Below are 72089 nucleotides of genomic sequence, written 5' to 3' on the forward strand. Positions count from 1 at the left end.
TGAGTTGACTCAGCCTGGGTTGTAGGGGGTGTGTCTGACATTTGCACTGAGTATTGCATTATGTGAAGTAATTGACATTCTGTCTATAGATAGTGGTAGATCTTCACATGGTGTTTTCCACATGTACATGCATGAATGTGAGCTATATAAAGTAACTTTTGTGGGCTTTAGCTAAACTGTCTATCAGCAAAACTCAATTCAGTAAACCTTGAATAAACTTGTATTGGCTATGATTTTGGCTTGAAGATAAGATCTAAACAACATCCCCTTTAATATTCCCTTGATAACTACTTTTGATTGGGAAATCTAATCCTCATTTGCTTGAAAATAGTGATTATTTTATTGTAATCATGTCTAGACCTTTTTATAATTAATCAGGCTCTCTTAGACGCCAAGCATTCTATAACACAGGATGGTATTATTTCTTGTTTTAGATGCTTTTTGTCTTTCCCTTTATTTTATGAATTAAGAATAAAGATTCAGTTAACAAATGAAGCATGGGTTCACTGGTTTTGTCACTGGGAATAAGCTGGATGATGCGTGTAGCATTTTGTGTAGTGAGTTTGTGGAGCCTTATATAAATGTGTATTGTTTGACTCAGATGAAGCTATGTCAAGGACCCTAATGCCTTAGACACATGGAAACTGGCAAAGTCTTCCCAAGTTAGGCTCCAAGAAATAAAAAGCCCCATCCAAGTGAGAATGTAAATAATGTGCACAGAAATGTGCACTGTATCTTTCTGCTCTTGGATGGTTATAGTCTGAACACTGCTGCCCTACCAACACTGCTGCCCTATGGACACTGTTCCTATCTGGCTTAGCTAAGCTCTCCTTGTTCAGAAGTATACCATAAGCCCTCTCTCTTTGTTCAACTGTCTGAAATAACTCCACCTTCCCGCTCAACTCTATATAATAACCACACTGAGCTTCCAGGGTGCTGTGGTTTCTCCAGCCAAGAACCCAGACCACCCTGCCCCAACTTTTCTGTCCATGTTTTCTTCGTTCCTCCACTGACCCAGCCAGTTCTGTGTCTGGAGTCCTGCTGGATGTGGCAATTTTGTATTTGGCCGCTGGCCCATTTGTCTGGGCTAGAAACAACTCTGTACATATTCCACTCCACTTTCTGGATTTAGAAAAATGCTATGAGTTGACATTTGTTTTCCTACCATCTTTAATAATCATTTCAGAGATATATTGCCAAGAAAAACTAAAGTGCACATACATACATCAAAATTGAAATATATTTCAAGGAAGGAGTTGAAGAGGTGGTTTGCTCTGTAATTGCTTGAAACTGTGATATAAGCATTACTTTGTGGTACATTTAAGACAAGGTAGGAGTTCTGTGAATGTGGAAACCTACTCATAACCAACCTACACCATCATCTACTTATAAACCCCAGGCTCTGGAGATTTCACCCACAGGTCTATGAATCTCCTGAATCAGAGATTCTAAGTTTTCATTGTCTGCATCTTTAAGCTCCAAATTAGTATTCATTGTTCTTAGAGTAGTAGTTTGGGGAAAATATTACTTACTGTTTCTGAGCACTTTTGAAAGCTATCATGTAGGAACAAAATACCACTTAAAACACGCTATTATGATGTTTAAAATAATATCATTATAAGGCATTTTGGTGCACGGCACATACGCCATTAAATAAATACCTTCTTGTCCAGAGGCACCCCCCGAAATGGTTTTACTTAAGCAAGGAATGAGTGTAACTATTTAGTTAACTATATTAACTCCTTCTCACATAAAATAATTTGGTGTTATTAATGTGTTTAGTGAGTTAAGTACAGCATACTGATACTCTAATGTTTAATTGATGATATTTGAGCTAGTATAAGAAAGCATAAAGTCCTTTGCAGATTTCAAAGTGCTAAACAAATGTTAGTCTTAATTAAATTACAACTTCAACAAATTAAAATACTGAAAATTTGTGATGTGAGAAGATTCCTGATGTTTAAATTAGATCCATAGTAGTATGAATATATTTGGAAAAGTATGATAACCACAGTCTGTACTATGTTAAATAATACGAGCATCATGACAAAGAAGCTAAGCTGAAACAGTAATTTTAGAATAATGAGGCCAAACATTAGGAGGTAATGAAACAGTCATTAGAAAGAATATTGTGTCTTTCAACTAATAGTAAAAGCTCAAATTTTCTTTTATTCCCAACTTAATATCATTTCTATTTCAAAGTTATACTTTAGAGAAGGATGACAGAGCAAGTTGTATATATTTTTCTCCATTCATATTAGCTGAACTTCTTTAAAAGAATGTAGAGCTATGTGAGTCAATATGCCTTTTATATATGACCGCAGAGACACATAGACCAGTATTTGAGTACATATGATATTTGGTTTTCCTCTTTTACTGAGAAAGATAAAAGACTGTCCACAGTCAATGCAACCACAGCTAAATCACCCAGTTGGTAGATGATATGAGGCATCAAGCAGACAGCCCTTAGTTCAGTGAGGACATTGTAGTATTAAAGAAACTTGGGTTTTGGTCTAATTTTACCAAAGCTTTATCTAGAGACTTAATTTGTATTCCTTCCCTTCTACTTTCTTCATCTTTAAAAATGAAACCGTAAACAAAAATCATCACTTGGCTTTTATATGCCATTATTTGACTAATTTGGAATGAAATTCAATAGATTCCCATAGGAGCATTCTTTTGCTTCTGATCAAACTAAAATTCACTGGTGTGAAAAGAAAAGATAAGTATAATCTAAGCCAGGAAACTTCACCAGTGAGTAATTTATTTCAAAATACATATAGATTAGCTTTTATGTGTTCTATTCGAGGCAACAGACTGAAATCTCAGAAGCCGTGCTCCACAATAGGTAACAGATATGTGTGTGTTTATAATGGATTTGAGGAAAATGATACTGAGAAGCTCCACTCCAAAGCAGCAAGAATTAGGAATTTTGACAAAACTTTGCCTTTGCCCTAAACGTGCAGTGATCCTCCTGCCCTAAACCGACAAGAGCTGAGATTGTAGGTATGTACCACCACACCTGACATTTTTAATAACTGCGCCTAAACCCTCCTCCTACAAGAAGACTTGACCAGCTTCCGTACTAAAATCCTATCCCTTATAGTAGTTCTTCTGGAGCTTGGATTCCGCTGATAACTTATAGAATTAGATATGACATTCTTAGATATTCATTACATTTATGTTGTATTATATTTGAGAAAATTGCAAAGTATCTTATCTGTTTGATGAAATTGCAGAAAGCTGCTGGAGCTAGCAGCCTTCCGTTTCCTATCATCTTACCGCCCATCCTTTGTTCTACATTTTGTTCTCCCCAGCTCTCTGAGTCACTGTGTTTACACATAGCAGGGATTCAGTAGATCTAGAATAGAAGTAAGTCTATAGAAGGGCTGAGATCATAACTGTGGAAAACCCACTTTAAATAAATAATAAAAGCATCCCTAATGCCAGCCCAGATCCCAGAGTACAAAGTAAAAAGGCAAAGCAGGTGGAACATATTTCAGTCTGCATATTTTGAATACTTTTAATACACACACATATACATATATATATGTACATATATATATATATATATATATGAATGACACTTGAGATCATTGGCATTGTTTTCCTAATGGTCTGTCTCTAGATTTATCTTATATTCAATTCCTACTACAAACTTCTTTCTAGTTTAAGTTAATATTCCCACCAAAGTTTCTTAGTAAGACTAATTTTTTGAACATGAGAATTTTAAAATCAAGATTTCAGAAATGTTTGCCTCTAGAAGACACTATTTTCTCAAGCTGAGTAAAAGAGTACTTTGAGGCAGAGGGCCTTCAGATATTCCCTAAACTATACCACGCAGGTTATATCCAAGCCCAAGACTGAACTTGCACTAGCATTCATATCTCCCATGGCTTAAGTGAAAACTTCCTTTGCTCTGATACGGAATGACTAGTCAAGGTTTACATATTTCCCCCTCTTCATCTTCCTGTGCTGGTGTGGAAAGTGATGCTTCGTAAAGTATGGGACCAGGCTCAGATACCTGAGTTCAGTGATTCCTTGGAACATCATCCTCAAGAGCCTGAGGGTGTGGGCGTATTTTACAGAAAACCAGCCCCATTTGACTGAAAGTTCTCTAACCACTAGGAGGAAATGGAGGCCTATCTACACTTTCTGATCACAGGGACAGTGAAGAAAACAGAGTGGTGAACAGGAAGTTTAAGGGTGATTATAGTTCTAAATCCCTCTTAAGGAGTGGAGTATTTATTTTCAGTGTCGGTATGTTACAGGTTTGTATATTTAGGAATGTTCTAGGCAGGGGTCATTCTCTCACTGACCTTTACCATTAGAACCTACTGTATATTTAGAGATATGTCCATTTAGATACTGAAACAAAAGTGCAGAGCTGGTAAAAGGGGATCGTACTGAAGGTGGCGGTGGTCTGATGTCTATAAAAGGGACCAGAGGGCACCTAGCTTCTGCAAATGACATTGTAAACAGTCTCGGTGTTATCTCAGACTCAAAGCTCAGTGCAACCACAAAACTAGAAGACAATGTGTGTGACCCTATAAATAGAAAGGAGCGTTTCTTCTGCTAAATATGAAGCTTTGCAGGCACTATGTACAGCCTGTTGAATAGCCTTGGATTGAGAGAGAGAGAGAGAGAGAGAGAGAGAGAGAGAGAGAGAGAGAGAGAGAGAGAGAGAGAGAGAGAGAGGAAGAGGAAGAGGAAGAGGAAGAGAGAGGAAGAGGAGAGGAGAGAGAGAGCGCGCGCTGCTCACCCACTAGAAAACGGAAATGTTCAATGTGTTCAGAAACGCTTGCATATTTCATTCTGACAACTCACTACCATATTTTCCAACATGGTAATGGTTTGGTAATCCTGAAGTTTTTAATCTGCCTTTTTCCTTTTTGCCTTCATCATTTTTCTGTTGCTTCTCCCCCTCTCTCTCTCCCTCCCTCCCTCCCTCCCTCTATCTCCCTCTCTCCCCCTTTTCCTCCCTCCCTCTCTCCCTCTGTCTCCTTCTTGCCCCCTCTTTCTCCTTCATCGCTTTTTTGGGGGGGAGTGAATGAGGATTGGATTGGTTGTTTTCAGAAAACGGAGCTGGATCGGTGCACAGATCAGTAGCATCCTCATTGGAGTGGCTGTCACATGAATTCTTTGGAGATTTCTGGAGAAAAGAGAAAGAAACTGAAACGGTAGGCTCCAAATTGTTAATGAATAATTAGCTCTAACATGCCTTTCACCCTTGATATCTAGAATTGGACAGTTGGCATGAGGTTCTAGCTAATCTGTCAGATCTAAATAGTCATGAATATAATGAACTTGGACCATCCACAAAGATCTTTTTCTTGGAATTTTCACAAGCAAAAATAATCATATGATTGTCTGCTTCAGGTGGGAGGAAGAATATAACTTTGCATTTGGTAAAATGTAAGTTTTAAATGGAATATTTCTTTTTATAATGTATTTAGCACAAATGATATCAGACAAAATAGGACTATGAATATTTGTGATTTAGCCTAGCTTGTATTAAGAAAGGTGACTTGCAGGAAAATGGGGGATGTTTTTATCTACACTTTGCTATAATATTTTGGTGGTGATATATCTTAAACTGTTGAATGATAAAAAATAGTTGATTCATTGCCTCTTTCAAAATGCTTTTGAAAATGATAAGTATAGCATCTCAAGACTTTAATCAGCATGAATTTATTCTCCTCCGAGTGAGTAATATATTTTTATTATAAAAATAAACTGTAGTTATTAGTAACTTTAGAGAGATTCTACTATCAAAAAAGCAGTCCAGGAGAAAAGATGCGTTTATTATGTGAAAGGAGGCAAATAAGAAAGACAAACAGGCACAGCTTTTCTAATTCTCTTAGATATGCTATATTTATCAGGGCAAACAATCAGCACAATAAAAACAATGAGGTTTAAATTATATTTCTGATCAGTATAATTGACTTGTTTTCTACAAGTGTAAGTGCATTGCTTGTCACTTTTGTGTTTTTTTTTTTTTCTTGATTGGAAATGTAAAGAAAGATGCCTTCTGACTTTAAACAAATATGAAGCTATCCCTGGCATACAACTGCTAGGAGCTCCATTCAGAGATTAAAAGAAAAAGGTGGATTTCTATCTGAGGTGAGGGCAGCAATGAAGAGGAATGTGGAACATGACCAAGGATTAGACCCCAAATAGGTGTCCACTTGCTTTGCTGTGAAGACCGATGGTTCTTCAATTTACTTTTATACTAGGGTAATTTTCCATGGAAGGAAAGTTATAATTTAATTGGACAAGCTGAAGTGGCTATTTAGGAGAGCTTTGGTCATTTAGCCAAGGGTATTTCTTTCCTCCAGCTTCTATAAACTTCAGCTATGCAGGAAATACATTCATCTTATAGAAAGAATTGAAATTCTTTAGCCTAAGAAGACATCATGCTAGCCACATTTCTGAATATTTATAAAAGCCATTCTCTGAGAAGACTGTGTTCATTGCAGAAATTTTAATTTTGCTCTTAAGTAAACATATTCCTGCTTTTCTGTTATAAGTTTATAGTAATCTTATTATGATAAATGTCCCTAATGCATTCATTCTGATGGGGACTGTGTAATATGGTACTGGGTATTGTAATGGCAGAAAAAATCTCTAAGAAACAAAAATGAGACATTACCTGTTTCAAAATGCTTATGTTTACCAGAAGACTCTTATGAATACATGGATTTAACTCTCTTTCTGCTGGGCAGCTGAAATGCATGGGAGAAGAGAATATGTATTTTCTCTTCTTCTGATAGACTGCTCTCTCTTCTCACATCAATCAGATTACTGAAAGCAGAAAAGGAATTTAAATCCATTCTGGGACTACTATGCAGTCCTGTGACTAGTCTTCCTTTAAGATTAGTCTCTCAAAAATCTGCCTCTTAAGAAAAGAATAAAAATTCACTGGAATGTTACCCTGGCCATGTGTATGAACTACAGGTACCTCTTTGTGTTTTTAGAAGTAAAGTTGATTATTTTACAACTGGAAAAACCGAGGCTCAAAGGTTCGAAGTAACTCGGCCAAGTGCTTCTTTACTTTAACAGAGAAAAGGCTAAATTCTAGGTTTCTCAGCAGCTCATCCAGTGCTCATTTCTTTCCTTCCTGCTGCCTAACAAGGCTTGTGGATTAAGATTCATGCATTATTCATTTGGAAATCTTAAAAGATGTCATTTAGAAATCACTCAAGAACCTCTCAATACCATGATGTACTTCAGGCTTCTCCCAAGGGCTCTGGGGGTATAACAGACTGATTTGTTGGGCTTTACCACTATTTCCTTGTAAAATAGGAAAGAATGGTTCCTACTCTGCCTATATATAAAAACAAAAACAAAATACAAATCGATACTAAGTACTGGGAGAAAACAATAATACACATGTGGCCATATATGCCTGATGCGTATGTATTATATCTAGTGTATGAGAAACTATGTGGTCAATGCAGAAGGGAAAGAAAGTATTCAGAAAGTTGCAGGCATGAGATATAGGCATTCCAAAGTTGGGAAGGCAGTGAATATTTCTGTATATCAACCTGGCTAAGGCGAGAGTGTGAGAAGGCTGCATAGTTACAGTATTAGTTAAGAAGTAAATCCAAAAGAGGATACTCTAATTAGTTGTTTGATTGTTATTAACATTTATCATACTCCCAGGCACTATTTGGGATTTGGAAATTGAAGTCAGTTTTCTTGGTATAGTCTTTGTAAGCCAAGTGAAAGAGGGCAGTGTGCTTCTTTGGCAGCATTCTCATGTACAACCACAGCTACATTTGCATTAGCCAAGAACCAAGATGCAAATAGAGTGTCCCCAAAATAGGAGTGTAGGCTATTAACCAAAATCAAGTCTGTACAAACACTAGAAACTTGGAGCTAGATAAGGAACTTTACTAACTCACATTATTTAGTAAGGAAGTTCAGGTTGATTTATTGCCTCGTCAGTTGTGGGTTATATAGAAGCACTCTGTATTCTCAGAGCAAGAATGTGGCCTTCTAATTCAAGGTCAGCTTGCATCTTGAGCAGCACAGTTATTTTCTCACTGAAAATATAAGATATATGTCAGCAGCTCCCATCAAGTAAAAGAAAAAGAAGTCACTCATTTCTGTTTTTACTTTTAAAGTTTAAACATAATAATATTTTCATACAATAAAAATATGATAAAATCATATACTTTGCTCTCTACCAATTCTTCCTAATTCCTCTCCACCTCCCAAAGTCACCTGCCAAAAGTCATTTCATATTTTCTGACTTTTTTGCTTCCTCAAAAGACTTTTGTCCAGTGTACATTATGCATGGGAGATGTAAGAATCCAGTAATAGATGAATTACTTTAACATAATTATAATTACAAACATTTGCTTAAAATATTCTTATGTTTAATTTGACAGACGAGATACAAATACTTTTTAAAAGCTAATAGTGGTTTGTTGTGAAATTTTTCTTATAAGTAAGTTATTTTTTATATTATAAAATGATTCTCAGTGACAGACATTGGTAATGAGAATGGTTTACTGCTTAGAGCATTTGCTCTTTTGTTAGGTGAATTATAAGATAGTATTGCTAAATGTCTAGTCCCTTTTTGACTAAACAATGTGCTATAAAAATGAACAGCATGAGATGGATAGACATTTTTTCCAGAAGTGATTTTACAAATAAATATTGTTCCCACCAATTTGAAAAGAAAATGCCTATAGAGGGAAGGTTTCAAACTTCTGCTTTATTTTAATATTTTTTTCTGGATCCCTTTAATTTTTAAATCAAGCATATCATTTATTTAATCTTGGAAAGTATGATTATTTGGCTTTTCTTCTTATATGTTTGTGATGATTGCACCTTAATTCTACATTCTCAAGTATACTTTTGGTTGGGGTCTGTCTTTTTAATCATTTCATCCTTTAATACTGGCATATTTTGGGTGTAAAGACACTATAGACATTTCTTTCTTCTGTGGTAAATAAAGATAAATCTAAGGCAGGCTTATTTTTCATCATGCCATGGGATTCTGCACAACAAAAACTTTTGTCAATTCGTCTAGTATCAGCCAGTTTGAGGAAGAGCTACTAAGAGAAGAGCTGGCTGGTTTTATTCTCAAGAGTAGGTACAGCTCACATCAAGGCACCTGAAGCAGTAATGCTTTCTTCTATTAAACACCATGACCTCTAAACATTAACAAAACTGAAAAGAAAAATCTACCTAGATGTAGCAGTATGAATATGACAGTCTAGTTTTGAAGTGGCAAGTCAAGATAAGTAATATAGGATTGGAACCTATAGCATTCTGAGCAGGTTTCCGTACATTGGGATTGGGGCTACCCTGATTGTCTGAAAACCTGGTAAAATGGTCTTTTTTGTTGTAGAAAGAAGAAGTGTAAACATCCCTCAGTGTAAACTCTAAGAAGACACTTAGGAATCTGCAGAGGAAACTAAACTTTTTTTCCCATAATACAATTTGATATGACTATAATTGATGTAGAGTTACTTCCTAATATCCACACTAGTTCTGAATTTCATTTGTAAAAATTACACATTGAAAGATATCTTCTCTGTGTCTGTTTTAGTTTTACCTAGAGAAAAATCACCGAGGAAATTTAAAATTTCCTGGCTTTGGGTAAACACTAAATTTGAAAATTTTGTAACACCATCCAATTAGTAAGAGATATTAAATGTGATTACCCCAGGTTATAAATCATATTCTAACTGGGAGGTGGGACAATCACATTTGGCTATAGTAAAACCACAGGCCAAACCATTGAACTGAGAACAGGATCTTCATTGGAGGAGTTAGAGAAAAGTTTGAAGGAGCTGAAGGGGCTGCAACCCCATAAGAACAACAATACCAACCACCCAGAGCTCCCAGGGACTAAACCACTACCCAAAGAGTACACATGGAGCAGAGCAACTCACGGCTCCAGCTACACATGTAGTAGAGGATGGCCTTGTTGGGCACCAATGGGAGGAGAAGCCTTTGGTCCTGTCAAGGCTGGACCCCCAGTGTAGGGGAATGTCAGGGAGGGGAGGCAGGAATGAGTGGGTAGATGGGTGGGGGAGCACCCTCATAGAGGGGGGATGGGATAGGGGTTCATGGAAAGGAAACCAGGAAAGGGAATAACATTTGAAATATAAATGTAAAAAAAAATAAAAAAAATGGAGAGAAAGCCCACACAGGTCAAGCAAATACCTAGATATGTGCAATGGCTATTCTTACTGACCTCTCCCAAACCCTGTGGTACCACCATTATGCAAAATGGTCTGGATATGCAGGATGCAGATGTAATCTTTCTTCCTCCAATTAACCTAGTGACATTTATTTATAGAAATGAATATGAACTTGGAACTATTTGCACACACTTACAAATTCAATGCCAGGGCACCCCAGTATACAGTATTGTATGAAACTACCTTGACAATTTAAAGTCTAATAGTATTTCCTGCATACATTAGCTCATTTGTCATGTTGGACCAAAGAAGAGGCAACGCCTTTTTTAAAGTAGTGCTGATCAGTTCATTATATTTTTCTGCAAAACTCCAGGACATTAGTTAAAAACACATTTACTTTATTTTCATATTTAAAAGTTGGTGGTCAATAGAAAATTTTAATTTCACCCAGGCTTTTGTTTCTTTGCTGTGGAGTTAATTTGGAAAGAAACCATTATGATGCTTAAGAATTAGAGGGAAACCAGGATCATCCATGAAGAGAACTGGGGTTAAACAACAACCATGAAAGCAAATAAGGTTTAATTCGATCAATCTCAATCCAAACTGCACCTAAATTCTTGGTGTTTAGTTTTTGCTCTTTGTCTCTTCCCTCAGCTCTAGGGGCTTAATACACTCCCTCTGACAAAAGGAAAACATTCTGAAATTTGCCAAACAAGGTTGCTTTGGGTTTGGATTTGGGCTGCTAGGAGTCCCCAACTCCTAATGACTCTGTTATATAGGCAAAAAGTTTACCAGGTTCAGACCATTCCCAAGCTTTGATTGTTTTCCTAAAAAATGTAACCCAATGCTTATATTTCTAATAATAATTTTGGGTTAAATTATTGGATATTTAAGCAACTATTCAGAATCTAGGATTAAGTAGCCATTGGAGCCTATCTACTACTGGTCCTAAATTTTATCTTGGATTCTTAATCATCAAAATCTAATATATCCCTTCTTTATTGTGCAGGACAATGTATTAAAAAGAGCTGGGGAACCTATATTACATTTTGATGCCCACTTTTTGTCCATTTTAGAAACAAAGAAACATATACTAAAGATATGAAAAAGATTGCCCAAATTTAAGCAATTGTCTTGGTCCTGCTACTTTTTCTGAAAAATTGCCTTATTGAAGTATGACTAGCATTTGAATTTCAAACCAAGTTCTTTTCAAACCAAGTTAAAGCTCTTTCCATTACTCTGTTGTCTCCATATATGAAAACAGCCCAGATTTATTATCTTGTTTGGTCCTTTTCACTTGGAGATCAAGAACACCCATACTAGAGAAAATCAAAATGCACAATTTCAAAACAGTCAACTTAGGCTATGTGAACTTGGGAAAGGAAGCTAACACACACCACACACACACACACACACACACACACACACACACCAATGAATAAAATGGAAATTAATAGAAACATTATTTCAATTCTTTTCAATCATACATTATGGTGTGTTCATTGTTCCTGGGTAAATGAGTAACAAAAAGAAACATATAACAAACTGTCATCCTGTTGTAGCCTAGTTGAATGGGGAGGATAATGACTACACACATAACTTTACCAATGGGATTTATGACACATTTTTGCCATAAACAGAGTTAATACACTCCTTTTTAAGTGCAAAATTTAAACAAAAATGATTGCCTTCCATGAAGCTGGGATTATGTGAAAAATAAATTATATCCAGGACATTAGAAACTTTCATAAACATTGGTTTGCTTCTCCCTAATCTATGGCAAGCTAGGTTTTAGAACAAATGTCCTAAATTATAGCTACAATGCTCTGTGAGATATTAGAACAAAATATGGGGTTCTATATATAAGCTAATACTAACATAGGGAAAGGCTTAGAATAAACTTTCTACTCCAAGCTCCTCTAAATAGAGCCTAGGGACCAGTTTAATTTTTTTTATGTATTGGTTTATGATCTGCTGTTGAACTCTGTGCATGCAGATGCTTAAGAATTGTAGGGAAGATACAGACCCTAAGAGAACACAAATGCCAGCCCAGGTTACTGTATCCTGCAAAACTCTCAATTAACATAGATGGAGAAACCAAGATATTCCATGACAAAACCAAATTTACACAATATCTTTCTACAAATCCAGCACTACAAAGGATAATAAAGGGTAAAGCCCAACATAAGGAGGCAAGCTATACCCTAGAAGAAGCAAGAAACTAATCGTCTTGGCAACAAAACAAGGAGAATGAAAGCACACAAACATAACCTCACATCCAAATATGAATATAACAGGAAGCAATAATCACTATTCCTTAATATCTCTCAATATCAATGGCCTCAACTCCCCAATAAAAAGACATAGATTAACAAACTGGATACGCAATGAGGACCCTGCATTCTGCTGCCTACAGGAAACACACCTCAGAGACAAAGACAGACACTACCTCAGAGTGAAAGGCTGGAAAACAACTTTCCAAGCAAATGGTCAGAAGAAGCAAGCTGGAGTAGCCATTCTAATATCAAATAAAATCAATTTTCAATTAAAAGTCATCAAAAAAAGATAAGGAAGGACACTTCATATTCATCAAAGGAAAAATCCACCAAGATGAACTCTCAATCCTCATCTTCGATTGGTTTATATACAAGTGTGCAATTTCTAGGCTTGAAAGTAAAATGATGCTATCTGGTGCTGGATAGAGGAGCCTTATTTTTTATTATGGCAGCTTGCTATTTTTGTAATATGGTGATTTGGTTGAACACATTAAAGTACAGTAGTAACTGATCTCCCCCTCTTCCTGGATGAGTGAGGAGATGATTAAATGTTGATGTCAGCATCCATGAGCATATTCAGATGAGCTTCTGCTTCTGTTGAAAAGGATGCTGTGTTTGATTGTGGTCCGAAGCTTTGAAGCACTACTTGGCATCTCCTTCCTTGGAGGTCTCACTGTTTAAACATAACAGATTTGATAGCTTGTTGGTAAGGTGAGGTCCAGCTTGTCTCCACTAGGTCATCTTCATGTGAATCCGGTGGTTATACGGTTTTGTTCTAGGGATATTTCATTTTTTTAATAACGGTTTTAGCTGACATTCATGGAGAGAATGAATCCTTAGAAGTGTGCCACTAGTGAAAGGAAATCCTGTCTAGAGTATGTTTCTTTACAAAGCTGTGTCACACCATCCTTTGGGCCCTCTGATGGAAAAGTAGAATCAAGTCTCAAATAATGCCTTTTAAATTGTATCCTCTAGTATTATAGATGTAGGACAGTACTGTATCATACCTCTGTGGATGTAAAATAGCTTGTACCTGCTTTATGATACGTAGTAGTGACCGTGCTTTATCAGAGCTGTTTTTAATGATGTTGCTCAGAATGTTTTCTTTCCAGATGATGATTGAGAAGCTAATTTAAAAAAAAATGGTGCCAGGTACCACAAGAGTAACAGAACTGTGCTGTTTTCTCGGGTTTTGTTTTTTTACTTTTTTTTTTTAATGGAGTGTGCTGGATGTCTCTACAGTTTTGTTCAGATGACTGCAGAACCTGGAAAAGCTGTTGCTGCTGTTGCTGCATAACACACTGCTATTATTGGTCTTTTTATATAAATATAAATATATATACAGATATATAATTTGAATTTTTTGAAACTTTACCTGTGCTGTCAACTTTCGAAAAAAGTATCCCCGTTTACTGTGTTGAGTTGGCACTGTACAGAAATTAACAGCCATATTGGTCTAGAAATGTTGAACTTAAGTTTTTTCCATTTGTACAGGGGTAACACACTGTATTAAATATGTAAGGTCTTATATACGTGGGTTTGATTACAAAAACTAATAAAGTATTCTCTAAATAAAAAAAAAAGAATTGTAGGGAAGAGAACCAGGGTTAAACAATGACCATGAAAGGAGATAGTAGAGTCAATTTTGTGCCTGTGAGTAAATTGTTACATTAGTAGTAGAGAACTGAGTTGCCTCTTTCAGGCTTATAGTACAGTCTATGAGTATATTAGAGAAAGAAATAACTGGACTCTAACTGACATAGTTTATTTTAGGAGCTCATTGTGGGAGCCATCTTGTTGATTCTGAGGTCAGAGGTTAACACAATACCACACAGTATTACAAACAAGGCTTAGGCACTCTCCTTTCAGTATAAATTAGTCTCCATCATTTCCCCCTGCTCTCATTATACTGAATTTCAAATTTGTTTTCTACCTAAGAAGAAATGGAGGAAGAGTCTTGGATTATCGATTTTTGAGCAGTTTTATAAATGTTAATGATCACTGCTGATGTTAAGTCATGCTTTGTGACTGACTAGGGGTCTGAATGTGAATGTAAACCCTAGCTTCCTCATTTCTCACCCAGTCTGCAAAAGCAGTGTGAGTGAGGGCACTTCTCTTTTGAAAATGGATAACCGCTGTGCTGAAGTGAACAGACACTTTACACAACTGGTCAAAGTTCCTCTGTACAGTTTCCCAAATACCATATTATTACCTTGCAATTACACTAGGAAAATTGAGTCTCAGACTCACCTGACTTTTAGTTGACAGATTATTCTTCAGCACACAGAAGTCCTATGCTCAATGAAGCTTGCAGCTTGAAATGCTTATGCACAGCAAAAAAAAAATCTGCAGCTGAATAAATGGAAAAGAGTACATGAGGATTATGGATCAGTGAAATCACAGCCTTTGGACATACCTTAACTACTTTAAAATTTATTTTGTGTGTGTATCCTAAATCTGAGTCAATTTTCTGTAAGTCTTCCTGTTTTCACCTACTTGATTTAGGAATAGATTTGGCATTTTTCCTGTGACTTTTGGGTCACTGCTGTGAGGCAATATATTTTAAAGAGTAGGGTATATATTTTGTATGACATGTAACATGCTGACTTGGTTTGTAAACAAGGTTATTATTCATTTTACTACTGCACTCCTTTCTTGGTCAGTTGTTAAGTTCAGCAGTTTGTAGCATCAGAAAAACAGTACAGTCTCACTTCTGGTTCTGAGTGCTGATGAAAATGGATGAACTAAGGTAAAGAATATGCTCACATCTATGCTCCTCTCTGGGGGAATGGAGGGACAGGGAGTCGATGAGAGGAATACACTGTGGTTTGTTTTCCACATCATAATATCAGCTTCTAGGACATTGAAGAAAGTAGGGGGACACTGAGTTTTGGTGGATTGCATGTGGCTGTCTGATTTACAGAATTAAAATCTCTTAATAATGTAAACGTTATCTTCAAATGATTTGGCTGTCAAAGAGAAAGAAGGATATCTATACACAGATAATATATACTGGGAAAAAAGATATGAGATAAAGAAAAGAACATAGGTCTCTTTATCAAGATGAGTTCCAGCCCTGGCTTTGCCATTAACTCATTCGAAAATAAAGGCTGAGTCCTTTAAGATAACTGCTTCAGTTATCTTGTTTTTAAAGCTAAAGCATTAATAGATTTTAACACAATCAAGGTTTTAATAAACCATCAAGTCTAATGTTAAAATTCTTATTCTGTTTCAATAATGAGAAATCACAATAATATTTGCTGATTTGTTATCTATATCACCCTCAGTGAGACCATGGTAAACATTCTATCCTGAGTGTTGCCTATATAGGAACTGGCTCAATTGGTAGAACTTTCCTGGAAAGCTTTGTTTATGACACGAGGCACTGAAGTTGTCTATCATCTGTTTTCCTATGGAAATGTGCCTAAATTCATAGTGATTTCCATACGTTTTTTAAGTACCTGTTGAGAAATAACTGTATGCTCTCTGCAAAGGTCATGGAGACTGCTTTCAGTTCTACCATTAATGCATAGTTTAAATTCACTCATGAAATTACAGGAGATTTGACTTTAAAAATAAAAACACTGGTTCTAAGCAGATGAAAAGGAAGTTAGAAATCAACCAAAGCTCTGATCCCTGTTTCTAGTTCGTTATGTGAAAAGGGCAAACCAAGCCTGCTTAGCTCAGTCAAATAAATATGTGAATTTTCTTCTCTATCGCCTATGACAGATAACTTTGAGTTTGGAGGCCTCTGGTGATGCATTTTTATTACTTATCCTCTTCTGGGGTTCTTCTACTTCTACTCTGTCACCTTCCAAAGACAAGCTATTTTTGGCTGCTTACTGCATAGCTAAGACTTGTCTCAAGCTTGTGATTTTCCTGCTTCTACCTCCTGTGTTCATATTCCATGGCTGCCATTGCATACAGCCTGACAAAGCAATCAAATCCAGAACAACAACAACAGAAAACAAAAATCAAAGAAAAACAAGACCTTTAAGTATATTTTTTTCAGGGGTTGGGGATTTAGCTCAGTGGTAGAGCGCTTGCCTAGCAAGCTCAAGGCCCTGGGTTCAGTCCCCAGCTCCGAAAAAAAGAAAAAGAAAAAAAAAGTATATTTTTTTCAAAACTGCCAAGATAATTCTTTCTAAACTCATTTTTGAGGTTATGGAGAGCTTATTAAGACAGTAAACTTGTAATATACATTTATCACACAACAGTTATTTTCCTATTCTTATTTTAATATAATCAGTCATTATATTATCAGTTTCTCCATATAATTTGGGTGCTATTAAACATAAACATTTATAACTTAAAGTTAAAATATAGTTGTTTTCAAAGTACATAATTACTGAAAATTGAATACACTTTGAGAAAGGAAGTTGCTACCAAAGCACAAATATAAAAAAATTATGTATTTTAGATTTAATGTGAAATATAAATTATAATAAACGAATCAAACTTTGAAGCTATCAGTTTTTTTGTTTTTTTAATTTTTATTAGATATATTTCTTTTCTTACATTTCAAACATTATTCCCCTTCCCGGTTTCCTATTCATAATCCCCCATTCCCTCCCCTCCCCTTCCCTCATATAGGTATTCCCCCATACATTCCCCTTATTGCCCACCCCCATATTCCCCTGCATTGGGGGTCCAACTTTGGCAAGACCAAGGGCTTCCCCTTCCACTAGTGCTTTTACTAGGCTATTCATTGCTACCTATGAGGTTGGAGCCCAGGGTCAGTCCATGTATAGTCTTTGGGTAGTGGCTTAGTCCCTGGAAGCTCTGGTTGGTTGGCATTGTTGTTCTTACGGTGTTGTAAGCTCCTTCAGCTCTTTCAATACTTTCTCTAATTCCCCCCAAGGGGTTCAATTCTCAGTTCGGTGGTTTGCTGCTAGCATTAACCTCTTTATTGGACATGCTCTGTATGTTAGGAGACACATGAAATAACAAAAACAAGAAAAACAAGACCTTTAATCATTTTTATCTTCACTGTTATTCTTACTTTCTTAGTTTTTCCAAAGAATTTATTGAGACTCTCCTGTGTATCTAGAATCCTGTTTCATAAATGACAGAGGCAAAAAAAAATTATTGACAATATTTATTAAGACTCTATTGGTGATAAGCCCTGTCCCACTGAATTTTACTTGAGAGATTTCATGCAATCTTAATGATGGTTTCTACAAGTAGAAACTAGCACACCATTTGCTCTCTAGCTATCATTCATGTACTCTCCTCCCAATGGTTGGACCCTTCTGAACACTTATGATGCAATATGATTGCTGTCAGGTAATCCTGCTTGTAACCCAGATGACGTTGTCTCCCTTTGTGTTCTTTTCTCTCAGTCTTTTACCGTGTTTGTTTCTCATATATATATATATATATATATATATATATATATCTTTATAACTTATCCTCTTGACTTTCTAAATAAAATTTTGTGTATGTCATCTCTTCCACTTAAAAGTATAATGTATAACAAATCCCTGTAGTATTTTCACTTTATTAGGAGATTTGCGGAAACACAGTACTTATAAGAACTGGATATGTAATAGGTACTTCAGAAAAGTTGGCAAACCTGAGCAGGGGATCACTAGATAAAGTGCAATGTAGGAATAAGTGGTGTAGTCATTGGTGTCCAAACTCTCCCCACATAGAAGCAACCTACAAGCACGACAGGGGTGCATATGAGGCAGCTTTGTGAAGAAATTCTACTTCTAAAAATGGCTAGGCTCACAACCAGTGGGCAGCTGATTCTCCTTCCTCATGCATTTTATAAGAAGTGAGACAACTGCAGTCAGGAGAACCTCTCAGAAGACTGCTGACAGAGGAAGAGATAGCTGCTTCCCTCCAATAATGCTGGGAGTTTGACTAGAGACTGTGGGATTTTTCTAGGATAACTCATCAAAGTTGAGAGCACCTTGTGACCAGGGAGTGACTTGTGAGGCCTGCCAGTGGCATTCCTATCTTCTCTCACTCTTTTCCAAGGCTGCCAGGTCAAGTGAGATGTTAGATGGTAAAAGGACAGCTACATACCCTACCTTGCAACCACTTATGGATAGATGTAACTATTTGCTCATTTCCTTTTGCCTCTGGCAACACATTTTGGTGTCTCATTTTGTATAGCTGCTAAAAATTTCCTAGTCCTCCGTGCTACACATGATCACTATTTTATATTTTTTCAGGCATGAATGAATTAATCATCCCTGTTATCACAGCATCTGCAGAGGATCTGATTAAGAGCTTCTATCAGCACTGGATAAAACAGTAGGTACTTAAACTTTATCTTGACTTTTGGTCCAGCATCCTTTCCCCAAAGGTTACTCTTTCCCCCAGATTAACTTGGCCTTCATTAGCTACCTGCTGCTTCTTTGCTGTTCTATATAGTAATCTACTATGAAGCTACAAGGTTATAACAGTGAAACGATGTAGCCTCACATCACAGGAAAATATTTGTTTTCTAGAGGATTTGGTAAATTGTGTTATTTTAATTTTCCCTTTGTGGTAATACTAGAGCCTAGAAAAAAACCTATAATTCATAATTATCCTACTTTTAATTGCTATATAGATATTGTGTCCATCTTTACTACTTCTGATATTATAACACATTGCATTGTAATATTGCTTACATTTATTGCTGGTGTTTTAAGCCTCTTAATTCAAAGGGGAGTACTTGTCATTTCATTCTAGTCCTGTCCATATTTTTGTGAGCTGTTCATTTCATAGTTTTCAAAAAGAAACTAGAATATCAGGTTACCTAGCCTTTGCATTTGAAATTAAATATATGTAATGGTTATGTAAACATTTTAAACATTAGATGTTATCTATTATCTATGACATAATATATATGATTATATTATATATTATAATATATTATACATTATATGTTATATAATATATTATATATTGTACATTGTATGTTATACATTATAACTTTATACATTATAGTTTATATTATACTATACATTATACATTGTATATGTTATGTGATATGTCACATATATATCACATGTCATATGTTATATGTCATATATCATCATATGCCATATATCATACATCATACCATATATCATATATCATATATACTATATAGTATATTGTATGTCATGTACCATATATCACATATCACATACCATATATCATATATCATATGTCATATATCATATGTCATATACCATATATCATATATCATGTATCATGTATCATATATCATGTCATATGTAGTATGTCATATCATATGTTATATATATATATATATATATATATATATATATATAGGTGTGTGTGTGTATCTCCCCAACCATAAGCTGTACTCTCTACATAAATACAATAAATAGAATAATAGTAGTATAGTGATAAAGAACATGAATTTTTCTAAGACAGAAAATTATAATGAGTACCAGAAAGTTGCATAAATATTATGCAAGTGACCCATTGTTCAACAAGTCTCCAGCTGGAGACATAATAGAATGGTGCAGTTTTCAGAATGAGAAATACAGGCACTATTTTTCTTTTCTTATTCTAGAGGTATCTTTTCAGAATTATATTACTCAAGCACCAACATAGATATATAATCACTGTTAGGAGATATGATATGTCTAGTGCTTGTTTTAAACTTAAAACCAGGAAAAGTAATAGGTATTTTTTTAAATAGAAGGACTCCCTCAGGAAAGAGGGGGGACCAGAAAGATAAATAGGCATTGAGACTAACCAAAATTTGGTATACACATGTATGCATGAAATAGCCACAGGGTAAAAAGTGAAAAAATAAATCATGAGCAAAATAACTGCATATAGAAATTAAACATGTTGTACTCTGCTGCTGATATGCCATAATGGAACAAATTATATTCTTAACCAGGAGGTTAGGTGTTGAATAACCACTTTTACTACCATAGTATGCATGCCTTCTACATGTGAATATTTGGATTTAATGAAATCACTGTGTATTTAATTTTGGACATCTGGAAGCCATGTTCAAGTTACTGGACCCATTCTTTCTAGTTGCATATTATCCTAAAAAGAGAAATATCTTTATCTTGAAAGATCTTTCATTTATTTATTTATTTATTTATTTATTTATTTATTTATTTATTTATTTATTATTTTTTACTTATTCACTTTACATCCTTATCACTGACCCCCTCAGGATTATCTCCTCCCCCAATCCTTCCTACACCTTCCCTCCCATTATCTTCTGAGTGGGCGGTGCCTCCTAGTTATCCTCCACCTGGTACTTCAAGCATCTCCAAGGCTAGGCACATCCTTTGAGAGGTTTTCTAATACATTAAGAATGAATATAACAAAATACCGGGAAAATAAAATCAGACACCTGTCCATAGTGGTAATACTTCTATATTACCGAAACATGGCATGTAATAGAATATCCTATGCAGTAAATGGCAGGCATCGATCATCAAATTAGCCGTCTATTTTCTCAAAAGAAATACTATATGTCTATTGAAAGTATCAATGGATCAAATGGATAATCTTTTTATTTTTGAGGCAATATGCAATTCACTTAAATAGTGAGAAATTCAAATAGTCCTTTGATAATATAATACAGTGTGTTTTTATCATATTCAAACTTTCAACTCTTCCCCGACTTACTCCCCTTCCTTACATACCCATCTTTATGTCCAAAAAAACCTCCACCCTTCAAGATAAATTTGTGCTTACCAGATATGCTTGACTCTGTGGTGTTTCACTGGTAAGTGGTCAACTTACCATGGACTACATTCTTAGAAAAAAAATCTTCCTTTTTTCTTCCAGAAGCTAGCAATTGTCTATAATTCTATAGCTTCTGGTGGGATCGTGTGCCTAGCACCCCTCGAGATGCCAGAATTTGATCTAAGGCTAGCATAGGTTTTTGTGGTGAAAGAACTGTTAAGTGTTTGTGTGCAGCTGCCCTGTTGTGTCTAGAAGATAATGTATGTTGTAATCAACCACTCCAGGCACTTATCCACTTATCCTCTTTCCTCTGACACTTCTACAATGATTGCTGAGCCTCTGGATGGAAATTTGTGATATATAAATTTCCATTATGGAACTAAAAATTCTACAATCTGTTATTCTATGGTTGTTGGACAGTTTCAGATCTCTGTGTTAGTCATCATATTCAAATAAAAGCTTCTCTTGTGATGGTTAGGAAATGCATTAATCTATGGGTCATTAGGAATGAGTTTAACATATTACAAGCACAAACATTTATTCTCTTAAAATTTGTAGGCTCATAAGGCCTATGATTTATATAGCTATAGGATCATAACCTGATAATAGTGACAGGTATATGTGTTTCATGTCACAGGGTAGACCTCAAGTCCAATCAGAAAGTTGGTGGTTGCTCCCATGAGGTTTGTACTTACATTTCATCAGTGAGCATGTCCTCCCCAACCAATCATTATTGTAGTTCACAGGGTTCACAACTGAGTAAGACTGATTATTACTTTTCTGTCTGGTAGCTTGTGTAGTACCATCTAGCACCATGAAAGCTAATCCAGTAGAGGTGAAGGTTTCAGTTTAGTACCAGCTTGTTATTTCCATGTTCTATGTGATATCTTCAGCAATATTTTCTTACCTTTAAGCTCTAGAGGGTAACCAAAAACAATAGCAAATGGATTGTAATTTTTGGTGGTCTATTAGACACCAGTCTCCAATAACTATCCTATAGATAGATAGATGGATGGATAGATAGATAGATAGATAGATAGATAGATCTCTTTTACACATTTATAGCAATTCATTCTATCTCTCCTCTCTAGAAAGCCTTTTTCCATAATCTGTTAATAAAAGGTAGTTCTAGTGAAACACCCGTATCTAAAAGAAAACACATATTTGTCTTTCTAGGTAAAGAAAGACACCTCACTCAGAATGATTTTTGGAGCTCCATCCATACCCCAATTTTATATTTCTTAATATCTGAATAACAGTTAACGATGTAAATATACCATAGTTTTATTATCCTTCCATCAGTTGATAGACCTCCAGACTGTTTCCAGCTGATGGCTATTGTAAATAGAGCAGCAATTAACACAGACAAGCATCTCTACAGTAGAACATGGAGTTTTTTGGGTATATGCCTAAGAATTGTATAGATGAATCATGTATAGATCTATTTTTAGCTTTTTGAGGAATCTTCACAACGATTCCTATGGTGGCTATAAAAGTTTGCAATCGCATCACTGTGAATATGTATTCTTCCTTTCCCCACATCTGGATCAGTATTTGTCCTTTTTTCCATTAATCTATTTGTTCATTTTACATCCCAATATCAGTGCTCCCTCTCCTCCAAAACCTCCCGAAAAGCTCCTCCACCACCACCCCTGCCCTTCTCCTCTGAGAAGGAGAGGGCCCTCCCTGGGTATCTCTCTACCCTAGCACACCAAGTCCCTGCAGGACTAGGTGCATCCTCTAGGCAATGCAAGTTGGTCCAATTAGGGGATCAGGATCCACAAGCAGGCAACAGATTCAGGGACAGCGCCCCACTTCAGTTGTTGGGGGACCAGCATGAAGACCAAGCAGCACATTTCCTACATACATCCAGGAGGCCTGTGTCCAGCCCATGCTCACTCTTTGGTTGATAGTTCAGTCTCTAGGAACCCTAAAAGGTTCAGGTGAGTTGACTCTGTTGGTCTTCCGGTGGAGTCCCTATCCTCCTGGAGTTCCTTAATCTTTCTCCCAACTTTAACATAAGACTCCAGAGCTCCATCTAATGTTTGGCTGTGGGTCTCTACATCTGTTCCCATTGGCTGCTGGGTGGAGCCTCTTAGAGAATTATGCTAGAATCCTGTCTGTAAGCTTAACAGAATGCTGTTAATAGTGTTAGAGATTGGTTCTTGTCCATGGGATTGGTCAGTCACTTCTTGGCTTTTCCACTGTCTCTGTCCCATCTTTGTCTATGCAAAGGTTTTTGGGTAGATTTGTGTACACTGGAAGTCCTGCCTGGCTATAGGAGGTTCCCTTTTCAGTTTTCATATCCCTGACTGCTAGGAGTCTCAGCTAGGAGTCACATGACCCTCATAGGCTCCTGGGGCCTCCCCACATCCAATCAGAAATCTTGAGTACATCCTAGAGATAGCCCCTATCCCCACCCACAACAATTTTTCCATTCTCTCTACCCTGCTCTCCCTATCCTGATTCCCCTGCCCCATTCCCTTCCTCATTCCCTCTCCTACCCAGTTCCCCCTCTCCCTCCACCTTTGATATCTCTGTTATTTCCCCTTCTAAGAAATATTCAAGCATCTTCCCCTGGGGTCTCCTTTTTATTTGTCTTCTTTGCATCTGTGGATTGTAGTCTGTTTATCTGATACTTTATGGCTAATATCCACTTATAAGTGAGTACATACTGTGCATGTCCTTTTGGGTCTCGGTTACCTCACTCATGATGACATTTTGCAGTTTCATCCATTTGCCTACGAAATTTATTATGTCCTTGTTTTTAATAGCTGAATAATATTCCATCTTGTGAATGAACCACATTTTCTGTATCCATTCTTCAGTTGTGGGGCATCGGGGCTGATTCTAGTTTCTAGCTATTATGAATAAAAGCTGCTATGAACATAGTGGAGCAATTGTCCTTGTGGGATTGATGCAGCATCTTTTGGAGTGCTATAGCTGGGACTTGAGGTAGAACTATTCTCAATTCTCTGAAAAACTGCCAAATTGATTTCTAGAGTGGTTGTACAAATTTGTGCTCCTACCAACAATGAAGGAGTGTTTCTTCATTTGTTTTTATTTAGTTTTAGCCTTAGTCATCCTGACTATGGTGAAGTGAAAATTCAAAGTACTTTTAACTTGCAGTTTCCTAATGACTAAGGGTTTTGAAAATTTTTAAAATGTTTCTTAGCCTTTTGTGTTTCATCTTTTTGAACTCTTTATTTAGTTCTATAATGCAATTTTTAATATGGGTTATTTGTTTTCTTTTTTTTGGGTTCTTTGTATATTAGAGATACTAACACTGTTGATTGTATAACTCGTAAGATATTTCCCATTCTATTAGACTGCCCCATCACTTACATGGGGGCACACTTTTCTGTACAGCCATTTCTTTTGTTTCATTAAGTCCTAATTATTAATTTTTGTCTTAATGCTTGTGTTCTCATGATCCTGCCTTCTTCTACGCCTATGTGGACAACCTCTTTAAGTAAAAATGCCCAATTAACACTGATAATTCCATCTATCTTCACCAAACTAGATTCCCACTTGCAGCCACCTACACCCATGCCAGTGGCAAGTACCTGATTTCTTATCAAGGCAGACACTTGACTACTACAGTCAACTACATTCATTTCCACTACAGGAGGATCTCTCTCTTCAGGGAGGCTCATTAGACCTATACCAGTAATTCCACTTGCCTCTATGATCTTCCTTTTTCTTAATTGATAGACATGAAAATCACTAATCGATGCAAAGCTTCTTGCTTAAGAAACAGAATAGTCAAGAAATATTATAAAAACTGAATAGAAACCAAATAAAATAATCTAACAACCAAAAGACTCTTTTTATCTTTAATTGTTTTTTACTGTCCAGTCCTTATCCCCCTCCAGTTCTGCCCTCTGATTGTTCCTCATCCCATTAATCCTCTCCCATCTTCAGGAGGATGTCCCCACAACACACCCACACCCCACCAAACTTCCCCACTTCTTGAGGCCTCATGTCTCTCAAGAGTTAGGTACATATTCTCTCAATGAAGCCAAACAAGGCTGTCCTTTGCTGTATATGTGTCAGAGGCTGTGGACCAGCTACTGTCTGCTGCCTGGTTAGTTATGCAGTGTCTGAGAGATCTTGGGTATCCAGGTTAGTTGAGACTGTTGGTTTTCCTGTGGAGTTGTCCTTCTCAACTTCTTCCAGCTTTCCTCTAGTTCAACCACAGGGGTTCCCAACTTCCTTCCATTGGTTGGGTATAAGTATCTTCATTTGTCTCATAAGCTGCTTGTTGGGCCTCTGAGAGGACAGCTGTGCTAGCCTCCTATCTGTAATTATACCATAGAATCAGTAATAGTGTCAGGTCTTGGAGCCTCCCTTCAGATGGGTCCCAATTTGGGCCAGTCTCTAGACCTCCTTTTCTTCAATTTCTTCTCCATTTTTGTCCCTCCATTTTTTAGACAACAATCATGGGTCAGAGTTTTTGACTGTGGGATGGCAACCCTATCCCTCCACTCAATGCTCTGGTTTCCAACTGGAGGTAGTTTCTACAAGTTCCCTCCCCACTGTTGGGCAGTTTATCTATAGTCTTTCTCCCTTTGAGTCCTGAGATTCTCTTGCGTCCCAGGTCTCTGTTACATTCTGGAGGGTCCCCCCACCTCCCACTTCCCAAGGTTGCATATTTCTATTCATTATGTTGGCACTCAGGGCTTTACTCCTCTTCCCACCCCCACCCCACCCATATTACCCAATGCCTAATCATATTCCCCTTTTCCCTCCCTCTCCCCTCTCCCACCCAGGTCCCTCCCTCTGCTCTTTATAATTGCTTTTTCTCCCACATAGGTAGGATTGACACAAGAAACCATTTTTTTCTTATGTGTCACTAAGGCATTTATTATACACGTAGAACCACTGGGAAGTCTTAACAGTGGCCACCCTAGAGATTACACAAGACACTAGCTAGGAAGCAAGGTAACAGAAACACTGATGGGGACCAATTACATGATTACAAGCCTGGGATTTCTAGCAGCGCTCCAGGTAGTCAGCTCTAGCTTTGGAAGTCTAAGAAAGCAGTGACATGGAAAGGACAAACATTGGTCTGGCCTTGAGCTACCTCTATGACATCAGAGACAGGAAGACTCTAAGCAGTTGGTAGTTCCAAGGATCTCCAGCTCATACTTTACATGGTCACGGGTTGACCGTGACACCACTACCATTGAACTTGGTCAGCTTGCATGCCTACAGATGCTCAGCAACAGAGCTGATCTGGTTCACTTTGAACAGGAGGCAGTTGTAAGATTTCTTTCCCACAGTTTTGGCAACTGCCTAGTGTTGGTTACTGTGAGATCATTTCCAACCACTTGGATGCCTGCACTAGTTATGAACTTCTGCCAAGCTTCCCAGTTGTCCCCATCAAAGTTTGCTTCTATGGACATCACTGGATATTCCTGAATGAAGGACTTATACTGGTCAGCCAGCTAGTCAGGTATGATGTGCTGGAGTTCTCAGAAGACTCAAGTCATTCTTGCCAGATCTGTAGATTTCAGAGGTAACTATATCCATTCTAATGACAACCTGGTCAGTGTAGCTAGCTGTCTTTAGCAGCTCTAGTCTTTCTTCAGGATCTTAGGTACAAATGCACTCACATCACCCATATTGGTTTATCTTCATTCTTCTAATATCTCTTGATGACATTCTTCATGTTGTGGTAAATCTCTGTTCCAGTGAGCATTGCCTCCCAGAAATAGGATACCCCATAGGGAGGATCATGAACTGTTGCATGGCCAGCTTGTTGTCAGCATGAGAACCATGATTGATCATATTGAAAGCTGGGACCAGCACGATAACTTCCATGTTGCCAGCTAAGTCAGTGATGTGATGGTAAATGGGCACCCAGTTTTCCATGGCAGTGGCATTCCAGACAGCCAAGGACACTTCCAGAATGTCATTTGCATCAAATTTAGATTTATTTTCAGTGCACTCCATCTCAATCATCATTTTGTCTTTCTCTTTGAGATACTCCTCCATGTGTAGTGCTTCTTATCCTCCTAGAGCTCTATGACCTCATAGACACCAGTGGAGGCATCACTGGGCACAGCAGCTCAGAAGAGAACCATGGAGGTGTAGAGATAAACCTTAACAGTGGGAGTCAAAGCTTTCTCTGGCTTTTCTAGAGAATAGATATGGTGGATTTTTGGCCATTGGATTGTCAAGCAGGAAAGAAACAGAGGCTTCTGCAGACAATGAAGAAAGTGTTAGGGAGAGACGTGAGTTCCTGAACTGATCTCAAAAAACTATTTTTAATGGAGATTTAGATGAAATTCATGACAGAGGAGAAAATAAAAGTTACTCATACAAAATCAGATACTCATGGTATCAGTGGTCTTCTTTATGGGGCTTTCAAGGGAGAGGAGTTAGAATGCTTTACTCTTAAGTGTTAAAAGTAAATAACAGAACAGGATGGATAAAACTGGGATGAGATAATGGAGCAAGGAGTATAAGGAGGGATATATAACATATATGGAAGAGAAATGTTACCATTTTAGATAAATTTAGGGTTGATAAATCTTTTAAATATTCTTAGGGATGCTATCTGTTTTAATTTTATGTAATCAATCAATAAATGCTTATATAAATGATGACTAGAAAGATGTAGAAATAAATTAATGCATCAGGGACCAATTATAGAAGAAATAGATGCACTTGGTTACTGTTCATTGTAAAATTGAAAGAGCCAATTTCTTAGGTATGGAATTATATGGTCATGACATAATCATTGGAATGATAAACCCAATTATCTATGTATCTAATATTTTCCTCCCCTAATATATACCTAAGTCAATAAGTATATTGATGTAAAATGTTAGAAAGTAAACAGAAATTTTAATGAACTTGACTTAAATGAGCCTCAAAAATGTGACATCATCTACCTAGTTTTCATTCTAGTGAGATAGGTATCTAAAATTGGCTAAATATTTCTAATAGACTTCACTGAAAACACTTTTTCTTTTTTGTTACATATTTCAGTTGAATAATCTCTTTTTTTCCTTAGCTTTCCATAACTTGTGTTTAAGGATAGAAGACAATAAATTTATAAACAGGAGATAAGTGCCAAAATTATATATAAACTCACCCTAACCCAGATTAAAATTCACAGGCTTACTGTGGTGTCTGGGAATTCAGAGGGACAATGGTGTAGAGTTAAATATTTAACCTATAGAAAAACTGAAATAAGTAAGTAAACATTTGAACTAATAAAAATATGTAATCAAAATATGTGTCCTAGCATACTTTGTACTAGGATAATTTTGCATAGTAGAAGCCTGGTACACCAATAAGAGATCAGATTGAAAAAAAGAATAATGTTTTTAGTGTTACATCTTCAGGTCCTTGTAGTGTAGTTTCAGGAGATATTTTAACTTGAACCTGCTTAGAAAAAACAGCTAGAGATATATGTCAGTCTAAAATAAGAAAGTTGTGTTATTTAACAAAACAAAAGGGAAATAGGACTAACTAACACACAAGTCAAAATGTTGTCAACAGGGATAAAAATATGAGTATTGGTGCACTTCTGAAATCCTTCTGGGTATTACTGGATATGTTATGCTTCAAAAATATAAAAAAGTCCATTTGCCAATGAGAGTTCCTTATTATCTTGCTGTTCATCTTTGGTAGGAGAGGCCCTTAGTTATTTTAGCCAATTTGAACTTGGACTAGAAGTTCTTTCTATAAATACATCTGCAAAAGATTAGAAAGAAGACATTTTCTAGATTTCTTAGATATTTTTAATTCAACAAGACTTCATAAAAATAATTTGTAATGTATCTTGTTTTAAAGCCAAACCAAAGTAGCAAACCATACTGCCTTGACAATCCTCTCCTTAATTACCAGGGCCAATTCGTGTTAGATACCAAAATAATGAGTTAACTTAAGTGCCACAATCAATGTCACTTATTGAAAAAGTATTTAGTAAGAGAGCATTATTCAATGCATAAGTACATAAAATTCTAGTCAAATATTACTTTTGCATCAAATTCTAAGATCTGGCCTGAATCCAAGCAGGAATTGTGATGAGATCTATGATCCTTAAGAAACTTCATTTCTGACCTAACGGAGAGAAAAATTCCAATGTCTTTGAATCCAGTAACCAAAAGATCAATTGTGGGAAGAAAAGAGAAGGTCATTTGTAAAGGACTCATCTGACATAGATTATCACTAATGGATCATTTGTCGGATGCCTTTATATAAAAATATATCAAAAATTTCAGTGAAGATCTATAGTTTTATTTGGTAGATGATTTTTTTTATCTTGCTGTACTAATTACAGACCAGAAGTGGGATGGTATCAAAGTGAGTATGTCATTACCTGAGTATTGGAAAATCTTGGGTTTTCTTCTTCTTACTTTGGTATCTTTCTTTGGAGATGAATTCAGAGTAATAGGTCATAATTTTGTTTGACTCATTTTACCAGATTATAAATAAAGAAGGGTGGTCAGGGAGTACATCAGAATGATTTACTATTCCATGCTTCTAACTTAGCCAAGAGGAGGGTATTCCACACAAACTATTACTGGTGGAAGACCAATCAAGGAATCTACTCACCTTCACTGCCTTTTGAGACAGTCTATGTACCTGAGATTGTTCTCATACTCACAACCTTTGTTTGTCTACTTCTGACTGCTAGAACCATAGATAGTTAAGCCATACCCAGCTTCCCACATTTACCTGTCATGTCACTCTAGTGGCAGGAAACTTAATCTGAGAACCAAGAGCTTATAAACAAACAAACAAACAACAAATGTCATACTACTCAGGGAGCTGCCAGAGGAATATAGGATCACAATACTGTCCCCTGGCATTTTTGTCACCTCACAAAGGAGACCGAGGGTTTTACTTTATTTACTTTTCTATTGTGATAAGCAACCATAACCAAATCAACTTATAAAAGAAATGATTTCCTATAGCTAGTAATTCCATAGAGTTAGAGCATATGATGGCAGAGTATGTATGTATGACTGTAGAAAAAGCTGAGAGCTCACATCTTAAAACAGGAAACAGGAGGCTGGAGACCAAGTGTTCAAGCATATGAGCCTATGGGGGCCATTCACTGCTGGCTTATTTTCTGAAGTACTTTCAACTAAAGTCTGAATCATGGAAAACATGATAGAATATTAAAAAGTAACTAACTAGAATCCTTTTCTCTTGGAATATTAGAGAAGGCTTACCAACAAGATCCAGAAAATTACTTCCAGTCCAGCAGAAGGCAAAGCCGTGTCACTTGGGAAAACTTAAGCTCATTTAAAATGACAGCATTCTGTGTTATATAAAATTATTATCTGCTATTGAAAATACAAAATGATGAGATCTTCATATTTTAGATTAATTGTCATGATCTTGGGATATCATTTTCCCATGGAAATTTTAAGTGTTATTACTGAACAGTAAATATTTTGTTGTTGTCAGTGACATTTAATATTTTAAATCTTAAACCTTAAGTCATTTTCAATGAACATTCTGAAATGGCTGAAGACCTCAGTGTTTGTTTAGAGCAGTGGTTCTCAATCTTCCTAATGCTGCAACCCTTTAATACTGTTCCTCATGTTGTGATAATCCCAAACCACAAAATCATAAATATAATTTTGCTGCTGTTATGAATAAAAATCTGAGTATCTGATATGCAACCCCTGTGAAAGTGTCCTTTGACTCCCAAAAGGGCTGCAAGAGAAACACTGGCTTAGTGACTTCTCTATTATTCTTTGCTCTTAAAAACAAAATCCTATAGGATTTGGATAATATGGAAGAAAGGAATCCAAAAATAAATGAACCACAGATATCAATGGAGGACAAAACACAGTAAGCAAAAAGACTAGGCTGTGCTGCACTGATGTATTCAATGGGCTGAGAAGAAGAAGTTGTAAAAATTTTGAGACCTAGGTTTATTCTGAAACTCCAGAAATGGTGAGTGTGTGGAGATATTGACATTCCTTTGAGAAAGTGGTCAGGTTTGAATTTGTCACTCTAGTTCCTAAAGGTGGGAGCCTGACATTTTCAGCCTAAATGTTTTCCAGGGAGCAGACATCTTATCCTTACAAAGAAGGAAGATTGAGCCCCAGTCAACAAATAGGAAATATTTTTATTTTTCTTTTACTAAAGGAAGGCTTTTGGTCCCTTAAAAATCACACCATGTAGGTAGCCACCTACACACAAATCATGGCCAATCCTCCGGTGAGGCCCCAGGGACTGGTTTTATTTTCCACTCCACCCTTGCTCTTTCTACCAGACCCCATAAGGTTGGTTTACTCCTTTACTTTCACAGGCTATTAATCCTGTGGAGCAGTGGATAGGGCACACACTCAAAGAGAAAATTTTGAGAAGGATGGCAAAAAAGTGAAAAGGGCCAGAAGGATGTGATTATCTTGGACGTTAGTTTATTTTATGTAAGCTTGGAAGCTCATAACTTTCCTGTAAAAAAAAAATCACCTCTTCTTGTCCAAATGCTCATGTCTGGTCTGAGACACAAGGTGAACATTCAGAAAAGCTGAGGAAAATCCCCACAGCCGTGTCAGCACTGAGAACAGGAAATGCATGCAGTTTTCCCACTGCAATGTAACTTGTGATCGCCTCATCGCTGCTACCAAGTTAAAATATGCAAACTTTGTGTAAAATGGAACTTTGTAGAATAGTGGCTTGTCCTCTAAAAAAAAGAGTTGGAATACACAAGCATAGAATGGCAAATCTACAAGGCACTGTATAACTATATTTGGGCTATTTTTAAATAGTTTCTCTACTAACTCAGAGTTCCATTTAAAAATGAGTTAATGCTTTAACGAGTGTTTTAATCTTGCATCCATATAAAAGTGCTTGAGTTCCATTAAGAGTGAACTCTAATTGAATCACAGAAAGACATACATGGTATGCACTCATTGATAAGTGGCTATTAGCCCAAATGCTTGAATTACCCTAGATGCCTAGAACAAATGAAACTCAAGACAGATGATCAAAATGTGAATGCTTCACTCCTTCTTTAAAAGGGGAACAAGAATACCCTTGGCAGGGAAGGGAGAGGCAAAGATTAAAACAGAGACTGAAGGGGCTGGGGATTTAGCTCAGTGGTAGAGCGCTTACCTAGGATGCACCAGGCCCTGGGTTCGGTCCCCAGCTCCGAAAAAAAGAACCAAAAAAAAAAAAAACAGAGACTGAAGGAACACCCATTCAGAGCCTGCCCCACATGTGGCCCATACATATACAGCCACCCAATTAGGCAAGATGGATGAAGCAAAGAAGTGCAGACCGACAGGAGCCAGATGTAGATCGCTCCTGAGAGACACAGCCAGAATACAGCAAATACAGAGGCGAATGCCAGCAGCAAACCACTGAACTGAGAATAGGACCCCCGTTGAAGAAATCAGAGAAAGAACTGGAAGATCTTGAAGGGGCTCGAGACCCCATATGTACAACAATGCCAAGCAACCAGAGCTTCCAGGGACTAAGCCCCTACCCAAAGACTATACATGGACTGACCCTGGACTCTGACCTCATAGGTAGCAATGAATATCCTAGTAAGAGCACCAGTGGAAGGGGAAGCCCTGGGTCCTGCTAAGACTGAACCCCCAGTGAACTAGACTGTTGTGGGGAGGGCGGCAATGGGGGGAGGGTTGGGAGGGGAACACCCATAAGGAAGGGGAGGGGGGAGGGGGATGTTTGCCCGGAAACTGGGAAAGGGAATAACACTCGAAATGTATATAAGAAATACTCAAGTTAATAAAAAAAAAAAGAAACTACAGTCAACTAATGGAAGTTTATCTAATTGTGTACAAAAGATTGTAATATATGAGTGACATAAGTGGTTTTTACCATTAGATTATCATTTGCTTTAGATGCTCAATAAACATACTTGAGCTGGGCCTTGAACAATAGACCAAATATCAACAAATGTACATTGACTTGAAGTAGAGCAATTTAAATCAAATGATAGTCAAGAATATAAGAGAAAGAGAAGGGAACAATTTTCTAAACATCTTGACTCTGGACTTTATGTTATTGCTTTTTATACTCAAAGTACATTCTCAAGTTTGTGTGTACATACAACTTTTTAAAATTTAGATACCTTCTTTTGACTTTGGGGCAATTATTGTTCAATTCATCAGGAATATATACTTCAATCACACACTGTAGTTACCCTAGGGTTCAGAGTTTTATAGACTTGACTGAAAAAATAGGAAATAATAGCTAGATTAGCAAAACAATGAGAAACTCTTAAAGAAAACTGGCCGTATCATTTTTATGGATAGAAGAGACAAGAATTCTGGCATTTGCTCAAGTATTGTTAGTGCTCACTACAGGTTTGAAAGGTCTTTGGGATTGTCCATCTTCAGTACAATTGACATGTACTACTCTCCAAAATATAAAGTAATTGCAAACTAGTATGTCTACACCAACGGCAATGTGACTTGTCTTAATTCCCTGGCGATATGAGGCTGAGTGACCCTTTTAATTCTGTCTCCAAATAATTGAGAGTACGTCTATAGCCAAGGAACAGGATACAGTGTCTGCTGGAGAGGAAACGGCCTTCAAACCTCAGCAGATACATTTAGACTCATCTAAATGAAGGATGGTAATGTTTATAATAACTCTGCCTGTATGCATCCTTTCTTTTTCATTAAGTTAAACTGTAGGAGTCTCACAGAAGAAGTTTCTCGAAATGGTAACCTGGTAGAAAACATTTCTTTATAATAAAAAAATAAAGTCTGGTGGAACATCTAGTAGGCCTGAAAATTTAGTGAATTCCCTAGGAGAAATAACCACAAAATACTTTCCCCAAAGTATTTGCTTACCACCATGTAGCAGTTACCAGACAGCTCTTCCAGGGAATTTGTGAGATATTTTACTTAAAAATTTTTCAGAAATCAAGACCTGGAGTTTTTGGTGCCTACTGATCAAAATTCTTAACAAATTGTTCTGCTCTCTTCACCCTAGGGTTTGTGATTGCTTATATATCAGCCTCACATTGTTTGCAAGTACTTGTGGGGGGTCAATTTTATCATTACCTTTTAGTAGGTATCTAGCTAGAACTCTAAAATAAAATTGACTTTTCTTTTCTTTTTTTTTTTTTATTAACTTGAGTATTTCTTATATACATTTCGAGTGTTATTCCCTTTCCCGGTTTCCGGGCAAACATCCCCCTCCTCCCTCCCCTTCCTTATGGGTGTTCCCTTCCCAACCCTCCCCCCATTGCCGCCCTCCCCCCATAGACTAGTTCACTGGGGGTTCAGTCTTAGCAGGACCCAGGGCTTCCCCTTCCACTGGTGCTCTTACTAGGATATTCATTGCTACCTATGGGGTCAGAGTCCAGGGTCAGTCCATGTATAGTCTTTAGGTAGTGGCTTAGTCCCTGGAAGCTCTGGTTGCTTGGCATTGTTGTACTTTTGGGGTCTCGAGCCCCTTCAAGCTCTTCCAGTTCTTTCTCTGATTCCTTCAATAGGGGACCTATTGACTTTTCAGCAAGCAATTGCCTGTAACTTGGGATTAGGTGTTTTGTTTGTTTGTTTGTGTTTGGTTTGTTTGTTTTTATTTGTTGTTTTCAAAATTCCATACCCCAAAATAGCATCTCTATTGATAGTACATCTCAAAGATTACAACTAAATGATTTGATTACCTTGTATTTTATAACTTGCATTCTTAAAATGTAAACACACATTTTCATGGGGAGAAGAGTCTTACAGTAGGACCTGATATATTCTCAGATAATAACATCTTAAGTCTCACCAAAATGATACACAGAACTTTCCCTGATATTCACCTAGATAAGCAAGATTCACCCAGATAAGCAAAGACACAATATAGCTGAAACAAGCATTCTCATGAAACATTAGCAAAACTCAGCAAATCTTTATGTTGTATAAATACATACTAATTCCCTTCAATGGCTATAGGAAATATTTTCTGACCTACCTACACTGGAAACATAGTGATTTGGGGCCTTTGCATCCTTCCATTTCCTACCGCCCTCCCTTTTTTGAAAAGTCTGACATAGTACTTTAAATAAATCTCTCATAGCATAATTGTCCTCTGAGAGTCTCTACCTAGGAGCTGACTGAAACAGATGCAGATATCCACAGGCAAACACTGGACAGAGGTCAGAGAGCCTGATGGAAGAGTTGGGGGAAGAATTGAAGGCCCTGAAGGGGGGATGGGAACACCACAGGACTACCAACAGTGTCAACTGTCCTGGACCTCTGGCAGCTCTCAGAGACTGACCCACCAACTGAAGAACACACATGGGCTGGACCCAGGTCCCCGGCACATACTTAGACATGCAGCTCAGTCTCCATGTGGGCTCCCCAACAACTGGAGCAGGCAATCTCCCTAAAGCTGTAGCCTGACTGTGGTATCCATTTCCTAATAGGGATCCTTGCCTGGTCTCAGTAGGAGAAGGTGCACCTAATCTGGAAGAGACTTGAGCAAGAGTGAAGGAATACCAGGGTAGGTTACCCTTTCAGAGGGTAAAGGGAGCGAAGACAGGGGAGTGTTTCTGTGAGGGAGGATCAAGACTGTGCAGTGTTTGAGATGTGAATAAATAAATAAGTAAATAAGTAAATAAATAAATATTAAAAAATAAAGTCAGGGTCTGTTCAGGTACCCATTAGAGTGTGGATCAGTATGTTTTCAGGACTGATCTCTTCCCTGGGGAAGTTTATCTGTTCCACCCCCAACTTTTCTCAGTTGCCTTTAGTTCTCTATGTAGGGTTGAAGCTTTACAGGATTTTCTTGATCCAGTTTGCCATGTGCATTGATGTTGTCCTTGTTCAGCTCATGCTTGGGCGTTCACGTGGATGAGAATTTATAGGTATAGCTTCTGGCACTACTAGCAGACACAGTCTCACAGCAACTTTCCTGATCTTCTGGCTCTTAAATATCTCATCACCATCTTCTATAGTGTTCCCTGAGCCTTATGTGTGGAAGTGTTTTGTGGATGGATACACGGGGACTAGGCTTGATGCCCTGCATTTTGTTGGGATATGAATTTCATTAGATATTCTGTCTGTTGAAAAGATGTTTCCTTAATGAGGGATGAAGACTATTCTTATTTATGAGTTTGATAGCAAATGTTTATAGATTTTTGTGCAGGACTATGCTGGTTTAGTAAGGTAGTAATTTTAGATTCTCCTCTAGTGCATGGTTCCCCTATTACATGCTTTAATTATCTATAATCATATCTTTACACACTGTATAGTGACTTTCATTCCTTTCCATCACATTTTAATATTCAAGAAGCAAAAGGCAGCACACTTTTTTTCCACTATGTTCCCAGTACCAAGTATGATACCTGGAAAACTCTAAATGCTGAGTAAATATTGGCCCAGTAATATTTGATGAATATACCAACTGAGGTTCTGAGAATATAAAGGACTGAAAGGAACACAAGACCAAGCCCATGACTTCAAGGAGTTTCCAAGTTAGTTGAGGTTGTGTATAATGTGCAGCAGGACAGGAGTATAAACAATGCACACATAAATTGCAAAAGGAAAAGGAGGTTGGGTTATTGGAATATTTCAGGAAAAATCGGGTAAGTTAGAAAGCTAGAAATCAAGAAAGAAAGGGAGGGATAAAAAAGGAAAAAGGAACAAAAGAAGGAAAGAAAAATGGAAAGAAAGAAGGAAGGAAGGAAGGAAGGAAGGAAGGAAGGAAGGAAGGAAGGAAGAAAGGAAGGAAGGAAGGAAGCATTAATGGGCAAATCGATGCTGCAGGCTAAGGCAGCATCACTATTGTTGCCATGTGTGAAAACTAGAAAGGTGATTTGAACAGTATGAATTCTGCTAAAATAGAGTATGTGGCCAGCTAGAAAAATATTAGCCTATCTCTATGAAGGTACACAGCACTGTTATTAAGGTAACCATTGATTACTGTTCTATATAGCTTCTAATTTGTATATATACATCTTTGAAAAGTAAACCTAGAAAAAATAATGAAACCCTTATGTAGAATGGAGCAGAATAAAACTAGAGAAGAAAACTAATAAAGACATAAACTAGGGTAGAAAATGCAAAATTTAAAATGGGGTGGTAGTGAGAACGCCCTTGCAGAAAACAGTGACCTAACCTAAGTAATGTTTACTAGATATTAAATTTATTACTTATACTAGCAGTGTAAATTCCTATACTGACTCTCCACATTTGGCATAATGATCGTTGTCATTTTTAATATACATAAGCTCATGTTATATGGCATCTGTGTCTGATTTCATATTTTACACATTTCATATTTAATACATTTTTTCCTCCAGATCAAGCAGTTTTGTTGCAAATGGCAGAATTTCCTTATTTTCAAAGGCTGAATAATAGTCTGTTTCATGTATGCACAATTGCTTATATATTCATTGTTGATGGCTACATAGTTTGATCCTGTATTTTGCTGAAAAGGAATGAAGGTGAAATGAACATGGGCATGAAGCAGTTTTGTTAAAATACTGATTTCATTTCTTTTAGAAATATAACACAGAGGAGAGATATTGAATCATGTGATAGTTCTATTTTTTTATAGTTCTATTTTTTTTTCTGGAGCTGGGGACGGAACCCAGGGCCTTGTGCTCTACCACTGAGCCAAATCCCCAACCCCTAGTTCTATTTTTAATATATGTATTATCCTTTCTTTAATATATATTTATAGAAACTACAATCTTCTTTTTGTAGAGTGATATTAATATATATCCCCTCCAGTAAGGGTTCTCCACATCTTCATTACCACTTGCTTTCTTTTGAATTGTTGTAAATGATTTGAGTGATATTTCATGGTAGTTTATAATTTTCATTTCTCTGGTGATTTGTGTTGTTTGCACCTCTTCATACACCTCTATTTTGCCATCTAAGTTTCTCTATCACTTAATTACAATCACCACATGTGAATGAATATATTTCGAAAATACTATTTATTTTCACAGTTGGTGAGTTTTGTTAAAACCTCTTCAATATCCACACTATTTTTAACATTAGTGTATAAGGCTATAATACTAAGTTTCTATATGATTTTTATTTGAGAAATATCAAATATTTAACATCTTCAAGCTGAATGCCTTTGATGTAAAGCAAGACCCACATTTTTAGACAAAACATGATATTTTACTTACCAGGAGATTTACTTACCAGGCAAAATAACAACAATAATTCCTTCAAGGGCTGAATCATGCACACTTCAAACCACATGGAGTTGATAATCCAAAGCAGGATGTTTCATAATTCTCTTTTCATTTTTATTCTTCCCACGTATCTTTAAAGTCAGTTAAATCCTTCTAGATTTCAGCAGCCTTGAGGCAATGATCCAAGTCCCTAAGCTAAAATTTGTTTACCTCAGAAGAAGGGTCATGGGCCCAGCTGAGTCAGCCTTTGGGGGATTTGATTCTCTGTTCTGATGCTCTGCTCTCTTGTCTTGGATAATTAAGAGGTGACTAAATGGCCCATGTAAATGGAAATATTTAAAGAGAGGCTGGTTGCCCACTTATTTTCACAACATCTGGGAAGGATTTGAATCAAATCACTGGCCCCTAAATGATGCTTCAAGGACAAAAGCAATGCTGACTGTATCAGAGTCATATGGGAAGCTTTGTTAAAACAGAATTTTCTGGCATTACCTAAAACATGTTGAATCAAAATCTCTAGAGGAAACACCTGGAAAGCTATATTAATTTTTTGTGGTTGTTGTTTTAATGTGGTTGTTGTTTTAAAGAAAAAGGCTTCCTTACATGGATCTGAAGATCCCTTATGTTTGGGAAATAGTGGTGGAAATCAGAGTTTCCAAAGACTTAACTGAATTTAAATGTTAAAATACAGGTCCTGAGGGAGGGGCTGAGATTCTTCTGAATTTCTAATAAGCTCCCATATTTGTTGGCTTAGGCATTTTTTGTAACAAATTGCTGGATTATTTATCAAGTTCCTTCTAGTTTTACTTTTCTGTACTTTATAGAACAGTGGTTTTCAACTTTCTTATTGCTGTGACCCTTTAATACAGTTCCTCATGTTGTGGTGACCCCCCAATCACAAAATTATTTTTGTTGCTACTTCATAACTGTAGTTTTACTACTGTTATGGATCATAATATAAATATCTGTGTTTTCTGGTGGTCTTAGACAAACCCTGTTAAAGGGTCATTTGACCTCCAAAGAGGATGTAACCCATGGGTTGAGAACTGCTGTGATAGAACCTGTAGCATATTAATCCTCACTCACAACAAAATTCTATTACATACATATGCCTTATTTTTATTTTGCCTATATACAGTGGATTTTGATCATACACAAATGCACAAACTCCATCCCACCTTCTCCAGGCCTCCCCCATATGGCTTCCTAATAACTTTGTCATCTACTGTTTTGTTTTTTAAATAATCCACAGAGTCCATTGCAATCTGCCCATATGTGCATGTGTTTGGAGCTTCCACTGGAGGGTGGGCGACCTCTCAGTGGTCATACCAACAAAGAAAAAAGATTTTCTATCCCCTTAGCAGTCATCAACTGCTAATAACTTCTCTTCCAAGGACAAGGTCTTGTTCATACTGGAATTTTGATTCGATTAATTTTGAGCTTGTAAACCCAGCTTCATGTAAATTCATGACTGCAAAACAAAACTCAATCCAGATATAGGATACCTTCCATATGGGTTATTGGTATGGGAGTCTCCAGAGAAACACCCCCTCAAAGAACAAAACAAGTCAGACTATTGCCATTGCTCATGGTCACCTACTGTAGTTAGATGATCAGATCTTATTGCTGAAGATACCACATACTTTGGTTGTAATATATATATATATATATATATATATATATATATATATATACACACATATATATATATATGAATTATTTTTAAATTGACTTGGAAACTTCTTCCTTGTTAGCAAGCTTTTATTGTGTCAGGTATGGTACTACTAGGCCTCTGGAAGAAAAAGACATTAATAGTCTTCTCCATGCTGAAATACTAACCTGGGGGCGGGGCGGGGGAGACATTCACTCCTGTGCAGTAGTAGCACAAACATTGGGAAGATAAACAGTTACATTCTGATTGGGTTTAAGGTCTGTTTCACAGAAGGAAATTCATGAGTGACACTGTAAACCTTACCGAAAGCCTATGGCTAGAAAGGCCATCAGCCTTAGAAGGGAATCAACTGTGTTTTTTTGCTAAAACATGACCATGTTAAAATACCTTCTAAATATTTGTTTGTACCCACAGATCTGTGATGCTCTCAACTTGGTTAGAAAAGCATTCTTTTGCAGTAGGAAGAATTAATGCATACTCATAACTGACCAAAATGCAAAGACTAAGTAACTGTGACTTGTTAGCCCTTAGCAAGATATTTATATCACCCAAACAATGAGGCTCAGGGAATATCACGGAAAAGGAGGATAAAGGATGTTAGAGGGAGGATTTTTATGAAACATTATCTTCTGGATGGTGTGAACATTAAACACTAGTTTTTCTTACTTAAAATGCCAGACATAATAAGCTTATTTTATTTTATTTGCAGGTTTGTATTTTATTCTCTCTCTCATGCTCTTCTTCAATGTATATCTGAAAAAGTCTCAGAAAAAAAAAAGAACCACCAAAGTAAGTCATCTTTGGACAGTGGCAGAGCCACCCTGCACTGAAGCAAACCTTTCTTCTGTGTGATCCAGACTTCTCTCCCTCAAAAGAACATAAAATGTCCTTCCAAACACCTGTACAGTGATGACTATCATATGGGAATTTGAAAAGCTGAAGTATGACATAGTTATGAATCAAGTGAGAAATATCCAATTTCCATGATGTCCTGGAAAGCCTTACCACAAAATAAACAAGAGGAGAAAATTTGAACAACTTTTCATGTGTGCTTACACAATGGAGTTCTGTAATTGTGTATACAAATCTGACGCATAAATACAGCCAGTTTTTTTTAAAGCTCCCAAATCATATGTAGAGGCTAACAATTGTGGCAAAAGGTTGTTTTATACTCTGTCTTTCTGACCCACTGACTTGTGGACAGTACAGAAGTTACTGTGGATTTAGATTTTGAATGACCAGTAGGCAAAGACAATTTCTCTGGAAATAATCATGACTGATAATTTTACATGTAACAAGACAGATGGAGACAATACAGATTTCCGGTACTTCATTTATGCAGTGACATACACTGTGATTCTTGTGCCAGGTCTCATAGGGAATATATTAGCTTTGTGGGTATTTTATGGCTATATGAAAGAAACCAAAAGGGCTGTGGTGTTTATGATAAACCTAGCCATTGCTGACTTATTACAGATTCTCTCTTTGCCACTGAGAATCTTTTACTACTTGAACCACGACTGGCCATTTGGTCCTGGTCTCTGCATGTTTTGTTTCTACCTGAAATATGTTAACATGTATGCCAGCATCTACTTCTTGGTCTGTATCAGTGTGCGAAGGTTTTGGTTTCTTATGTACCCCTTTCGTTTCAATGACTGCAAGCAGAAATATGACTTGTATATCAGCATTGTTGGCTGGCTGATCATCTGCCTTGCCTGCCTACTCTTTCCTCTCCTCAGAACCAATGATGATACCCCAGGTAACAGAACCAAATGCTTTGTGGATCTTCCTATCAGGAATGTCAATCTGGCCCAATCTGTTGCCATGATAACTATTGGAGAGGTGGTTGGGTTTATTACTCCTCTTATGATTGTTCTATACTGTACCTGGAAGACAGCTTTGTCATTACAAAATAAATATCCCATTTCTCAGCATCTTGGAGAGAAAAAGAAAGCCCTGAGGATGATTCTGACCTGTGCAGCGGTGTTTCTAATTTGCTTTGCACCTTATCACTTCAGCTTTCCTTTAGATTTCCTAGTTAAGTCCAATGAAATCAAAAGCTGCTTAGCCAGAAGAGTGATTCTAATATTTCATTCTGTGGCCCTGTGTCTGGCAAGTCTAAACTCCTGCCTTGACCCAGTTATATATTATTTCACCACTAATGAGTTCAGAAGACGTCTTTCAAGACAAGAACTGCCTGATAGCATCCAACTCCAAACAAAATCATATAAAATTGTGAATAACCATGGCGCCTCTCCCACGGCAGCTGAACTGTGCTAAATAAAACCTGAAACTGAATGTGGCCTTGAATGCCACATCCCCATCAAGACAGTCTTCATAGAAAATACTCATAACCTTTCAGTGTGCTCTATATTACGTACATGGAGAATGCACATACTTATGACAATACCTGTTAGAATATTATGTTTCATTTTCATTGCTGGTGACATGTCCGTGCAGTAACGCCAGACCAGGTCTTTGAGACTTAAGTGGTAAAGTTTTGATAATGCTCTGTGCACATATGCTCTGAGCTAGACTCATCAGCTTTATCTGTGAACCTAAGTCACAAAGAGATTACTATCTCAAGCCCAGTTTAAGCACTGAGTTTTTTACCTCAGATGCTGAATCTCTATTTAAAATGTGTGCAATGGTCAATTTGTAGTAGTGATCACAGTTTGCATTCCAAAAACATATTTGGTTGTGCTTCATTAAAGTGAGGTGGGCAATACTTTATGTACACACAATGTTACAAAAATAGGGTTATTTTTATCTCCCACGTGTGATTCCATTAAAGGATTTGAAACTCCAATGCTTGATTTCTTCAGTTAGCGTCAATGTGAAACATCATCTGTCATGTTAGTTGTTGAATGAAATTCTGAAATCAGGATTGGGTACACTTAAAATAAGAACAACATCCATAACACACAATAATCCTCTGCAATTGTATAAAATGCTACATTGAATATTCCCAAGGCAGGTAGTTTTCTACAGTTAACCCAGCATGACTCAGTTGCCCTTTATGCTTTAGAGAAAGGAAAGAGGTGCCAACCACAAGGCTCTCTGAAACTAGTTCCAAAGAACACCTTCAGAAATGTATGAACCTGTCTAGGAGAGGGATAGTTTTTCATCATAACTTAGAATTACATTGAAGAAATCTGACAGGTTATTACTGAAATAAACAGTGTGCCAATTAGTCACTAAGCTTGGGCAGAGTGAAAATATGAACCAAAGTGAAGCATAAGACTTAAAATTACTATTGTCCTTCATAAATTCCCCAAGGTAAATGGTGCCTATCTAGGCATCTACAAAAGCCAGAGTAAGACACAAAGATACTGGTCTTCTTAAGTCTACATTTTTTAGATAGGTTATATGATTATTATGACTACTAAGCATATACGGATTACCTCTCAAAAACTGTGGAAAGCAATTCTTTCACCTTTTGAGAAGAGCGTACATGATTCCAGTAGCCTTACACATTCCTTACAAAAACTTTGTCTACTACCAGTTTAGACTACTGAGCAGGAAGAACTCTGGTATGTGACAGTAATGTGACAGTACTGGAATATTCTGAAGCATGATATACATTGTAAATAAGATTACTTTAAAAAAATCCTTCAATAGAGAATGGGGAGAAAACACTCTTCTTTACATTGAGCAAATACAGAAATCAAACAAGACATATATGTATATATGCATACAGTGCAGTTTTAGGTATATAAGTTAATGATACTGCATGTCTTTGGGGAAATTCATTAAATCGACATGAATTTTAGCTTGTAAAACTAGTGAGAAACTTCTAAAGTTTGGTCTGAGTAAGTAACAAAAAAGTATTGTTTATGTTTGTACAGTTTATGAAAATAATGGATTAGGAAAATGAGTTTGTGCTGCTAGCAAAAGTATATTTATATATTTCCTAGTTATTCTTTGTAATGTACATGTGTTTTGATGTATTAAATAAGTGTTAACTTTTGTTTTCAAAAGAGAAACTATAAATGTGTGTGGTCTATTTGTTTAGAAGTGATTTCTAGTTGACTGTAATTTGGTATTGTAATGAGATTACGAGTAATCATTTGTGAAACTATGAAACAATTGTGGGTGCTTGAAATAGTGCTCATAGTACTCATACTTAAAATAGCTATGCTTACCATTTCTTGTAGCATGAGTTACACTTTTTAAAGTCACTTTGAGAGATCACTAAACTTTTTCTAACATTGATTCTACTATACTCGTACCATTTTTAAGGGAAAGGAAATGCTCCTAGGACATTATTAACCATTGTAGAGTGGCTGAGAGTCCAGCTCACTTGTTAAATAGTCCTCTGTCATTTAGCGGTAAGTCAAGTGTCTAATGGTTTTATGCTATTTCTCTACCCAGACCTGTCTATCTGGGTTTGTATTCAGCATCTGAATACTGAATCAGAATCATTTCCTGATTCTTCATCTTCCTCATCAACACATTTGAATTTTGCTTTACCCCCTTCTGATCAACTTATTCACAATAAGGTGCTAATTATAATGTTAACTTCATATCCATTTACCAAGATATATCTGAAGTTCATACCTTAGAAATAGGCATTAACACAAAGTGGTGAAATTCAAATGGAGCGATTTCAGGCACAGGGAGCTGTGGTGGAGGGGAAGACATTGTAAAGTAAGTGAGCCTTACAGCAATCTTTTCAAATAATGCATTATAAATACCCATCTACTTCAGTTGCCATTGTAAGGATGCTAAATTCCAAGAAATAGCTCCATAAACATTTTACAGATTTTCGCTTGAGATTTTTTCTTTTACCCTTTCCCTCTTCTAACACTGGACTTAAGTTTTCAGAGAATAAAAACTAACATTGGAGAGAAATAGTGCTTCATCTACCCCAAGTAGCTGCTTCTTTATTGAGATTCCATTCTCCTTGGAAAATCTTTTCTTCAAATCGCTTATTTATCATTTTGAGTTCCATACGATTGAGTTCAAAGAGAATCTGAATTATGACAGTGTATAATTAAAGATAAATCATCTCATATTACTTTTGTAAAGTTGTGAATTTTTTGTCTCAAAATTAATCAATTATTTTAATAAGAAAATTTGAATATAGATTGTCTTAATGCTAATAATATTGCCTTTATTGCTGCCTTTATTATTTTAATGAAATTGTTTTTATGTTACATGTTTTCATTTTCATGTAATAAACCAGCAAATCCTATTAATCAGTAGTTTATGAAGAGGAGCCATTTGGCCAATGAATAACAGACCAACTTACCATGCTCTGTGAGGATTCACCAGTGGAACTCTGCACAACTTAATTTTTATGCCACCTTTTGGGTTAACTTCCAAGATACTGTGAAATGTTGTTATTGGAGTTTATTTACAGCTCTTATTTATCATATGGATTTTAATAATAAAGTTTATCTCTGTAATTAAATGGGAGTTTTCTGACTCTAGATGTCAATGTGTGATCAGTTCTTTTACCAACAGATAGATTTAAGGACTGTTAGTGTGGTTCCATACATGGGTTTATAGATTTATGTTTCTCAGGGTCTATTATTCCTTTTAATCTACTGGAGTGATGGATTATTACATCCTCAAAGACAAAGATGAGATGTCCTCTCTATCTTATCATGCCTCAGGTCTCCTCTAGGCCTAACTTGGTTTTGTCCACTTTGGCCATTTGCTGCTCATCTTGTTTACAACCCGAGATTGTTTGTGAAGCCTGAGTAGCTTGAGGAATAACCGAATAGTTATGAATTACACATTTTAATGGTTGCAGAAAGACACCCTTAGGAAATGCATAAAAAGAGCTTTTTTTTAAAAAAAAGTGAAACATCTAATGCTTGTGTAGATCTGAAAAAATGAAGATATAAATACATAACCTGACTCATGCTTCAAGTATCCTCAAACCATTTAGAAAACTTTTCCTGTGATCTGCTGAAACTATACAATAAGTAAGTTTACTACATTCAAAACAATACTCTACTATGGCAATGGTTGGCAGAAGAAGGTGAGAGATAAATTGTAAAGCAATATGATCATTTAAAATTACATATTCTTCAGTTTTGAAGGATGTGGTCTGTGTGGAAGAGGGAGAAGACTATATGAGTAAATGTCTTAAACTCCACAGACCATTTATTCAATAGGGTCTATTTAGCTTTAACTACTATTTAATTTTGCAGAGACCACAATCTTTTGTACGGTTGACTATATTCATTTCTTCTTACTCTTAACATCTGACTCGTCTGTAAGCACAATCCACACACAAGTCTTTTTTCTTACCTTCTTGTGCATACTCACTGTTCCATAGGTAGGACTGTCTTAATACTTGGCCAACTATCCCAGTGTCTTTTTGTTTTGCTTTGAGGGTTTCCAGTTTGATACAGGGGCATAGTGGTATGGTACAAGTTTTTAGATCTTTAACATGTTTCATATTCAAAATTTATAAGAGTACCAATAGTCCTAAAATTACATCAAATAAGAGAATCAAAAGTGAAAGCTTGAAAAGAATAATGTCCATGTGAATTTAACGAGCGTGACCGTGATGAATGCAGTCGTATTATAAACTCCCTATCCAGTCCTGAAAAACATAAAGCATCTAATAACAGACAAAATTGCCTGAATCACATTACTGGCCACTTCAGTTTTTCATTCTACTATGGAGAAATTCAAACATATGCAACTGAGTTCTATTTGCTTATAAACAATAACATTACTATGTCATTGCAAGAAAATTATTGGAATGAGAAATAATCATGCTATGCAAAGGAGGTGCACCCATAAAACACTGCATGTTCTAATAGGTGGGTTTTAGAGAAAAAGGAAATGAAAGAAAGAAGAGAAACATTGAGGTGTTGGATTGGAAAGGACAAGGAAAGAGAAATAAAAAGACATATATATATATGATATATAAGTATTGCAAAAATATCAATAAGACATATATATATATATATATATATATAATACATTTCTTAAAAAAACCCCAAAGCTCTGACATGACAATATCAGACAAGGACCCTCCAAAGATGCCATTGAGTTAATTTTCTGTCGGCCATGTACAGCTGAACAGGGAGCTCACACTTAAGAATAGATTTTATCCTTGGTGATACGCCCTTGGAAGAAACATTTTTAATAAAAAGAGGTATTAATTGGAAATTAGTTCTGGATTAGGGATGGGGGCATTTATTCATCTCTCTTTAATCCTTTGAACCCTAACTGGTGCCGACCCCTACAGTAACTGTGTATACTGCCTCAGTTTCTGGAAGTTCATATGCATATCTAAAATGTTCATTTAGAGGGCCCTGTTTTCTGGGTGTCCTTTGGCTCTTAAACTTTTTATGTCTCCTTTTCTGAGAGGTTCTGAGACCCAAAGGAAGGGATTTGGTGGAGACATTCCTTTTAGAGCCGAGTGTTCCAAGGTCACTCCCTCTCTCCATAATGTCTAGCTGTGAGTCTCTGCTTTTATTCTCATCTGCTGTAAGGGGAAGAAGCTTCTCTCATAATGACTGAGCAAAAACTGATATATGAGTATGGCAAAAATATCATTAGGAGACATTTATGTAACATTATTATTAACTGTTTGTAGACCAATAGTGTTTGGTTTTATCCTAGGTCCCTGTAATATCTACTCTCAGGTTGGTGGCAGTGTTCAGTATGGGTTCCATCTTGTAAAGTGGGCCTTAAGTCAAATCAGATTTTTGTTGGTTACTCTCATGAGCTTTTTGGCACCATTTCTCTAGCATATCTTATAGGAGGGCACAACTGTAGATCAAAGTGTTTGTGGCTTGGTTGGTATTTCTATTTCAACTAATGTAGCATACAGATTTCCATTCTATATCAAAGATGCAAGTACATAGATGTGAAGGATTAATGTAGGCACCAGCTCCACTTTTTCATGTTCAATGAATTGTATAGGTAGCTTTGCTGTCAGTTTGTGGAGCGCTACCTACATAGTCTTTGTAAATACCTATCTTGTTTGGGGATTCCAAAGAACTCTTTTGGGCAACAACTCAATCAGGTATAACCTGACTGCAGAATTTGAAGCTTTATTTGATAATAAGAGATGGTCCATTTGGGCTCTGTCTCCCTCACTTTTTGTTGATTTAATTTAGATCATTTTTGTATATATATATATATATATATATATATATATATATATATATATATATATATATATTAGAAAGCAACTGTAGTGTGTTTCCTTACTATCCCTTATATGGCCCTTAATTTTAGTTGTTTCTCCCATATTTCCTCCTTTATCACCCTCTCCCCTCCACCTTCCCCCCTCAATGCAGGAGTGAAGCATCCACACCCTCGACATCCTTCCTTCTAAGCTCCATGGTCTGTGGGTTGTATCTTAAGCATTGTGAGCTTTTGAGCTGACGTCCACATATCAGTGAGTACATACCATGTGTGTTCTTTATGAATTTTTGCTATCCTGCTTTAAGCTATGGGCAGACCATGCTACCAGCCCCTGCCCAGAGAATATTGAATCTGTGGATGAAAAACGCATTGCTCAATTTCAACATGCCTTCTTGGTTCAACTGCTGGACACTTCCCAATACTAAATCTCAGCACCTTAAATATGCCCTCAACTTAGTTATGTTTCTAAGCTCTCACCTGGAGAAGTGGCCTATGGTCCTCTGCCTGAGATCTCACATGGCTGGTCAACTTTTCTCCCTCCAAAGCATGGCGGAATGCTCCATTTCTGTCTTGTATCCCTTAGCTTGCCTCCAGGGATCTCCTCTTACCTCCCACCCAGTAACTGGCCCCTAGACAATTGGATCTTAGCCTTAGAACCACCCTCTACACAAGTTACATAAACATTGGTTTACAATAAAAAGAAATCAAGTTGTATCTGAGCTGGAAGCTACTTTCATAATGACTAACTTTCATAATTTGAGGAAGTACTTTTTAGAAAAAAACCATACATGAGTGATCTTATTCAGATTAAAACACTATGGTCCACAATGTGAACTCATGAGGAAAGAGAGACCCACTAGTCTAATAGTGCCATAACTGTTTTGGGGGTTACCAATTTCTTTCTGATCGAATTGAAAGCCCATATTGCAGGAGGGAATTAATGGCTAGTACTATAAATCTGGATCTGAAAACCCTGGCTAAGAAGAGTATAGGACTTAGGGAACACCAAAATCCTATCATGTAGCTAAATTAATGTGCATCAAGTGCCTTCTAAACATATGAGAAAAAGGGACTGTTGAATGATTAGCTCTAAATAGAACATTTATCACACCCCGTTTAAGGTCCAGGGAATATAATGGAAGAGGTAACAAAAGAATATAAAATCAAAAAAAATGGAGAGAAGAACTGTGAAATGCTGTCCTTTGGGCACGACATAGCTATCAAAATCGTGAACTCACAGCAGATGTAGTCACCTGTGTAGACCTGCACAAAACTTGGCTTGCCAATAGTTAGTCATGGGTGGAGGAGGGGAACACTGAACTACTGGCTACTGATAAATTATAGATGTGAGGGTTAGCACCTTTAGATGTGGGTTTTAGCACCTTCAGATATGTGTCCACTAGCGAGCCCACCAGGCTCAGTTTTATAGTTCTATACCCACGATCACACAGACATCCTTGGTTAAACTCACTGTCTTACAAAGCAAAATTAAGTAATTGACTAATTAATTAATTAATAAAAGGTAATAAACATGGATAATAGTCCCATAGGAAGGGGGAAGATGGTAGCTATATGAGGGGAATAAGGGGGGATGGAAGTGAGTGTGATAAGAATGCATTATATACATGTACGAAGTTGTCAGATTTAATTGACACAAAGAAGCAACAACTTTCGAGTAATCCCAAACTGAATTTGAATTTTGTCTAGAGGTCTTCAGAAACCTCATTAGTCAAGGGGAGGTAATACTAACTGCTTGCTGTAGGATTGAATTTACAGCTCCCAGTAACAAAGACTGGGTAAACTTAATTGAGTGTAACTTAAATCTCCTCCCACTCCCTGTGTTACAGCCAGATAAAACTCAACCTACTACTCCCACATTACCACATTCTGTCAAAACACGTTTTGGGGGATCTTTTCCTCTCTGGGCAACTTGTAAAAGAAATGAGATCCTTTCACTGAAATGCGTGAAGTGTAAATGATGACTTCTTTCCACCAAAAAAGAGACACATTAATTAGAAGAATCATCACATTCCTAGCTCCTTTACACAAAAAAGTATTCTCTTCTTTCTTTCTTTCCTCCCTCCTTTTCTTCATCTGTACAGTGTTTTAAAATAATTTCCATTGTCTCTCCTCCATGCACGCAATAACCCAACCAATGCTAACCGACTTCTATTGAAAAAAGATTGGCTCTGAGGGAGGTATAATTAGAAAGGTGTTATAACTTAGTGTTACTTCCTGTTGTGATTGCCAGGGTTGTTCTCCATTTACTGTAAGGAGAGGCTTCTTTGATGAGGGGTGGCAGCTGCACTTACATAACAATAAAATTTAGAAGCTAGTAGAGAATTATGCTGGTCTAGAAAAGCGATGATAGTTAATACTTTTCCAAGATTCTATGAGCTCCCAAGCCCCAGGAATGATTCCCAGGCATGATGCCGCCCTTGTTGAGTAGCCCTGCATTCAATTAGACAACTATGTGTTGTCACCAGTATGTGGATGTCATGTGCATAATTCATCTCTCTCTCTCTCTCTCTCTCTCTCTCTCTCTCTCTCTCTCTGTGTGTGTGTGTGTGTGTGTGTGTGTGTGTGTGTGTGTGTGTTGATAATATATAGTATTATCAGTCATTGTTCTGATTCATATATGTTGTACCTGGTTGGGACTGTTCAATTGCTTACATCTAGACTGAATCATCTAAGTCCTGTGCTCAAAGTAAGTGGTGACTTCAGTAATAGGAGTCCACCCCAATATTAAGAAGCAACTGAGGAGTACATCAATTGTCTATATCATTTAGGGTGTTACCTGGACTACCCTACCCAGTCCTTCTAAAGGACATTTCTCATGCTTGGGTCCTTGGGTTTAATAGTCTATGGATTTGGGGGAGGCTGTTAGCCAAAGTGGTTTAACTCCATTTAATATGTCAGTTTGTGTGTATGTTCATGTGTGTGTGTCCATTTGGTTTCAGGACTAATTGCTCTGCATTGGAAAACCAATAAAAAGCCTCAACCCTCAGAGAGGCTAATTCTCTTTCATCATTCATTAGCTGCATGCAGTTCTTTGTCTAGGAGTGAACTCTGAAATTCACCCTGATATCATTATAGCTACTGATATTGTCATTGTTTCAGTCTCATTTATGCAACAATTTCTAGGGGGAAACTTTTTGACAGTGGACTTTGTAATATTTTGGTAAGTGTAAGATCTTTCCACCTTCTCTTTTGGAGTGTTCCTTGAACAATAGACCTCTCTCTCTCTCTCTCTCTCTCTCTCTCTCTCTCTCTCTCTCTCTCTCTCTGTGTGTGTGTGTGTGTGTGTGTGTGTGTTGTGTGTGTATGGTTGTGTGTGTGCATACGTTGTTACATGCATGTAACAGCAGTAAGCAATGTAACAGTAGTCATCAACTTCAGATTAAGTCAAGTAAAGGAAGGGTTTAGGGAAGGGTACCTGGAAGGGACTATAGGAAGGAACAGAAGAAAGGAAAGTGATAAAATTCTATTTCAATGAAAGACACTTTAAAAATAGTTAGCACCATTGATTCTGGTAATAGTTAAAAGATTAGTAAATGCTCGAGCAACAATAAGTAGACTTAGGGGTACTAGAGTAATGAATTTCTCCAGCATTAAAAGCATTTACTCTCTTGCAGAGGACCTCGGTTTAATTCTCAAGACCCAGAAAGTGTCTCAGAATGCCTATAACTCCAGTATCAGGGAATATGATTTCCTTTTCTGGCCTCTGTGAGCTTCTGCTTGCATGTGTGCACATAAACTGAGGCAGGCTAATACAAATAAACGTTCAATAAACAGCAAATCTTTTAATAAAATATTTATACTTTCTGGTCTCACCAACTCACCAATGTCACTTTTGCTGTCTTAAATTTACAAGCTATCTGAATTGGCACTTTTCAGCAGAAAATCGTAATTTTTAATAAATATCTGAAAAATGCCCACCATAATTATTGATCAGGAAATACAAACCCAATCCATAACATGATGTCATTTTGCTCATTGTAGAATGTATTTTTAAAATGAAATGCTAGTAGGGAAACATTGAGAGAATGAACTGTTATAAATGGTTAGCGAGACTGTAATTTAGTATATCATTAAGAAGAATAGTACAGAAGTTCCTCAAAAAAATACACATAGTAGCTCTACCACATCATCCAGTGATTTGATATGCATGTGCACGTGCAAGCGTGCGCGCACGCGCGTGCGCGCACACACACACACATTAACCATACCCAAAAGAGGTCTGCATGCTTATGTGTAATGCAGCATGGTTTACAATTACTCCAATATTGACTTATCTTAGGTATATATCAACAAATGGATGAATAAAGAAAATGGAGCACATGTACACATATGGGACTTTCTTTGAGAAGCTCACATATAAACTCTCAATCTGTTTTGCTTTCTTCTAAGTACCTATTAATTTTTGGTTTCCCTTTTGTTTGTAAGTTTACATTAGTATAACTTTGAACATTATTTCCAGCTCTGCTTCATTATACCTACTAGTCATGAAATTTCTTCTCGTGTCAAAACCATGAATCATCAATTGGCTTGAGTTTAAGTTCCTAAAAGTCTAAGAGAACATCTTAGGCTGCTGAGGGTGGCAGTGTGGAGCCATGTTTCTGTTTTCTCACTGCTGACATGAAATTTCATTGAGATAAAACATTGTGAAATTTCAGAGACTTTTCTTTGTGATTAACATTTCAATGAATAATCAAGGTCACCACATGGATGGTAGGATTGCATTTTTGTCAGTTTGGGGTTTTTTTTGCAAAAAATGTCAGTGTAATTTTGATGAATGTTAAATGCATTCTCTAGGTCACATTTGAAAATATAGCCAATTCACAATATTAAGTCTAGCATTGTCTTAGAAGTTGTTAAATCTTCTACTGTTTCTATAGTTTCTTCTTTCATCGTCTTAATTAGTTGTAGAGGTCATTCATCTCTTTATTTAGATTATATCTAGGATTTTTGTTGTTTTGGTTTGTTTGGGGATTTTTTTGGGTTGTTTTGTTTTGTTTTGTTTTCCTCATGGGAATGTTAGAGAAAGAACTAAAGATGATTAGATGAGCCCAGTAGAGACCTTCTCCATAGAGAAGCATCCAGGAACATCTAATCACCCGTGTCTCAATTGTACTGAATTTCTTATACCAGAACAGGGTCACTGATAACTCTCAGGAAGGTGTTCTCCAATCTTGGACATATACATGACAAGAATATCCATCTGGTGACACAAATAATGGGCTATAGAGATTCAAACAGGGGATGAGCACATCATAGACATGGAAATGGCTACAGAAGTATAGGTTATGCAGATAGAGGAAGAAGGGAATCGCAGGAGGCAGAAGCTCTTTAACAATGCTTTATAGTGGGAACTGGGGATAAGCACCAGAAAGTCCAGAAGCCAGGAAAGCACGAGGCTCACAGGACCTAATGGCAATGAGATTAGCTGAAATGCCCAACAAAGGGGAGGGAGAACCTGTAGAGACCATATCCAGAGAGAGGTTGGGGGATGGGACCACCTACTCATCTCCAAATTTTTAAACCAGAATTGCTCCTGTCTAAAGAAAAGGCAGGAACAAAGTGCAGAGTAGAGACTGAAGGAAAGGTCATCCAGAGACTGCCCCACCTAGGGAATCTGTCCCATATGCAGCCACCAAACCCAGTGACAATTGCTGATGCCAAGAAGTGCTTGCTGACAGGAGCCTGGTATAGCTATCTCCTGAGAGGCTCTGTCAGAGCCTGACAAATACAGATATGGATGCTCACAGACAATCATTGGCCTGAGCATGGAGACCCCAATGGAGGATTTAGGGGAAAGATTGAAAGAGCTGAAGGAGTTTGTAACATCATTGGAAGAAAAACAATATCACCAACCAGACTCCCCAGAGCTCCCTGGGACTAAATCACCAACCAAAGAAGAGTTCACATGGAGAGACTCATGGCTCCAGCTGCATATGTAGCAGAGGATGGCCTTATCTGACATCAGTGGAAGGAGAGGCCCTTGGTCCTGTGAAGGCTTGATGCTCCAATGTAGGGGAATGCCAGGTGGTGAGGTGGGAGTGAGTGGGTGGGTGGGGGATTTGCAGAGGGGAAATTGTGAAAGGGGATAACATTAGAAGTATAAATAAAAAAATATCCAATAAAAATTAAGAGTATAAAACAAACAAAACAACAGTGCTCTATAGTGAATAGCCTCAAAGGATCTACATCCACCAGTGATAGACAGGCAACACCAGAGGAGCACAAGGACTGTGCTGAATGGTCTGGTCTTTCTGAGGAGTGGGCGTACATTTAGCAGTTGGGGAGAGTACATCTAAGGACTGATGTAAACACAAGTGGCAAGCCTTCCACAGTCCCTTCCAAACCTCAGTGAATCCCATTTGTAGAAATCCCTGTGTGGAAAATATGATCAGAGATAAAGTTATAAGTAGAATTCTAATTTGTTTTGCTGATACTTTGCCATCTTCTTTTTCCCTTCAGCTTTCTCTCATAGGACTAGCATGCATTATTTTTTATCCTGGCTCTTCTTTTTCACCAGATTGTACATAGCTAGCTAGTTTCAACCCATTAATTTATCCAGTGTCTCTTTTGAATTGCATGCATTGTTTTACATGCTTTGAAGGGCCTTACAGAATTTTCATTGGTATAAATGAACTTAAAATTGGGGCAATCCAATATGTGCCATGTCCCATGCTCTATACACGTCAGTATAGCCGTGAAGCTTCACTTGGTATTTAATGCTCTCACTATCAACTCCAGTTTTATGAGAACATGTAGATTGTCCATATTGTTTCCTTGAGCTTCTATTATAAGCATTAAAATAAAAACATGCTTTGATTAGTTTGGTCTCCTGATCAAAGGGTTAAAGGACAATGAGGCTAACATGAAGCTAAATTTCCTCTGATGATATTTTATACATTTTCATTGAAAAGCAAAATTACCCAACCACAGTCGACCCAAGTCCACTGAATTCCAACTTCAACTATGTGAGCCATAACAAATTATTGTTATTTTAAGTCACTTACTTTGGGAATGGTTTATTTTACAGCAACAACTAACTTTAAAATATGCCTAAGAGAGAAGGTGTTCTTTTTTTTTTATTATTATTAACTTGAGTATTTCTTATATACATTTCGAGTGTTATTCCCTTTCCCAGTTTCCGGGCAAACATCCCCCTCCCCACTCCGCTTTCTTATCGGTGTTCCAGAGTTAAAAGTAATTACCGTTCTTGTTTGCACTCCCTTATATGATTTTATCACCACCACTGGACACATTCATGCATGGGCAGTTTCATTTGGAAAGTCTATTAGATTTATCATTGCCAGTCATCAATACATTTCCTTACAGACATGCTCCCTGAATATAATGCTTGCAGTTAGAAAGTATAAAAACAATGGAAGGTAACAAGAAAAGAAACAGGTAATAAGTGATTCAGGAAAATTACCATTGAAAAGAAGTGCTTGTTTTTGGAAGGTCTTCTTGAGTCTTTCTAAGCTAATTAGCAGGGTTTTAAGAGGAATGCATAGAAAAGGACATGATCTCTTCATATTGTGGAGAGAAAGAAACCCAAATGTTACTGCTCTGTGTTAGAGCTAAGAAAAAAAAAACATTTGCTTTCTTAAGGGCATTTTTGTTTTAAGAGGGTAGCAGTGAGGGATTGATGTTCAACAACCATTCATGAGCAACTGGCAATGATATTTTACCAACAGTAAAAGCCTTAAGTTACTATAAGTAGGTATGGAAATTGTGAATACTTCTCAAATATCACTGTTAAATGCACGGTAGTTCCTGCTTAATGTCATTGAAACCACATTATGATAAAGACAGTCTATGCTGCTCAGATGAAGCTCTTCTCAGAGTCCTCAGCCTTACCTCTTCTGAAGAAAGAGACAGTACTTTTGTGACAGATAACCTGCTTTGAATTCCTATAGACTGTGATACCAACTAATGTTAAGCATCTGAAAGAACAACTTAATACTTGAAACTTTATAGTGTGAATCTTTACATATGAAATCTAGCATTGTGGATCAGTTCTACTGAATTGCATCTATCTCTTTTAATTAAGTAAAATTGTAAAAATAGTTGCTGCAGAACTATTTATTATTAGCTGTTTATAACTTGTCTGGTATCCAAGCCAATGAAGTAATAAAAAGTTGAATGGACATTGGAAAACATGGATCTATAAAACCATTAGTCATGCAATGTTAGGATAATATGTGTTCAAGATTGGCTGAGTGACTAGTAGAAATATAAATGGGAATAGTAATTACTGGAGAAGGTAAATTAATTTCTGCTTTTTTGCCAAAAACAAAAAACCTTATCTTAAGCTTCCTGGAGGACAAGGCAAAAGGTAAAATCCTTGTGAATTCTATAGCTCTTTTCTTCTGTGTGTGTGTGTGTGTGTGTGTGTGTGAGAGAGAGAGAGAGAGAGAGAGAGAGAGAGAGAGAGAGAGAGAGAGACAGACAGACAGACAGACAGACAGACAGACCCAGAGATCTATATTTGAGTATGTGTGTATGAGTTCAGGTGAGTTGGCCAGTGTGGAGGACATGACTAGACTCCAGGCTTCTCCCTCCATTGCCTGCCATTTTATTTTTCCCAATATGGTCTCCCACCAAACCTGTAGTTCACTGTTTAAGTGAGACCTGAAGCTCAAAGGATTCTATTGTCTCCACCCAATCCACAGTAGTAGCTTTTATGTGTTTACTGAGGATCTGAACTCTGGACCTTATTCCTATACAAGTGCTTGAGCACACTCAGCCATCATCCCAGCCCTTAGTTCTAGAAGTCCAATAAAGAAAGGCAAAAGAGATTTCAAAGGCATTTCTTGCATTCTCGTCATCACTGTTTTTTTCACATAAGGATACTTTGAGGCTAGTTTGTTTGTTTGTTTTGCGTGTGTGTGTGGGGGGGATGGGTTCCTCCTATTCTTAGTCTTTATGCTTTGTGTAGGAATCTCAGCCTTTGTTCTTTTAAGAATGACCTTAAATCCAATTTTGGTCAATTAGGTTATTTGTTTGTTTGTTTTCTATCCCTTATGATACAATGCTTAAATCAGGGATGGCCACATTACTAAGCCAAGCCACTCTGATTAAATATTTATATTTTGTGGGAAATGTTTTTCTAAACTTTCAGCTGGACAAATAGGAAACTGAAGTTTATGAGAGAAATGATGGGAACTTGAAATTGTATAATAGTAAAAAATGGCAGTATGGTTAAGAAATTCAAAGCATGGTATAGATTTCATAATTCATATTTTCTCTAGGGGTAAAATTTAAGGGATGAATTCTGAGCACGTTTTCTAAATGAGAAATAGTCAAATGGGGTTTGTACAACTGCAAAGATACTCTTAGGTGGAAAAATATTAAGATCTCCATGTTCAGTCATTTTTAATCAATTCCACTTCTTTTTAAGAAAAATATTTTACCTATATTGAACATAGAAACTAACAGTGCCATGTAATTTTTAACCTATATTTAACATAGGAATTAATAGTGCTACAAGTTACAAATCATTGTGAGTTGTAATTTATCTGGGACCATATACATAGCTGTATTTTTAACTGATATTTAAGAAGTCTTCCAAAACTCTGCTTCCTTACCCGAGCGCTTCTATTCCCTTTCTGAAAGTGCTCTGAGGACACAAAGGGATATTTGTCATGGAGATTAATGTGTTATGTCCAGGAACTGTGACTTCCATATGTCAGTCTAGGGTATTTATATTCACTCAACTAAAGCAATCATTACTCCAAATTCTTTTCACATGTTATTAAAATTTAACAGTAGAAAATACTGAAAACTTTATTGTTCTGACACTTCAGAGTATACCAAAGTACTGTCATCTGAGATTGAGACTTGTTCTAAGAGAGAACCTGGGTTTGATTCCCGCACCTACATGTTAACTCCCAACCATCTGTAACTCCAATTCCATTGGATATTCTACTCTCTTTTGGATTCCATTCGCACTGAATACAGATGGTGTTCAGACATACATGCAAGAAAAATACACATACACATAAAACAATAATACAGTAACATTTTCTGAAAAAAGCATTAGAAAGCACACTCCTCTTTCAACCATAATAGAGGAGTTTATTTTATTAATTTGGACTTATAGAACAAAGAAAAGTGACCCATTAAAATCAAATATTCTCTCCTGGATATTTACCAGTATGGCTTCTGTCATTAAGTGCCCGTGTTCCGTCTTTAGTCAGAGACTAGATTTAGGTGCCATGAAAAATGAATGAAGACCTTATGGAGTTCCAGATTAAGTTAATCATTTTAAAATGGAATGATCAATGAAAGAATAAAAAGAGCAGGAAAAGCATTATCAAATGGTTATAAATATATAGACAGTATATAGTTTAGATTTCTACAGACCATAGTTAATGCTACAAATTTTCATTTATACCCCTGTTGATAACAAAAAAGCAGTGTTAAATAAATAATCATGACTGTTTTGCAATAAAACATTATTACAAAAACTAACCTGCTACAAAACAAAACATTAATCTAAGGCTTTCATTTGCCAAGTCTTGCACTAGAGTCAGGTAAGTTCTGTTTCATTCAAGTAACACAGCTCATCCTTTATTCATCTTGGAATCCTATATTGAATATGAGGCCCTGAACTCTAGATGAGCATTCAACAGTAATATCAATGTTAATTGGTGATCTGAAATTATAATAGTGGAAATACAGTTTGAATTTCATTTGTTGGACAGAAAGGCAGAAGAAAAAAACGTGATCCAGAACAAAAGACCTGAGAACCCTTTCATTACTTAATGTTTATTTTAAACTTTCTCACCAGCTTGCCGTGTTCTTACTGAAACAAGAAGATTTCATCATTTGGTTTGCTTTTAGCACTTGTGCCAAAGTGGGCAGAAGGAAAGAACAGAGCAATAGTAACGGGAACAAAAGGCATGCAGTTGCAAAAAAATCTGTCTTCCCTTTGTAAAGTACCTGACATTTGATGTTAGAGCAAACAAAGGTGACTTTGCATCTGTTAAATGAAGTTCCAGGTTCAAGGAAAAATATCTGATTGTCTGCAATTAGCTCTGCTAGTGCCTTCATTGAATTATTAGGGAATAGTATGTGCAGATGTATTCGAATATGTGTATGTTACCTCATGGAGGAGCATTGTGCTTTTTTCAAACCCATCTGCGTAACTGAACTTATCAGGATATTTTACTTCTGTGAGAAGAGCACAGTGGACTAAGGGTGGAAATATGACCTGAAGTCTGGCTTCTCTTTGACTTTCCCACAGGCCAGGAAATCCCAAGAAAGCCCAGGGCTCTAAAGTCATTCCTTTCCAGTGTCCATCTGCCTTTCTTCCTCAACAGAATCTGTTATCTGTCATATCTTCGATGAACTGTGCAATTCCGACTGTGGCTATTCTGTTCTGCTTTTCATGCTTCCATAATCGATTGCTCCACAAACATTTGAGCTGAAGAACCATGCAAACTCAGCTTATGTCCACCTGGTGCTTCAGACCACCTGCCAGAGCATAGATAAGCACTGTGAGCGCAGGAGTTCCATTGCCAGCTGGGGATGGAAGAAAAGAGCCATAAAACTTGTAATTCCAGCAGAGTCAAGATACTCTGGGTGCCTAAACGTTTCACATTACACTGGCACACACACAACATCTGGGGTAGCTAGCTCTCCTTTGAGCCAATAATGAAGGGAAAGGGGATTTTGAATATGAAAAATAAAATACTGGAAAACATGGTATTTTCTGTCTTAGAGGAACAAAAGCCACCTAGGTTATTGTCATTGTCTTACCGGGTAGTCTTTGGCATGTTCTTTATCTTTTCTGAACTTCTCTGAACTGTAACATGGAAATATTAAAATAAATAGTTAAGTTGTTTCTCCAGTTCTCATAGTCTCTGGTACTCCAATATCTAGCTAACATCTAACTGAGATTGTGGTTTAATTTTATTTATTTTATAAAACTTATTCCAAAACATGCAACCTAAGTGAAACTTAATGTTTCTGAAATCATGTTTTTTAATGTGTTGCTGACCTCGGTCCTATTTCAGTTAAAGAGACAATACTTGATTCTAGGCCTTTAAGCTTCAGAACCTATCTTCATGGCCACATGTACTTTGCAAAGAATTTTCTATGTAGTCATACCTTCAACTTCATTGTGTACCTGGAATTGGAATTATTATTTTTTAATTTTTTAACTTTTTTTTAACAATCCAATTGTTATCCCCCTTCTGGTCCAACATGTGACTGTTTCTCATCCCAATCCTCTTCCCCCATCTCCACAAGGATGTCCCCAGACCCTCACCCCCACCCCACTAGACCTCTCCACTGCCTGGGGCCTCAAGTCTCTCAAGGGTTAGGTGTGTCTTCTCTCACTCGGGCCAGACTAGGCAGTAAATCACACTATTTATTCAGCCTTAGAAGTGTTATAAGAAATGCTTTTGAGGCCTTTACTCAGACATTTCCTGTCCTTTCTGCCCTCTAACACTGTCTAGTTGAATATTTTAACAGTCCAGATTCCTTTTCAATCTTTTGGCTTACTTTTCCTTTGGTAAGATATTATTCTCTTTCTACTGCTTTTTGAATTACCTGTTGCATTTCTTGCCTTTATTTGTATCATCTACACTGTCGTAGATTGCCATCTAGATTCTCTTCAACCTTATCAAATCTACCTTAATGGGTCTACCATCAGGGATAATATAGGAGTAAAGACTTCAGAATATTTTTCCGATAAATTCAATTGAAACAAACCTCAGATCTCTTAAAATTAACAAAAGTTGCAATTAACATCAGTAAATGTCTTGTTTTTAATTAATTTTTCTTTTTTGACTGTTTTTATTGTATATTTTTATTTACATTTCAAATCCCCTTTCCCAGTTTCCTGTCCTTGAACCCCCTATCTTATCCCCCTCCCCCTGCTTCTATGAGGGTGCGCATTTTATTTGAAGGTTGTGTCAATGTTTTCTATGGCATCTTCTGCCCTTGAGATTCTCTCTTCTCTTGTATTCTGTTGGTAATGCTTGTGTCTACAACCCCTGATCTCTTTCCTAGGTTTTCTTTCTCTAGGGTCGTTTCCCTTTGTGATTTCTTTATTTTTTCTATTTTCATTTTTAGATCCTGGATGGTTTTGTTCAATTCCTTCACCTGTTTGTTTGTGTTTTCCTGTAATTCTTTAAGGGATTTTTGTGTTTCTTCTTTAACGGCTTCTACCTGTTTACCTGTGTTGTCTTGTATTTCTTTAAGGGAGTTATTTATGTCCTTTTTAAAGTGCTGTAACGGGGTTGGGGATTTAGCTCAGTGGTAGAGCGCTTGCCTAGCAAGCGCAAGGCCCTGGGTTCGGTCCCCAGCTCCGAAAAAAAGAAAAAAAAAATAAAGTGCTGTAACATCATCATGAATTGTGATTTTTAAATCTAATACTTGCTTTCCAGTGTGTTGGGGTATCCAGGGCTTGCTGTGGTGGGGGAACTGGGTTCTGATGATGCCGAGTGGCATTGGTTTCTGTTACATGGGTTCTTGCCCTTGCCTCGTACAATCTGCTTATCTCTGGTGTTAGCTGTTCTTGCTGTGTCTTACAGTGGCTTGACACTCCTGTAAGCCTGTGTGTCAGCACTCCAGGAGACCAGCTTTCTCCCAGCAGGATCTGGGTACAGAGAGCTGTGTCACAGAGTCAGTTTAGGCACAGGCAGAAAACAGAAGGATCCTGTTCCAGACTGCTTCCCTTTTCCTGTGTCCAGGGAGCACTAGGCAGGTTCCTCTTGGGCCAGGAATGTGAGCAGAAGTGGTGGTCTCCCCTGTGCTCTCAGTATTGTCTGGACTTCAAAGAATCGAGGTCTCTCCCCAACTGGACCTGTGTACAGTGAGCTGTGGCACAGGGACAGCTCTGGGCACAGGCAGAAACCACATAAAAATATTCTTTACACTTTGACTTGACCTGATTCTACTGCTGCATGACTGTCCTGGGTCCATTTCTTTAAAGCATTAATTCCTTAACATTTGAAGTGGCATTAGATAGAGATAAAATTGGAATGAAAAAAACTGACAATTTTAAATAATAGCAAAATATGTCTAAAGAGTCCTTTAAAAATACTGGACAGAAATTTAAGAATTTTTTTCTTCCACGTGCATACGTAGTAGAGCTGTGTACTTCCCTAAGTATGTGTGCATGTCAAGTAAAGGATCTGTAATATTCAGGTTATGCAAAGGCAGAAGTTAAAAATCAGGACCCCAGCTTATCTAAGAAGTTTAATGAACTCTATTTAGGGTAAATTCAGATATATCTAAACTGATAAAATGTCATAATAAATTTACAAGTGACAAATATAAGAAAAAAGACTTGAAAACATCAATAAGAGTTGGTTGATTATATGCAATGTTTCTTAAATAAGATTGCTAGATGACTTTTTTTTAATGAGAATCCAGAGAACCAAAAGCTTAAAGGTTAGAAAATACTATGGAAAAGTTCTAAAACTAGAGACAAATAGCTATTACTAATATCTGATAAATTTCATGTCAAGGCAAAAAATTATAACTACAAACAACAAATATAATTTTAATGGTAGGCAATGAAATATATTGAAAAGATGTAAAAATGTGAAAAGTAAAAATGCCTAACACAATTATACATAAACCAATAAATTAAAGATTTGCAGAAAGAAATGGTCAGCTTGAGAACAATCGTTGGTCACATTATTACCCCATATTCTATGGTGGGCAGAAGAGCTAAAAACAGAATAAACAAGATAGCAGCATAAGTGCCAAACCATATATTGCTTGATAACTTTATGATTATTCTAAGGGACAAAAGGTGGTCTTGTATATTCCATACAGACATTCCATCATTGAACTAGACCACCAGCCATTTCATTAACATTATCATTATGAACAACTATAGAAAATTTCCACCCAGCAAGACAGTGTGTGTGTGTGTGTGTGTGTGTGTGTGTGTGTGTGTGTGTGCGCGCGCGCGCACGCGCGCGCGCACGCGCTTACATTTGATATTTTTGCTTCTTTTTTTGTGTGATGTTTTATATTGGTTTGGGAGGTCATCATTATCTTGGATTATTTTTTGAGAAATAATTTAAAGTTGGGTGGACATGGAGCTGGGGGAGGATATGTGAGAGGAAAATGTGATCTAAATATATTTCCATTTAAAATAATTTTAAATAATCAAAAAACCAAAATCAAACTTCAAAAAAAGCGGGGTTCTGTCCTTCCTCAAGATACATGGCTAGAGCTTCAAGCTTTACATCTTATTCAGAAGTCAGTATTATGTGATTTATTAATTCTTGTCATTTCTTGGCCTAGTAACTCCATGGGAATGTGGATCCGTTCATATGCCTTTGTTTACCTTTTCTGTTTTGACAGAACTTAGTCTCTTCAAAGCATTAATAATTGTTTGTAGATTAGGACTACAAAACTTAGGGGGTAGGCAGATGGTTCAGGGAGCAAAGGTGATTGCCACTAAGCATGATGACCTGAGTTTGAGCCCCAGGACACAGTTCTACAAGTCATCTTCTGATTCCCATGTGCATGCCATCATATCTGTGAGAATGACCCCATGCATAAACTCTTGTGTGCATGCATGTAAACACAGTAAATGAGGGTGTTAAAAATCTTTTAATTTTTTATATAGATACATTTCTTTACTTACATTTCAAATATTATTCTCCTTCCGGGTTTCCTGTCCATAAGCAACCATTCCCTCCACTCCCCCACATGGGTATTCCCCCTATACATCCCCCTTATTGCCCCCCCACATTCCCCTGCACTGGGGGTTCAACCTTGGCAGGACCAAGAGCTTCCCCTTCCCCTGGTGCCACAACAAGGCTATTCTGTGCTACATATGCAGTTGGAGCCCTGGGTTAGTCCATGTATAGACTTTCAGTAGTGGTTTAGTCCCTGGAAGCTCTGCTTGGTTGGCATTGTTGTTTTTATGGGGTTGCAAACTCCTTCAACTCTTTCAATACTTCCTCTAATTCCCCCCAAGGGGGTTCTATTCTCAGTTCGGTGGTTTGCTGCTAGCATTGACCTCTGTATTGGACAAGCTCTGGATGTGTCTCTCAGGAGAGATCTATATCTGGTCCCTTTCACTATGCATTTTCTAGCTTCATCAATCTTATATAGTTTTGGTGGCTGTATATATATATGGGTCACATTCGATCAGGCTCTGAATGGCCATTCCTTGAGTCGCTGCTCTAAACTTTGCTTCCATATCCCCTCCAATTGATATTTTTCCCCCTTTAAAGGAGGAGTGGGAGCACCTGCATTTTGGTCATCCTTCTTCTTGAGCTTCCTGTTATCTATGGATTGCAACTTGGGTAATTCGAGCTTTTTGGCTAATATTTATTTATCAATGAATGCATACCAAGTGTGTTTTTCTGTGTTTGAGTAACCTCACTCAGGATGATATTTTCTAGTTCATTCCACTTGCCTATGAATTTCATGAAGTCATTGTTTTTGATAGCTGAGTAATACTCCATTGTGTAGATGTACCACATTTTTTTTCAGTTTTTTTTTTTTATTAACTTGAGTATTTCTTGTACCACATTTTTTGAATCCATTCCTCTGTTGAAGGGCATCTGGGTTCTTTCCAGCTTCTGGCTATTATAAATAAGGCTGCTATGAACATAGTGGAGCATGTGTCTTTGCTGTATGTTGGAGCATCTTTTGGGTATATGCCCAAGAGAGGTATAGCTGGGTCCTCAGGTAGTGCAATGTCCAATTTTCTGAGGAAACTCCAGACTGATTTCCAGAGTGGTTGTACCAGTTTGCAATCCCACAAACAATGGAGGAGTGTTCCTCTTTCTCTACATCCTCGCCAGCATCTGCTGTCACCTGAGTTTTTTATCTTAGGCATTCTGACCGGTGTGAGGTGGAATCTCAGGTTTGTTTTGATTTGCATTTCCCTGATGACTAAGGATGTTGAACATTTCTTTTTTTTTTTTTTTATTAACTTGAGTATTTCTTATATACATTTCGAGTGTTATTCCCTTTCCCGGTTTCCGGGCAAACATCCCCCTCCCCCCTCCCCTTCCTTATGGGTGTTCCCCTCCCAACCCTCCCCCCATTGCTGCCCTCCCCCCATACATTTCTTTAGGTGCTTTTTGGCCATTCGATACTCCTCAACTGAGAATGTTTTGTTTAGCTTTGCACCCCATTTTAATAGGGTTATTTGGCTCTCTGGAGTCTAACTTCTTGAGTTCTTTGTATATTTTGGATATTAGTCCTTTATCAGTAAAGATCTTTTCCCAATCTGTTGGTTGCCATTTTGTCCTAATGAGAGTGTCTTTTGCTTTACAAAAGCTTTGCAGGTTTATGAGGTCCCATTTGTTGCTTCTTGATCTTAGAGCATGAGCCATTGACGTTTTGTTCAGGAAATTTTCCGCAGTGCCCACGTGTTTGAGACTTCCCCACTTTTTCTTCTATTAGTTTGAGTGTATCTGGTTTGATGTGGAGGTCCTTGATCCACTTAGACTTAAGCTTTGTACATGATGATAAAAATGGATCAATTTGCATTCTTCTACATGCTGACCTCCAGTTGAACCAGCACCATATTTCAGGGTTTAAAAAGAAAATTACAATTATATAAAATAAAGAATCTTTTACTGAATAGCCAATGTCAAAAGAACAGTACAAGCAAAATATTACAATTACTTGAAAGAAATAAAAGGACAACATAAAAAATATCCTTGAGTTGAGAATTGGAAAATTTTTAAGTATAAAGCATTTTAAAAGTGTCTAAGTTAGGGGTTCATTGCTAAAAAGGGATACCATGATCAAGATAACTCTTAAACAGGAAAACATTTGATTGGGGTTAGCTTACAGTTTCAGAGGAGTTGATTTTCATCACAGAGAGGCATGTAGCAAGACATGGTGTTGGAATAGCCAAGAGTTTTTCATCTTGATCCACAGGCAGCAGGAAATTGCATGCCACACTTGATGTAACGAGCATAGGAGACCTCTAAAGCCCCACCACAAGAGTGAGAAGAATGACACACTTCCTCCAACAAGGCCAAATCTCTTTGTGCCATTTACCATGGGATAAGCATTCAAATACATGAGTTTATGGCAACCATACCTATTCAAACCACCACAAAAAGACTGAAATGCTAACATTCGTCCTGAAGGAATTAGAAAAAGAATAAAGTAACTCTAATCAGCTAGAAGAACAAGAAAAATTGCAGAGGATTTTTACAGTTGTAGAGGAAGTGTAGAATTTTAATTCAGCAACATGACTACTCTGGCAAGGGATCAAATCCCAAAACCTTCTAGGTCTGCATGTAATCGGGATTAAATACAGACATTCCTTTAATCCAAGGAGAAGGAGGCAAGCAGATATCTGAGTTCAAGGGCAGCCTGGTACAGAGCAAGTTTCAGGAAAAGAAAAGCTTAGGTCCAGGAAGGATTTGGTATATGCCTTTAATTCCTGCATTCAGGAAACAGGCATGTAGGTCTCGAAGTTCTAGTCAGTCAGTTCTGTTCGGTCAGTTGAGTTCAATGCAGTGGAGTAGAGGTAGTCTGTGTGGAGTCAGTGCAGTGAGTACAGTGTAGTAGAGTTTGTGAGTGCAGGTCAGGTCATGTCAGGTCAGCAGAGGCAGTTAAAGTCAAAGATTAGAACAAATTGCCAGATTTAGTTTGAGGACAGCCAGAAGAATTCAGTGAGAAGGTCAGAGAAGCATGTCTGAATCAGTCAACTTGGAGAGGAGTTTGAGCCAGAATAGCTGAGTTGAACCAGCCAGCCAGAGTTCAGAAAGAACTAGAAAGGGTGAGCTGATTCAGCAGTAAGCCTCCAAGACGACAATGACATCAGGTGAATAAAAATTTAAAACAAGAATTTAAAAAATAAAATGCTAATAATACAGTTAGTATGTGGCCTAGCAATTTACTTTCAGGCATCTCCCAAAAAATATTGAAATTACATGATCACAACACTTGGCCAGAATAATCCAAATAGTCAAAAAAGTAGAAACAGTTTTTGGTTCAGCTTATTTTATTTTATTTTATTATTGCTATCATAAATGAGGTAGTTTTCTTGTTTTTTTTAACTTAGGCTTTGATTTTGTATAAGATGCAACAATGTTTGTATGTTGATTTTATGAACACAATTTTGCTGGATATATTTATTATTTCTATGGATTTTTGTGAATGCAAGTAATCTTACATATAGGACTAAGCTAGTGGCAGATAGAGGTAATCTTGTTTTCTCCATCATATTTTGTTGCTTTTTTTCTGTAGTAATTTCTCATGCTAGTCCTATTTAGAATAAAAGAGACATGAATATCCTACCTTGTAATGGATCCAAAAGGAAATATAAATGGTGTGGTGACTATTACCAAAGAGTGTTATGTTTATGGAGAATGAAGAACAATTGAATGCTGTTGATGTGAAAGTATATTGGAATGTGTTTTATGAGAAGACAGTACACAGTTTTATAAAGATATTAAAAACAAGGTTGCAGTCTTATATATCTTGATAGATAGATAGATAGATGATAGATAGATAAATGATAGATAGGTAGATAGATAGATAGATGATAGATAGATAGATAGAGATAGATAAATGATAGATAGATAGATAGATAGATAGATAGATAGATAGATAGAGGTAGATAGATAAATGATAGATAGATAGATAAATGATAGATAGATAGATAGGTAGATAGATAGATGATAGATAGATAGAGATAGATAGATAGATGATAGATAGATAGATAGATAGATAGATGATAGATAGATAGATAGATAGATAGATAGGTAGATAGATGATAGATAGATAGATGATAGATAGATGATAGATAGATAGATAGATAGATAGATAGATAGATAGATAGATAGATAGATAATAGATAGATATAGATATGAGTTAGTGGTGATTGGGGGAAGGGATTTTTTTTCAGTAGTGTAAACACTGATAAGTTGCCCATGCTGCAGTAAATAATCTCCAAACCATAATCATGCAAGAAAAGCAGCCCTAATTAAATTCTGACTCTCTCTCCCTCTCCCTCTATCCCCCCCCTATCTTTTCTCTCTCTCTCCATTCCACATACACTGCAAGAAAGTGTGTTGGAGGGCTTGGTAAGAAGAATGGTTTCAGCAGCTTAGGAAAAGGGAAGAGACAGAGCAACGGGGTTTAAAATGACTCAACATCATTATAAACACATGTGAAACTGTAAGAAAGAACAAGATAAAATATAGGAAACATGCTTGTAGACTCATGATCATTATAGTTGAATTCATAATAATGATGATATTGAAAAAAACATGACCCTTACAAGTGGATGAACTGATAAATAAACTGGTAAATGTTTCATAGAATTACAATTCTACAATACACTAAGATCTTATTTAGCTCTTAAAAGGAGGCAGCGATCTCATTTGCCCCAGCATGAGTGAGCTGGGAAGATAGCAGGCTTAGTGAAATAAGTGATAGACAAAAGTTATATCATAATCTAACTTATGTATGGAACATGAAAATGATATGTATAGAGGTATAGAACAAAATGATCTGAGGCCAAATGGAAGAAGGAACTGTGGTGATAATGAAACACAAGAAAAATATAGATATATAGGAATAAAAGGCTTAGCAGTATCGAACACAAGGACCACATGCCGTGAAATGACAGTTTATATGATTCATGTTACATTATTGGATTATAGTTGCTCTAGCCATACAAAATAAAAAAGGACATGCATATAAAATAATGAAAGCTACATATACAGCCCCCCAATTAGACAAGATGGATGAAGCAAAGAAGTGCAGACCGACAGAGGCCGGATGTAGATCGCTCCTGAGAGACACAGCCAGAATACAGCAAATACAGAGGCGAATACCAGCAGCAAACCACTGAACTGAGAATAGGACCCCCGTTGAAGGAATCAGAGAAAGGACTGGAAGAGCTTGAAGGGGCTCGAGACCCCATATGAACAACAATGCCAAGCAACCAGAGCTTCCAGGGACTAAGCCACTACCTAAAGACTATTGATGGACTGACACTGGACTCTGACCTCATAGGTAGCAATGAATATCCTAGTAAGAGCACCAGTGGAAGGGGAAGCCCTGGGTCCTGCTAAGACTGAACCCCCAGTGAACTAGATTGTTGGGGGGAGGGTGGCAATGGGGGGAGGATGGGGAGGGGAATATAAAGAAGGGGGGGAGGGATTAGGGAGATGTTTGCCCAGAAACCGGGAAAGGGAATAATACTCGAAATGTATATAAGAAATACTCAAGTTAATAAAAAAAAATCATCTATCAGCCAAAAAGTCTGTTACCAACCTAGTCATTGTGATTAACAATCTGATGTTTTTCAAAAGGAGCTGGAATGTAGTCCTGACTCAAAGTTTGCTTGCAATTGTCTAAACTTCATAAAACTAAAACTGTTATGCAAAGCCAAAAAAAATAATGAAAGCATGATTTTACTTTTCCTTCACATAAATTTACATTCATTATGAATACCACAGCATTATAGCTGATATCTTAAGTACAAAGGAATATATCTTTTGTGTGTGTCCCGTTGGGTTTCCATAAGGTTGCCTGACAAAAACTACCAAAGAAAACATCAAATTAGGAAGGAAACTTGTTTGGGAGTGACAAGAGGAAGGAGGAAGGGAGGATGACAGGAAACTGAAGATGAGAAGGACTTAAAATTATCTTGCACCTGGATGAAATCATTGAAGAACACGAAAATTATAAACCACTTTTGAAACTCATAAAGACAAATTGCAGTGCAGTCAAAATAGTAGAGAATATCTCATTTAAAACTGAGTCCCAGACAAGCCTGGGAAACCAGAAGAGACTGCTCCCTGCACACACATCTCGGACGCCAGAGGAAAAAGCCAAAGACCATCTGGAACCCTGGTGCACTGAAGCTCCCGGAAGGGGCGGCACAGGTCTTCCTGGTTGCTGCCGCTGCAGAGAGCCCCTGGGCAGCACCCCACGAGCAAACCTGAGCCTCGGGACCACAGGTAAGACCAAATTTTCTGCTGCAAGAAAGCTGCCTGGTGAGCTTGGGACACACGGAAGCAGAATTTCTCTAGGACCGGACACGTTCTGTGTTTACCGGAAGTCCCACACCCGCGGATCCCGGCCCGCAGCAGCTCTCTGCTCCCAGACCCGGTGAGAGAGAGACCCAACCGCCTGGTCAGGTGGGCACTCCTGAGGCTGCAGAGTGGAAGAGACCACCAACTCTGCTCACCCCTGCCCACATCCCTGGCCCAAGAGGAAACTGTATAAGGCCTCTGGGCTCCCGTGGAGGAGGGCCCAGGAGCAGCAGGACACCTGCCTGAGACACCACCGGAACTGGAAATACAAATACAAGGGCACCTACATACGTAAAAGAAACCTTACTAAAGCTCAAAACACACATTGCACCTCACACAATAATAGTGGGAGATTTCAACACCCCACTCTCATCAATGGACAGATCATGGAAACAGAAATTAAACAGTGATGTCGACAGACTAAGAGAAGTCATGAGCCAAATGGACTTAACAGATATTTATAGAACATTCTATCCTAAAGCAAAAGGATATACCTTCTTCTCAGCTCCTCATGGTACTTTCTCCAAAATTGACCATATAATTGGTCAAAAAACGGGCCTCAACAGGTACAGAAAGATAGAAATAATCCCATGCGTGCTATCGGACCACCACGGCCTAAAACTGGTCTTCAATAACAATAAGGGAAGAATGCCCACATATACGTGGAAATTGAACAATGCTCTACTCAATGATAACCTGGTCAAGGAAGAAATAAAGAAAGAAATTAAAAACTTTTTAGAATTTAATGAAAATGAAGATACAACATACCCAAACTTATGGGACACAATGAAAGCTGTGCTAAGAGGAAAACTCATAGCGCTGAATGCCTGCAGAAAGAAACAGGAAAGAGCATATGTCAGCAGCTTGACAGCACACCTAAAAGCTCTAGAACAAAAAGAAGCAAATACACCCAGGAGGAGTAGAAGGCAGGAAATAATCAAACTCAGAGCTGAAATCAACCAAGTAGAAACAAAAAGGACCATAGAAAGAATCAACAGAACCAAAAGTTGGTTCTTTGAGAAATCAACAAGATAGATAAACCCTTAGCCAGACTAACGAGAGGACACAGAGAGTGCGTCCAAATTAACAAAATCAGAAATGAAAAGGGAGACATAACTACAGATTCAGAGGAAATTCAAAAAATCATCAGATCTTACTATAAAAACCTATATTCAACAAAATTTGAAAATCTTCAGGAAATGGACAATTTCCTAGACAGATACCAGGTATCGAAGTTAAATCAGGAACAGATAAACCAGTTAAACAACCCCATAACTCCTAAGGAAATAGAAGCAGTCATTAAAGGTCTCCCAACCAAAAAGAGCCCAGGTCCAGACGGGTTTAGTGCAGAATTCTATCAAACCTTCATAGAAGACCTCATACCAATATTATCCAAACTATTCCACAAAATTGAAACAGATGGAGCCCTACCGAATTCCTTCTACGAAGCCACAATTACTCTTATACCTAAACCACACAAAGACACAACAAAGAAAGAGAACTTCAGACCAATTTCCCTTATGAATATCGACGCAAAAATACTCATTAAAATTCTGGCAAACCGAATTCAAGAGCACATCAAAACAATCATCCACCATGATCAAGTAGGCTTCATCCCAGGCATGCAGGGATGGTTTAATATACGGAAAACCATCAACGTGATCCATTATATAAACAAACTGAAAGAACAGAACCACATGATCATTTCATTAGATGCTGAGAAAGCATTTGACAAAATTCAACACCCCTTCATGATAAAAGTCCTGGAAAGAATAGGAATTCAAGGCCCATACCTAAACATAGTAAAAGCCATATACAGCAAACCAGTTGCTAACATTAAACTAAATGGAGAGAAACTTGAAGCAATCCCACTAAAATCAGGGACTAGACAAGGCTGCCCACTCTCTCCCTACTTATTCAATATAGTTCTTGAAGTTCTAGCCAGAGCAATCAGACAACAAAAGGAGATCAAAGGGATACAGATCGGAAAAGAAGAGGTCAAAATATCACTATTTGCAGATGACATGATAGTATATTTAAGTGATCCCAAAAGTTCCACCAGAG

The 72089-nt window shown here is 37.2% G+C and overlaps 1 protein-coding gene and 1 pseudogene across 3 annotated transcripts; one reads left to right on the forward strand and one right to left on the reverse strand.

Moving 5' to 3' along the window:
• The first annotated feature begins 4551 nt into the window (after positions 1 to 4551).
• On the forward strand, positions 4552 to 45298 carry Gpr174 (G protein-coupled receptor 174). 3 transcript variants are annotated; one of them, XM_006257163.5, is made up of 4 exons: positions 4552 to 4846; positions 5077 to 5180; positions 18622 to 18707; positions 40592 to 45298. In XM_006257163.5, exon 4 carries the CDS (start codon positions 41155 to 41157, stop codon positions 42160 to 42162), a length of 1008 nt encoding a protein of 335 aa, XP_006257225.1. In that variant the 5' UTR covers positions 4552 to 4846; positions 5077 to 5180; positions 18622 to 18707; positions 40592 to 41154; the 3' UTR covers positions 42163 to 45298. The 3 variants fall into 3 exon arrangements, with proteins under 3 accessions (XP_006257225.1, XP_006257226.1, NP_001100408.1); XM_006257164.5 differs by having other exon boundaries at positions 18622 to 18703; NM_001106938.1 differs by lacking the exons at positions 4552 to 4846; positions 5077 to 5180 and having other exon boundaries at positions 18624 to 18707; positions 40592 to 45242.
• On the reverse strand, positions 25964 to 27121 carry Eno1-ps29 (enolase 1, pseudogene 29; annotated as a pseudogene).
• Positions 45299 to 72089: the final 26791 nt, after the last annotated feature.

Source organism: Rattus norvegicus, chromosome X (assembly GCF_036323735.1).
Source record: "Rattus norvegicus strain BN/NHsdMcwi chromosome X, GRCr8, whole genome shotgun sequence".
NCBI classification, from domain to species: domain Eukaryota; kingdom Metazoa; phylum Chordata; class Mammalia; order Rodentia; family Muridae; genus Rattus; species Rattus norvegicus.

Excerpts from the sequence above, each read along its gene's own strand:
- Gpr174 (XM_006257163.5), top strand. The coding sequence starts at position 41,155 with ATGACTGATAATTTTACATGTAACAAGACAGATGGAGACAATACAGAT.